At 44.3% G+C, this 72,089-nt stretch overlaps 1 protein-coding gene and 1 non-coding gene across 2 annotated transcripts; both read left to right on the forward strand.

The window, feature by feature from the left end:
- Positions 1–1,072: 1,072 nt before the first annotated feature.
- LOC138360976 (peptidyl-prolyl cis-trans isomerase-like) lies at positions 1,073–34,268 on the forward strand. Its single transcript, XM_069320461.1, has 4 exons — positions 1,073–1,142; positions 21,295–22,796; positions 31,968–32,147; positions 32,264–34,268. The coding sequence occupies exons 2-4, from the start codon at positions 22,680–22,682 to the stop codon at positions 32,774–32,776; spliced, it is 810 nt and encodes a 269-aa protein (XP_069176562.1). The 5' UTR covers positions 1,073–1,142; positions 21,295–22,679; the 3' UTR covers positions 32,777–34,268.
- Positions 34,269–58,145: 23,877 nt separating this feature from the next.
- TRNAT-CGU (transfer RNA threonine (anticodon CGU)) lies at positions 58,146–58,217 on the forward strand. The gene has a single exon. It is a non-coding gene; the product is annotated as a tRNA-Thr (tRNA).
- The last annotated feature ends 13,872 nt before the right edge of the window (positions 58,218–72,089 follow it).

Here is a 72,089-nt window from a genome sequence, read left to right on the forward strand (position 1 = left end):
TACTCCTGCCCACCATCCTTACTCCTGCCCACCCTCCTTACTCCTGCCCACCCTCCTTACTCCTACCCACCCTCCTTACTCCTGCCCACCCTCCTTACTCCTGCCCACCCTCCTTACTCATGCCCACCCTCCTTACTCATGCCTACCCTCCTTATTCCTGCCCACCTTTCTTACTCCTGCCCACCCTCCTTACTCCTGCCCACCCTCCTTACTCCTGCCTACCCTCCTTATTCCTGCCCACCTTTCTTACTCCTGCCCACCCTCCTTACTCCTGCCCACCCTCCTTACTCCTGCCCACCCTCCTTACTCCTGCCTACCCTCCTTATTCCTGCCCACCTTTCTTACTCCTGCCCCACCCTCCTTACTCCTGCCCACCCTCCTTACTCCTGCCCACCCTCCTTTCTCCGGCCCACCCTACTTACTCCTGGCCACCCTCCTTACTCCTGCCCACCCTCCATACTCCTGCCCACCCTCCTTACTCCTGCCCCACCCTCCATACTCCTGCCCACCCTCCATACTCCTGCCCACCCTCCTTTCTCCGGCCCACCCTCCTTTCTCCGGCCCACCCTCCTTGCTCCTGCCCACCCTCCTTTCTCTGGCCCACCCTCCTTTCTCCGGCCCACCCTCCTTACTCCTGACCACCCTCCTTTCTCCGGCCCACCCTCCTTACTCCTGACCACCCTCCTTTCTCCGGCCCACCCTTCTTACTCCTGGCTGCCCTCCTTACTCCTGACCACCCTCCTTTCTCCGGGCCACCCTTCTTACTCCTGGCTGCCCTCCTTACTCCTGACCACCCTCCTTTCTCCGGCCCACCCTTCTTACTCCTGGCTGCCCTCCTTACTCCTGACCACCCTCCTTTCTCCGGGCCACCCTTCTTACTCCTGGCTGCCTTCCTTACTCCTGACCACCCTCCTTTCTCCGGCCCACCCTTCTTACTCCTGGCTGCCCTCCTTACTTTTGCTCAAAGCACAATATCTAAAAAAAATTATTAAATTTTTCTAAAAATTTACTATATTTTGGTGGGAAAATTTTTGTTATAGGAACCTTAAATTTGTTTTATTTTGCCTAATAGGTAATACTGCTTCCATCTGTGCTCGGCTACCCAGGACGATAGCAAACACAACTTCTGCCCATTAATGATGGTAAGGACAATTTTATTCTTACTGTACTACTGTGTGTGTGTATCATGATATTGTCATTAACTAGTGATGGTAAGTATATTTATTATGTTGTCATTAACTAGTGATGCTGAGCGTATTAACCCTTTAAGTGCGCAACACATCATATGATGGGTTGAGTGACTTGCAGTAACTTGCGCTTTACATCATTTTTTTTTTTTTTTTTTTGAGGTATATACAAGAGTTGTTACATTCTTGTACAGCCACTAGTACGCGTAGCATTTCGGGCAAGTCCTTAATCCTATGGTCCCTGGAATACGATCCCCTGCCGCGAAGAATCGTTTTTTCATCCAAGTACACATTTTACTGTTGCGTTAAACAGAGGCTACAGTTAAGGATTTGCGCCCAGTAAATCCTCATATGATCCATTGGAGTACCGCGCAAGATTTAAAAGGCCCGCGGGGTAGAGCGGACTCCCATACGCTGCTTAGGCGCTATAGTTGACAGACGCCATTTTGTAAAAAAAATCCAGCTCGCGCTACCATCTTCTGCCCATTAATGATGGTAAGGACAATTTTATTCTTACTGTACTACTGTGTGTGTGTGTGTGTGTATCATGATATTGTCATTAACTAGTGATGGTAAGTATATTTATTATGTTGTCATTAACTAGTGATGCTGAGCGTATTAACCCTTTAAGTGCGCAACACATCATATGATGGGTTGAGTGACTTGCAGTAACTTGCGCTTTACATCATTTTTTTTTTTTTTTTTTTTTTTTGAGATATATACAAGAGTTGTTACATTCTTGTACAGCCACTAGTACGCGTAGCATTTCGGGCAAGTCCTTAATCCTATGGTCCCTGGAATACGATCCCCTGCCGCGAAGAATCGTTTTTTCATCCAAGTACACATTTTACTGTTGCGTTAAACAGAGGCTACAGTTAAGGATTTGCGCCCAGTGAATCCTCATATGATCCATTGGAGTACCGCGCAAGATTTAAAAGGCCCGCGGGGTAGAGCAGGCTCCCATACGCTGCTTAGGCGCTATAGTTGACAGACGCCATTTTGTAAAAAAAATCCAGCTCGCGCTACCATCGCGTGGGAGGCATCAGTTACCCAGCAGCCACCATGTCGAGCGCACGGCCGAACACTTCCCGGGCGCGCACCACTCAATCACTCGCCCAAGAGCAAATAACCAGTGAATTATTTTCTGACGGTGAGGAAAGTGATTTTGATGACTCTGACATTGATAAAGACTACACACAATTGACCGATGATAGTAGCACTGACAGTGAAAATGAGATACAGCCGCCTCCCATGGCGAGGCCTATATGCTCACCCATACCACCTCGCCCAGTGTCTACTCCAATTCACCCTCGACCACACAGTTCATGTGATTATTTAGAGTCTGAGGATATTTTCAGTGACGAGTCAGAGGAAGGTGACTCTTTTTCTGGTTTTAGTGAAGTGGAATCAGAACATAGTGTTACTGGGCCTGGTGCCAGTACCAGTGGTGTTACTGGGCGAGAATTTGTCGCGTCAGCAGCGTCTCGCCCAGCCAAGCGCCACCGCATGGAACAACATGAGGCACCAAGAGTAGTGTAGTGATGGTGACGTTCTCGGGTAGTGTACTCACCTAGTTGTATTCACCTAGTTGTGCTTGCGGGGGTTGAGCTCTGGCTCTTTGGTCCCGCCTCAACTGTCAATCAGCAGGTGTACTGAGCCTATTGGGCTCTATCATATCTACACTTGAAACTGTGTATAGAGTCAGCCTCCACCACATCACTTCCTAATACATTCCATTTGTCAACCACTCTGACACTAAAAAAGTTCTTTCAAATATATCTGTGGCTCATTTGGGCACTCAGTTTCCACCTGTGTCCCCTAGTGCGTGTGCCCCTTGTGTTAAACATCCTGTCTTTATCAACCCTGTCGATTCCCTTGAGAATCTTGAATGTGGTGACCATGTCCCCCCTAATTCTTCTGTCTTCCAACGAAGTGAGGTTTAATTCCCGTAGTCTCTCCTCATAGCTCATATCTCTCAGCTCGGGTACTAGTCTGGTGGCAAACCTTTGAACCTTTTCCATTTTAGTCTTATGCTTGACTAGATATGGACTCCATGCTGGAGCTGCATACTCCAGGATTGGTCTGACATATGTGGTATATAATGTTCTGAAAGATTCCTTACACACGTTTCTAAAATCCGTTCTTATGTTAGCCAACCTGGCATATGCTGCTGATGTTATCCTCTTGATATGAGCTTCAGGGGACAGGTCTGGTGTCATATCAACCCCCAGGTCTTTCTCTCTCTCTGATTCTTGAAGTATTTCATCTCCCAAATGGTACCTTGTATCTGGTCTCCTGCTTCCTACCCCTATCTTCATTACATTACATTTGCTTGGGTTAAACTCTAGCAGCCATTTGTTCGACCATTCCTGCAGCTTGTCCAGGTCTTCTTGAAGCCTCAAGCTGTCCTCCTCTGTCTTAATCCTTCTCATAATTTTGGCGTTGTCAGTAAACATTGAGAGGAATGAGTCTATACCCTCTGGGAGATCATTTACGTATATCAGAAACAGGATAGGTCCAAGTACAGAGCCCCGTGGGACTCCACTGGTGACTTCACGCCAGTCTGAGGTCTCACCCCTCACTGTAACTCTCTGCTTCCAATTGTTTAGGTACTCCCTTATCCACTGGAGCGCCCTACCAGTTACTCCTGCCTGTTTCTCCAGCTTATGCATCAACCTTTTATGGGGTACTGTGTAGTGTGGTGATGTTCACGTGCTTCCACCTTATGTGCACGTAACGGCCGTACTGTGCGTAGACGGGCTTCAGCTCCTGGTTCACTGTGTACATGACTTCCTCGCTGTCGTGCCCCTGTTGCGTCTCGCAGGACACCAGGTGTACTAGTGTGGAGTGATGGTGCTGGTTTTATTCCTCGAATTCCTGCCTTTGACAATAAAGATGGGATTACCGAGCTTTTCCCTGATAATGGAGAGGATATGAGTGAATTTTACACTCGTATCCTATTTTATTTTACAGCATTCTATGATGAGCCACTCATGGAATATATTGTACACCAAACGAACCTTCATGCGACTCATCTCATTAGAAGAGAGAGAACAGAATTTTCACGATTGCAACATTGGAAAACCACCAATGTAGGTGAAATGTATGTGTTTTTTGCAATATGTATGTTGATGAAGCACTGTGTCAAACACGCTATCACAGATTACTGGAGCAAAGATCTGACTATTCCAACACCTTTCTTAGGGAAATATATATCCCGAGATAGGTTTCAGATACTCCTCAGGTGTCTGCATTTTGCATGTAATGAGGACCGGGCAGAGGATGATAGACTTTGGTGAGTGATGCACTATATGAATGAAGTGATTGATAAGTTCAGAGATTTTTACGTACCAGCACAGAAGCTGGTGATTGACGAATCCTTTGTGCTTTTCAAAGGATATGTTTCATTCAAGCAGTATATTCCCTCCAAACGAAACAGATTTGGATTGAAATTCTTTGCACTGTGTGACTGTGAAACAGGATACGTGTTACACATGATTCTGTATTCAGCTAGTGATGTAGACATTCCCGGTAACGACGAACATGGTTTCTCGGGTAGTGTGGTGAAGTCACTGATGGCACCATGGATGAACAAGGGCCACATCTTATACACAGATAATTACTATACAAGTCCATTGCTAACTAAGTTTTTGGTTGAAAATAGAACTGGATTGGTTGGCACAGTAAAGGCACGAAGGAGGGAAATGCCAGTGTTTGACGGTAGACTCTCAGTTGGTGAGTGCCAGTTACGGAAATGTGATCAAATACTCTCGGTTCGGTGGAAAGACAAGAGAGAAGTGAACATGCTGACAACCATTCATGAGGGTACAATGTTGAACAGTGGCAAGGTGAACTGTGTAACGAAAGAACCAGTATATAAGCCAGATTGTGTTCTTGACTATACTGTAATATCAACATGCGTTTGATTAATAAGGCTAACATGATGGTTGGCACTATCGAGTGTGTGTGGAAAACATTGAAATGGACGAAAAAAGATTTTTTCCATCATGTTGACATGAGCATGTTGAACTGCTATAATATGTATCTGGTGAAAACTGGACGTAAACCTAGTTTCCGTGCGTTTGCTTTTACACTTGCAACACAGTTATTAGCAAAGCTTGGTAAAGATGTCCCTGGCATGCAAAGACCAATCATGAACCCAGTGTTGCAGCATGCTGTAACACCCACGCTTGCTCACATGGAGGCCTTTCAGCAACACAGACTAAAACATTTGCCACCAGCTGGAAAGCGTGCAATAGGCCAACATGAATGCCTAGTATGTAAAACAACAAAAAGGAGAGTACAGAAACGTAAAGTGGTGCAAACATGGTGTGAAGCGTGTGCAGTTCCATTGTGTGCTGTCGACTGCTTCAACGACTACCACTCTCTCTAAGAATTCTAAATGTGCAATAATAGTGCAAAAGCCTGTACATAGTGCATGCTTGTGTGTACATATAATAATGAACATTGTGATACATAATATAATGGCATAATGGAAAACATTTAGGTGCACATGTGTATACTCGATGTATGTAACATTTATTGACAATGACTGTGATGTAACATTATGTGCAACACAATTGTGACTAATATTGCTAATAAAATAGGCCTAAACACTGTAAATAATGCCGCGAAAATAAATTCGTGGCAACTCTGGCTGCTTGAAGACCGCGCGCGACGCCTCTGGGACACACCGTGCATGAGCGATCATGCATGGTGTGACGTCATCTCCCATCTTGTCGGCTCAATTACGTCGTCGGTAAGTTCAATTGAATTTTTTGTTCTCATGGTCAGGGAACACGACTTAACAGGTTGGGAAGAAAAATTTTTTTTTTTTTTTTGGTATGCGCCTGTGGGTGACAAATGCTAAATAGCCCGGAGCCACACAAGGGTTATTCTTGGTGTTTTCATTACCCAGTGATGGTGAGTGTATTCATCATATTGGCATTACCCAGTGATGTTGATTGTATTAGTCATGGTATTATTCACCAGTTTTGTTGAGTGTATTAACCCTCTGAAATGCATTAGCGCCTAATTTCGCTCGATCAAGGGGTGCGCATAACACCTTAACCACTGCTCTGTGCCAAACGACAAATGCTTTTCGCCAATAACTGTCCCCACCGACAAAAGTTTTTTTTTTGTACACGGTCAAAACACGCTCGCGGTAGGTTGGATACAAAATGAACTCTTGGGAGGGGAGGACCAGTGAGAGGCAGCTTTCTTTGAAAAAAATTCCCAGAATGTCCTAGGGCTGCTCGCTGGGTTAGTATTGAGTGAGTAACCATGGGGTGGTGCACACGCCTCTGGCTCCCAAACACCTGTCCGACGCAGTGTTGAAAGATCGCTCTCTGTCGGTGAAATTCAGACCTTATAGCTTAAAGAACATAAAGGTCATGATATTGATGAAGCTAGGCGCAATAAGGACCTAACACAAAGGTCGGATGCAAGTTATACCACACCTATTAGGATGATACAGCGAGCGTATCCAGTTGTAGCTGTGAACGCCACCCATGCCCACCTATGCCATCTCCAATTTATATAAGGGATACATAGATGAATCGTTTTCTGGGTTCAGTGATGATGCATCTGATACAAGTAGCATAGATGAACAGTGTTAGCGGTTTCCATGGTGGTGTTTTCCATAGATATTTTCAAGATTAGCTGAATCTCTTCCAGAATGGCTGAATCTCTTCTAGATTGACTGACACTTGCTGTAAATGACTGAATCTTCCAGTCAGGGACCTTACAAAGCAATATTTTCAAGACTACCTTATGCATTACGAGCTCGGCTACATACCACTTTGTAACACGGATTTGGGTTTCTCTCTCTCTACTTCTCTTCCTTCTTTGCCCTCTACCCGTATTTTTACTTTTTATTCTCTACCAAGGGACTCCAAAACTTTTACCAAAGCCAACTCCACGCCACGTGGTCCTAAGACGATTGACCGACTTAGGATTCTACACCCAGTATGACGTGACCTAGGCTCTGAGCAAAACCCTAGAGTCGCCTCTACGCTGCCACCACCAGACCAGTAACACAAGAGCAATGATCGAGGTCTGGATCGATCACGCTAATTAATCAACCTAGGGGCTTGATCCCCACTATATACGATGACCTTGAGTGTGGAATAAATTACACGGTAATGATAATTCCGATTCGATGTTAGAATCGGCGCCCAATCCAACTTTACCTCGTGTGGACCACGTGACCAGGACAAGTTTACACATAAAACACATGGAAATAATGAAATGCAAAATATTAACAAATTTAATTTATTAAAAGAAAACTAAAACAAAATCTAAATATGTTCACTCCCTGTCACTTTAACACTCCCTACTTGACCTGAGTGGCAAATGAGAAGACTATCCCTATAATTAACAATAGCAACTATACCTTGGGCGACCACAGCTCTAGATGTTTGGCTGGTCTTGGGGAGAGGTAAGATGGTTGGCCTCTTATCCCAGCTGCTCCCGTTTCCACACTGATCTCTCCCTTGTCTGGTCTACCCCAGACAGACCATTGTAACCTTCCGCCTAGTCAAAGTTTCACAAAGTTACTAGCAAGGTTTAAGTTATAACAATTAACCTCTGTTGTACTTAATTGATCCAGACTGGTTGAATTATTTTACTGAAATTAAATTACACAAGCCTCTAACGGCAGAGCTGTTCCCGATCACAAAGATGGTTATTAAAACTTTGAGAAATAGTAGACCTGTCAACCCCTGATGACCTATGACCGCCGGTCACTCCGCCTTACAAGTTAGATCTGATTCGTGACGTCACTGATGGTGACTTAAACTCAATAATTAGAATACTCTTGATATTGTACCCAGTACTATTATACAATACAATTTTAATGCAAAATGAATAAAGGCTAATTTCTCTAAATTACTGAATACTATAGGATGGTTCATTATACAAAATTATGAACAAAGATGCCCGCCATTTGTGACTCAGACCTGCTAATTCCCAGGGGACTGGGCGTTGTTGAGAGGTCAGGTCCCTACTCGAACTTCTGGAACCTTCTGGAATAATTCTTACAACAGCCTAGTTTGTTACAACTTACAAGTACTAAAGCCAAGGGTGTACGTGAGTGCGTTATTTGCAAGCACACAGAACAAAGAAACAGCGAAAATCTATCAGTACCTGGTGCAACGAGAGCGAAGTCGCGCTTTGTACCATGGACTACTTCATTGATTATTACTCACTTCCAAAGTACTGATTGTGTAATACAGTGTGTTAGTGTGTAAATAGTGTGTGAAACTATACATATTGTAATCTTAGTGAATTTTTAGCAAGTAATATTGCAACAATAAACATTGTGGATACATTACTGACACACAGTATCACAGTTCCATGGAACATTATGAACGTTCTGTTGTATACATATTGTAAATAACAAAAATATGCATCATATACAATAAAAAAACTAATAAAACAGCATTGGAAATACATAGAACAAATAATTGAAAATATATTTGTGGCAACTCACAATGCTTGAATGGCCTGCACGCTTGTTTCTGGGAGTTTCTGGTACGGGCGACCAGCCATGATGACGTCACAGCGCACCTTGTCCACGTCCCCACTGCCAAAGTAAGTGGAATTTTGTATTTATTTTTACATAGACATGTTCAGGGTTAAAAAAGCATTTTTTGGGGAACACTTGATTTCATGCGCATGGGGAATGTCACAATAAACTCGGCGCATCACAGTGGTTAAGGCACTCGTAGATATATTGTAGGGTTCAAAACTTGGGTACAAGATGGATTCCTGAGGTGTTTGCCAGCTTGAAAAAAATTCCCAGCATTCCCCATGGTTGTGGGCAAGCTCATATTCAAGGTAGCAACCATTTTGTATGTATCTGTTTGTATATTGAGCTCCCAGTCTCTAGTTGGTCATGTTTTTGAGAAAACACTCTCTGATGTTGAAATACAGGGCATATTGCTTGAAGATGAGCATGCCAGTGATTTTGATAACTCAAATCTGGAAAAAGACCTAAGACAGGTGTCTGATACTAGTGATACAGATATTGAAGTAAACGCTGTGGAGAGTATGTACAGTACACAGCCCTGCCATGCCGGCCTAGGTCATCACCATCAGTGGAACAACACAAATAAATTTTTGTATGTTCTCCTGAACATTTAGCGCCAAATGCAATTTGTTCGGATTATCCGGGAATGCTTTAGAGTAGGGTTCGTTAGAGTGAGGATGCACTGTAATTGAATCACTAATATGCTCACAATACTTTTTGAGTATAGCGATGGATCACATTTTATTATATAAATATATCACACTACACACTATTGAATAATATTACTCGAAAAAAAACAGAAAAAAAAATCAAAGACATTGAAATAATTAAGTAATAATATTTTTGTGGCAACTCCCGCCTGACAGCTCGGGTGGAGCTGACTGCCTCCGATGATTACTCTGTCAACGCCTCACTTTTGCCAGACTTCCTTGCCCTATTGTGGTCAAAATATGTCACAAATTATTTTCTATTTTTCCCATGATCAGGAAACACACATGAACACTTTTATAACTTTTTCTTCAACACGTGTTGCAGGCTAAAATCGCAAGAGAGCAGCTCAAGGGTTAACAAAAACCAACTAATAATATCAGGGGTTTCGCGGCCTGATGAGGGTATCGACATCATAAAACCAAAACACGCCGAGTCCCTGATGAAGGTAATGCCATCATCAATTAATGCATTTTTAAAAATCCCATTTATTGTCCGAATATTATGGGACTGGTTTTAAATGTGCCCCTTTATATTGTGAACAGTTTGATAGCAAAATGAATGACGTAGCATGAAAATTGAGGTTAGAAAGCTGAAAAGAGTACAGTTCATCCTCACTAACGAACCCCGTTCTAGCGAATTCCCAGAAGATCCAAACAAATTGAATTAGGTACTAAATGTTCAGTGGAACATACAAATGTTTGATTAAGCGAAGATTGTTCATCCAAGCAGTCACCGAGACCGAGCGTCGGAGGTGGCTGTCATCATCTATGATTCGCCAAAGTGTAAACAGTTATACAGTGTTTTATTATGCTTACCCATTGTTTCTAGGGATAAATGGTTGAAGGATGATAAAATGGTATCAAGGGTCATTGGTGAGAGTTGTTGTCAGGGGGGGCAAGTGGTGTCAGTAGTTAGGATTTATTGTTAGGGGGGGCAGGTGGTGTAAGTTATTCTCATGGAAGGCAGGTTGTCAGTGGTGTAAGTTGTCAGGGAAGCTGGAGTAATAGTGGTGTCAGGGGAGGCAGGTTGTGTCAGTGGAGAGCTCTGGCTCGAGTTATCATGTAAATGGCAACACGTGGCTGGCGCCTCCATGCTCCACCTTGATAGTTCACTCACTGTCTGCTTTTCACCAAATTAGCTGAGAAAATGTTACCATTTCAGTTGTTTGCAACACAAAGCTCTATCATATTCCATAGTCAAAATTAACAATTTATAATAAATTGTGGTGTCAGTGGTGAGAGGATGTATTAGGGGGTGGAAAGGCGTCAGAGAAGGAGGGTGAGTAGAGACACCAGCTGACTGCTACAGCACGTGCCTGCCTCGATACTAAGCTCACTTGCTGCTTTTGACAAAATTAGGAGAGAAAATTTTACCATTTCAGTGGTTTGTAATGCATCGCTCTACCATATTCCGTAGTCAAAATGAAGAATTCATAATAATGTGTGGGGTCAGTGGTGAGGGGATGTATTGGGGGGGGGAGGGAGGGGTAAGGAGGCGGCTAGCCTCTATGCAGTCAACATTGGGTCGAGTTTCGTCGAGGTCTGGGTTCAAGGTCTGGCCTGAGGCCTGGTCTGGCCCAAGGCCTGTCAGTCTGGCTGCCACCCTCCCCCCCTCACTCCTATACCGCCAACATGCTACAACCCCTCCCCCCTCCCCTCCCGCACCTGACTACCAGCGGCCGGCCCTGACCCTCCTTCCCCTACCACCGGGGGCCGCCAACCACCCCTCCTCCTCTCTTCAGTTTGTTGAGAAAATTATATGATTTTGCTTTTTTGGATTCAATAATGCTCATATATGTAGAATTTTTAATCCAAATTGTTTGTAAGTGATTGTTCTATCAAATGCCATAGTGAAAATGAAGACTTCATAATAAATGAATTGTTTATGAATATTTATGTAGACTGATACAGTTGGCTTATGGAAATCCTGGCCATTACATCATATTTGCAGCCACCAATAACAGTCACATAGTTTTGATTTTAATATGGAATTGTTTACAATTGATTGTTCTATCATGTGCCATGTTCAAAATGATAAATACATAATAAATAGATTTTCTGTGATTTTTTGTTTTGTTGATAGTGGATGTAGGACCTTTGTTATTTTCACATGAAGGGGAGGGACAGCCTGGGGCTGACGGGTAGAACGAATTCCGCAGTGAAACGAATCGGCCTCGCCTCGTTCGAGTGAGGTCACACTGTATAAATATTTAAGTGTGGTTTGTGCGCTCACGGCCAATGCTCAGCCTTCGTTGCAGTGTGTGCCAGGTCGCTTGCCAGGCCAGCAAAAGAGTTAATCTTCCTTGGAGATTTCAATTTACCGAGTCTAAGATGGAGAATGGCAAACACAATTAGCATAGCAAGGAATGACCCGGGAAATAACCAACCACAGGTTAGAGAACTTTTGAGATTCTGTGACAAATTCTCGCTCAATCAACAGATTACAGAACCAACTAGGAACGAAAACACACTAGACTTGTTTTCTAGTGTGTTTTTGTTGTTTTCTAGTTTTCTAGACTTGTTTTCTAGTTCATCATTAGTTCACAAACAATGATGAACTAATCAGAGACATCACAATCTCAGATACTTCATACTCAGGCCATAAGCTCATTGAAGTGCGAACTAGCATAAATAATGGTAGTAGGTCTAAGAGACCCAACAAGCGAGAAGGAATATTCAATCAATTCAATTTTAACAATAAGAGGATCGACTGGGAAAAAATAAATGTAGACCTTGCAACCATTCAATGGGAGACAGTCATAAACGACAAAACTCCCACACAGGGAATAGCTCAACTGACAGCTGAAGCTTACAAGGTCTGCTTGAAGCACGTGCCTGTGAGGAGGGGCAGAAAGAGGACCACTCTAGAAAGAGAACGCAGACAACTCTACAGGAGAAGGAAAAAAATAACGGAAATGCTTCGGCAGACACAACTATCACAAGCAAAAAAAATAAGCCTAAGCAGGGAGATCGAAGAAATAGAACAAACGTTGAAGCGATCATATGAGTCTGAGGAAATGGAATTGGAACAGAAAGCTATACAAGAGATAAGGAAAAATCCGAAATATTTTTTCACATACGCAAAACCAAAATCAAAAACCTCTACCAGTATTGGACCGTTAATTACAAATGAAGGTACGTACACAGAGGACAACAAAGAGATTAGTGAAATTCTAAGACGCCAGTATGAGGCTATGTTTAGCACACCAATAAACAACATGAAAGTTGATGACCCAGACAGCTTCTTTATGAATGACATTCAAGCTGCAGATAATATAACGGATATTACCACAAACTCGAAAGACTTTGAAAGAGAAATTGACAATATGCCTATGCACTCAGCTCCTGGGCCTGACTCATGGAATTCAATATTCATAAAGAAATGTAAAGTACCAGTAGCGAGAGCACTCAGCGTAATTTGGAGAAAGAGCCTGGATACAGGGGACATACCAGCAGCACTTAAATCTGCAGATATAGCTCCGTTGCACAAGGTGGGGGGGAGTAAAGCCTTGGCAAAAAATTATAGGCCAGTTGCACTAACATCACACATAATAAAAGTGTTTAAAACGTTTGTATATAGGGTAATAACACCACAAACAGTATTGTTGGGGTGAAACTTTAGTGCGTCTGACCTTGAATGTGTGAAGGAAGCAGCCGCCACCTGACTGTGTGTAGTGACGTCTCTTAGTGCCTGAACTAACTATATCAACTTAGTTGTACAGTTGTGGTGAACAAAACATGTAGATACTTACATATAACATCTGTATATAGTGAATAAAATAAAAAACAGTATTGTGGGAGGAGAATGTGGGTGAGGGAGGGAGGAAGTAGCAGCCAGAGGCGGGCTGCCACTGGTTGCCACTGCCACTCAGCATGCCAACTTAGTGGTTCGTTATGGTGAACACGAATGTAGATACTTATATGTAACGTCTGTATATAGTGAATAAAAGCAAAAACAGTATGGTGGGAGGAGAATGTGGGCGAGTGAGTGGCTGGCTGGTGTGTGGCGGTCACTCCTCGTTGCTTTTTGACTCATATTAGCGACTTAATGGTACGTTATGGTGAACAAAACATGCAGATATTTATATATAACCTGTGTATATAGTGTAATAATCGACAAAGTATTTGTTCACTGTTTGATGAACATAATAATTGAATCAACAATATGCACACTATATTTTTGAGTACAGCGATGATTCACTCATTTTATTATATAAATATATCACACTACACACTATTGAATAATATTACAGCAAAAATACTATGAAAAATCAATCAGAGACATTGAAATAATTAGGTAATTATCTCTTTGTGGCCACTCCTGCCTGACAGCTGGCGAGCAACAGACCGCTTGGGACGCACGCTGAGTCAGCGCCTGTTTTTTGCCAGACTTCCCGCCCTATAGCGGGCAATATATGCCACTTACGATATTTTTATTATTTTTCCCATGATCAGAGAACACAAATTAACAGGTTTAAAAGAAAAAATAATTATTTTTTTGTATGCGCCTGTGGGTGACAAATGCTAAATAACTTTGAGCCACACAAGGGGTTAAACATAATACAGGGTACATAACACAATCAAATTTGCCCATAGTAGGTAAGCACCATGTAAAGAATTTGGGAATAATGATGTCTAACGACCTAATGTTTAGGGAGCATAACCAAGCAAATATTGCGTCAGCCAGAAAAATGATGGATTACGAGAACTTTCAAATCCAGGGATCCCATCACAATGGTTGTGCTCTTCAAATAACTTGTGTTGTCGCATCATGAGTACTGCTCAGTACTCACTTTACCCTTCAGAGCAGGAGAGATTGCAGAAATAGAGGGAGTACAGAGAACATATACGGCATACATAGACCCGATAAAGCACCTAAATTATTGGGATCGTCTCAAAGCCCCCCAAATGTACTCACTAGAAAGTCGACGAGAGAGATATCAAATAATATACATATGGAAAATACTAGAGGGCCAGGTTCCAAATCTACACTGTAAAATAATAACATACTGGAGTGAATGATACGAAAGAAAAAGCTCAATAAAACCAGTGAAGAGCAGGGGTGCCGTAGGCACAGAGAACACTGTATAAACGTCAGTGGTCCGCGGTTGTTCAACATTCTCCCGGCAAGCATAAGAAATATTGCTGGGACAACCGTGGACATCTTCAAGATAAAACTAGATAGGTTTCTCCAAGGAGTGCTGGACCAACCTGGCTATGGTGGGTATGTGGGCCGCTCCAAGCAACAGCCTGGTGGACCAAACTCTCACAAGTCAGAGTTTGAGGAGTAGAGAGTACTCCTCAAGTACTTCCAGTAGAGTAGAAGTAGAACAACTCCCAGAACCCCATCAAGCAGGTAAACTGCCTCTAGATACAATGAAGATAAGCCTTAGGCTACACAATGAAACTTGTAAAAGCAACTGTATTGCTGCTGCCTCTAATATCAATTGGGAGTTTGAAATAGGTGACATAGTGATTATCAACCTTGTAGTGCAAACATTTCTTCACAAAACTTTTAGCCTTGCCTTAAGGCTACCTTGAGGTGTTTTCTGGGCTTAGCGTCCCCGCTGCCCGGTCGTCGACCAGGCCTCCTCGTTGCTGGATTGGTCAACCAGGCTGTTGAATGCGGCTACTCGCATCCTGACGTATGAATCACAGCCTGGTTAATCAGGTATCATTTGGAGGTGCTTATTGAGTTCTCTCTTGAACATTGTGAGGGGTCGGCCAGTTATGCCTCTTATATTTAGTGGAAGCGTGTTGAACAGTATCAGGCCTCTGATGTTGACAGAGTTCTCTCAGAGTACCTATTGAACCTCTGCTCTTCAATGGGGGTATTCTGCACATGCTGCCATACCTTCCGGTCTCAAATGATATTATTTCTGTGTGCAGATTTGGGACCAGCCCCTCTACTATTTTCCACGAGTAAATTACAGTAGTTGCATGTCTCTGCACCTTTTCCAGTTTGTTGATGTGCTGCTTAAGATATGGGCACCATACAACCACTGCATATTCCAGTTTTGGTCTGACAATAGTTGTGAATAATTTCTTTAGTATTTTGCCATCCATGTATTTAAAAGCAATTCTGAAGTTAGAAAGTGTAGCATTGGCTCTTCACACAATGTTCTTTATGTGGTCCTCAGGTGATAGCTTTTTATCTAGAACCACTTCTAGATCTCTTTCTTTATCCAAATTCTTTAAAGATTTCTCACATTTCATAGAGGTGTCTGAATATAAAGTGAAAAAAATGCCAAAGGAGCTAAGTAAGAACAAAGCATTTGGTCCAGATGGAGTTTCACCATGGGTTTTGAGAGAATGTGCACTTGAGCTCAGCATTCCACTTAACAGATTTTTTCAGGCATCCCCGTGAACAGGAGTCCTAGCAGATGTGTGGAAAAAGGCTAACACAGAACAAATGTTTGCACTACAAGGTTGATATTCACTCTACTACCTATTTCAGATTCCCTGTTGATATTAGAGGCAGCAGCAATCTACAACAGTGGCAGCAGGGAAGATCCCATCAAATATAGACCTGTATCATTGACAAGTGTTACAGTATAGTGAAAATTTTGGAAAAAACCAGCGTTGAATGTAATGAAACGCCATTTTCTGGGTGAGACCCGGAGGCTCCCCGGAGCTTTACCAGGCTGATATGCTAATGTCAGACTTTGGCATCAGTCATGTGTATGGAGTTCAAGGGCCTACCGGGGACCATGGCCAGAACCTGGCCCCCTCAGAGAGGCAAGGGGAGCAATGGCCTATAGAATGGCTTATGCATCGTTAACGATGCATAAGCAACAGGGCTCCATTAAGGAACATATAATCTCTTCCCACAACCAGACCATCACCAGAGAAGTCTTATCAAAAAACACATAAATCATCGATAGATACAGCGATAGCAGGCGGCTTGATATCTGCGAGGCACTACACATTAAGAAGTCGATACCAGCAATCAACAGCCAATTAATGCACAACTATATTCTACCCACTTCAAGACTCCGCACCAATATAGGCCCATTGCAGGGTCTTACATTCTTCCTTTTAACTTACAAAATATTATACCCATTGTTTCGTGTTTTGTCTTGTGTTGAAAATTTGTTTTCACCTCATCCAAAACTGTTGTAACATATCACCTCACCCAAATGCAGGTATAAAATCAAAGCTGTTTAACCCTTACACTGCTCAGGGGTCCTGGGGACATTTACACCCCTGTGCGCAAGAAAAAAAAAAATTCAACATTTTTTTTTCGTCTTCTAGACATGTTAATTTGTGTCCCCTGAGCACGGGAAAAATAAAAAAAATCGTAGGTGACATATTTTGGGCGCAATTGACCGAGAAAGTCTGGCAAAAAGTGGGCGTTGACAGAGCGGTCGTCAGACCCGGTCAGCGTCACCCGCGCTGACAGGTGGGAGTTGCCACAAAGATATTATTACCTAATTGTTTCAATGTCTTCGATTGATTTTTTCTTAGTTTTTTTGCAGTAATATTAGTACTGTAATATTACTGCAAAAATATTAGTAAAATATTACTGCAAAAGTAATATTAGTCACAAGCTGAACAGCAAAGCTGTTCGCTCATGCTGCGTGCGCCAGCCTTGGTTGCTCCAACAGTACTGTGCCTCTTACACCTGAGAATATTGCCCACGATTTGTTTAAAAAATGGCGTCTGTTTACAAGAGCCCTGAGGAAGCTTCTGTGAACCCCGTGTAGCCGCGGGCCATTTGAATCGGGCCTGGCACCCTATGGCGTATATATACTCCATGCACATCGTGGGACATGTTACTCAGGGCGTATATATACACCATGCGCAGTTTAAGGGTTAAACTCTGTTTAGTGTTTGTAAGTTATAGTTGTGTGTGTGTAAACTAAAGTCTTTGAAAATGTAATAAGTTATTACGAAACGCATTCAAGTGTCGCGTCAAACTAGAAATAAAAATGAATTTTGGAGAACTGATTTTTCAATTACCATCGACAGTGAAAACAAACATAAGAAATATGGAGAAAATTCGTGTTAGAATTATTAATCTTACTTTTTAGGTCATATTTAATAATATATGTCTACAGGAAAGACTGCTACCAAAATATACTAATATATATATATATATATATATATATATATATATATATATATATATATATATATATATATATATATATATATATATATATATGTCGTACCTAGTAGCCAGAACGCACTTCTCTGCCTACTATGCAAGGCCCGATTTGCCTATTAAGCCAAGTTTTCATGAATTAATTGGTTTTCGACTACCTAACCAACCTAACCTAACCTAACCTAACTTTTTCGGCTACCTAACCTAACCTAACCTATAAAGATAGGTTAGGTTAGGTTAGGTAGAGTTGGTTAGGTTCGGTCATATATCTATGTTAATTTTAACTCCAATAACAAAAAATTGACCTCATACGTAATGAAATGGGTAGCTCTATCATTTCATAAGAAAAAAATTAGAGAAAATATATTAATTCAGGAAAACTTGGCTTATTAGGCAAATCGGGACTTGAATAGTAGGCCGAGAAGTGCATTCTGGCTACTAGGTACGACATATATATATATATATATATATATATATATATATATATATATATATATATATATATATATATATATATATATATATATATATATATATATATATATACATACACTGTATATATATATATATATTAGTATATTTTGGTAGCATTCTTTCCTGTAGACATATATTATTAAATATGACCTAAAAAGTAAGATTAATAATTCTAACACAAATTTTCTCAATATTTCTTATGTTTCTTTTCACTGTCGATGGTAATTGAAAAATCAGTTCTCCAAAATTCATTTTTATTTCTAGTCTGACGCCACATTTGAACGCGTTTCGTAATAACTTATTACATTTTCAAAGACTTTAGTTTACACACACACAACTATAACCTGCAAACACTAAACAGATTTCTTACTATGCTATAATTCAAATGTTTTTCATTTTATATACCTGCATTTGGGTGAGGTGATATGTTACAACAGTTTTGGATGAGGTGAAAACAAACTTTCAACACAAGATAGAACACGAAATATTGGGTAAAGTTAAAGGGGAAGAATGGAAGTAAATGCAAAGGGCCTATTGGCCCATATTTCTTGATGCTTCTACAGTATATTGGTGCGGAGTCTTGAAGTGGGTAGAATATAGTTGTGCATTAATTGGCTGTTGATTGCTGGTGTAGACTTCTTAATGTGTAGTGCCTCGCAGATATCAAGCCGCCTGCTATCGGTGTATCTATCGATGATTTCCGTGTTTTTTGTTAAGACTTCTCTGGTGATAGTATGGTTGTGGGAAGAGATTATATGTTCCTTAATGGAGCCCTGTTGCTTATGTATCGTTAATCGCTTGGAAAGTGATGTTGTTGTCTTGCCTATATACTGAGTTCTTTGAGGCTTACAGTCCCCAAGTGGGCATTTGAAGGCATAGACGACATTGGTCTCTTTCAAAACGTTCTGCTTTGTGTCTGGAGAGTTTCTCATGAGTAGGATGGCAGTTTTCTTGGTTTTATAGTAAATCGTCAATTGTATCTTCTGATTTTTGTCTGTAGGGATAACGTTTCTATTAACAATATCTTTCAGGACCCTTTCCTGCATTTTATGAGCTGTGGAAAAGAAGTTCCTGTAAAATAGTCTAATAGGGGGTACAGGTGTTGTGTTAGTTGTCTCTTCAGAGGTTGCATGGCGTTTCACCTTCCTTCTTATGATGTCTTCAACGAAACCATTGGAGAAGCCGTTGTTGACTAGGACCTGCCTTACCCTACAAAGTTCTTCATCGACTTGCTTCCATCCTGAGCTGTGGCTGAGAGCACGGTCGACATAAGCGTTAAGAACACTCCTCTTGTACCTGTCTGGGCAGTCACTATTGGCATTGAGGCACATTCCTATGTTTGTTTCTCTAGTGTAGACTGCAGTGTAGAAACCTCCGCTCCTTTCCATGACTGTTACATCTAGAAAGGGCAGCTTCCCATCCTTTTCCATCTCGTAGGTGAAACGCAACACAGAATTTCGCTCAAATGCCTCCTTCAGCTCCTGCAGATGTCTGACCTCAGGTACCTGAGTAAAAATGTCGTCAACATACCTGCAGTATATGGCCGGTTTCAACTTCATGTCGACTAAGACTTTTTGCTCGATGGTACCCATGTAGAAGTTTGCAAACAGGACACCTAGGGGAGAACCCATGGCATCATAAGAAGGAAAGTGAAACGCCATGCAACCTCTGAAGAGACAACTAACACAACACCTATACCCCCTATTAGACTATTTTACAGGAACTTCTTTTCCACAGCTCATAAAACAGAGGAAAGGGTCCTGAAAGATATTGTTAATAGAAACGTTATCCCTACAGACAAAAATCAGAGGATACAACTGACGATTTACTATAAAACCAGAAAAACGGCCAGCCTACTCATGAGAAACTCTCCAGACACAAAGCAGAACGCTTTAAAAGAGACCAACGTCGTCTATGCCTTCAAATGCCCACTTGGGGACTGTAAGCTCGAAAAAACCCAGTATATAGGCAAGACAACAACATCTCTTTCTAGGCGTTTAACGATGCATAAACAACAGGGCTCCATTAAGGAACATATAATCTCTTCCCACAACCAAACCATCGCCAGAGAAATCCTAGTAAACAACACAGAAATCATCGATAGATACAGCAATAGTAGGCGGCTTGACGTTTGCGAGGCACTACACATTAAGAAGTCAACACCAGCAATCAACAGCCAATTAATGCACAACTATATTCTACCCACCTCAAGACTCCGCTCCAATATAGAAGCATCAAGAAATATGGACCAATAGGCTTTCTACAATCACTTCCATTTCAATACCCATTGTTTCGTGTTCTGTCTTGTGTTGTTGAAATTAATACCCTATTAATGCCACCTCTTGTTCTGTCTTGTGTTGATGAAATTAATACCCTATTAATGCCACCTCACCCCATCCACCTCACTCAAATGTAGATATAAACAAAATCGGAGATGCGTAAGTTCTATTCAGTTGTGTATTTGTAAACTAAAGTCTTTGAAAATGTAATAAGTTTTACGAAACGCGCTCGTGTCGCGTCAGACTAGAAATAAAAATGAATTTTGGAGAATTGATTTTTGAATTACCTCCAACAGTGAAAAGAAATGTACGAAAGATTGAGAAAATTCGTGTTAGAATTATTAATCTTACTTTTTCGGTCATATTTAATAATATATATATTTATATATATATATACTGTACTTTATAAATCAAATAGATAAGATTTGGTGGTCTTATCACCACCAAATCAACTAAGCCCAGATTTGTGTGAGACCAATAGTCAATTTATCCATCATGGTTATGTTTGGTGAAGAGTATCACTCAATCTCAACAGTCCTGTAACGTAATTGTGTGTTCCCATAGTAAGTGTAAAATAATCCAGAGTTGTTCAATAAAACCCATGTGTTAAGATGTAACCCACAGTGTACTTATTGTCCAACTTAGACTAAGAATACTTGATCCTTCCCCCATTATCACATACGATACATACATTTCCTTCCATTATTCTTAATAAAGTAAGGACGGGTTTTGTTAGTCTGTACTCTTGGGTACGGCTTATAAACTTATATACGGCCCTGCTGCTGCAATGTGTTACCAAAATATATTATCCCATACTCCGGGATATGTTTATAAAAAATATTGGCCTTGCTGTGAATGTGTTAATCTGTCAGTAATATTAACCCTGCTTTGAAATAGCTAATGCAAAGAATGTATAAAAATATGTAATTTGTATTAGTAAATAAAGTACTGTAATATTAGTTTTAGTTGTAAATACATCTAGCAAACTAAATATTCTTTTCCACAGGATAACAAGCCAGAGGAATGTTCAGTGTGTTTTAACGATTATGCCGAAAATCGGCTACGACCTCGCACACTGCCATGTGGCCACACATTCTGCTCCCAGTGTATTGACAATGCTATCAAGAATGGTCAGCTGACCTGCCCCAGCTGCCGTGCCGAGCACGCTGCCACAGCCTCTACTCAGTTCCCAATTAACTATGCTGTGGAGGCTTTAGTTAGGAAACTCAAAAATATCCAGCTAACAACTGAGGAAGTAGTGCCAGCAAAACCTTATGAAGGTTCTGCCAAAGGCATCAGTAAGACATTACGTTCCATGGTGCAGGAGCAGATGAGCAGCATCAGCCGCCTCATTACTAGCTGTGAAGAGGTACTGTCCCAGCTGGGGGAGTACCGGGGGCAGTTGGGGGACTGGAAGACTCATCACCTCCAGCTCCAGGACAGACTCTATGCTCTGGTAGAGCAGAATAAGTCAGCAATGAAACTCTTGGAACTGGAGGATACCAGTGTGGTGGATATGACAACACAAGGAGAGGAAGGGAAGACTCAGCTGCAGGCCATGTTGGGGAGCCTCAACACAGTCAACACAGCACAGGAAGTATTCATGACCATCAATGAAGTTGACCAATGCAACATGGAGGTAGAAAATTGGCTCCGGAAGTGCCAGGAACTCTTCTCAGATGTCAAGACTGTCCACACCTCAGTGAAGGTACGCTGCTGAAGGTCACATTGTTCTCACCCAACTGAGTGTAGTATTGCCTCTATATAAACACTTTTGACATGGACACACATCAAGATGAGAGTAGACTTTATATATAGGAAACTTTTTGTTCTAACACCTGAAACATTTTTATTAATAAAGTCAACTGTCATCTTGGTGTTTCTCTACACTGTGGTCAGTGTAGAAAAACATTACTTATATTGTCAAATTACTTTACTCAGAGGCTGATGCTTCATTTACTCAGAGCCAGGTTCCGCCATTAATGTTTGTGTTGGCAATGACAGGTGCAGGAGACCATGAGGGAGGCCCTGGAGATGATGTCCACAGAGACAAGTGCCACAGCTGACCCCGTACACCTGGGAGACTCAGCCTCCACTATTAATGTTTGTGTTGGTAATGACAGGTGCAGGAGACCATCAAGGAGGCCCTGGAGATGATGACCACAGAGACAGGTGCCACAGCTGACCCCATACACCTGGGAGACTCAGCCTCCACCATTAATGTTTGTGTTGGTAATGACAGGTGCAGGAGACCATCAGGGAGGCCCTGGAGATGATGACCACAGAGACAGGTGCCACAGCTGACCCCGTACACCTGGGAGACTCAGCCTCCACCATTAATGTTTGTGTTGGTAATGACAGGTGCAGGAGACCATCAGGGAGGCCCTGGAGATGATGACCACAGAGACAGGTGCCACAGCTGACACCGTACACCTGGGAGACTCAGCCTCCAGCATCATGAATAAAGTTCAGGAAATCACTGGAGAGATCCACCAGAAGCAATTAACAGTAAGTTTCTGATTTCCTCTCATAGGTCATATCACAAGATATTGAGTTGCGTTTTGAGGAGAGGAAGCCTGTTCTTAGGTTTATCGAGGTTCCCCAAGGTCAACTACTGACTTTCCTTAACATACAATGCACAATAGTTGCCTAACTCCTGGATAAATATTTACTGGTAGGTGAACAGACCTATCAGGTGAAAGGAAGCATGTGAACCATTTCTGTCCTGCATGGTGATTGAACCTGTGATCCTCTATTGAACCCGGGATCCTGGCTCCCCTCACAGAGGCACAGAGAGCGGGTGACACTCCACCAACCAACCGGGAAAGCATTCAGGAAGACAGTGAACCAAAACAGACCACTGCTGGGTTCGAAGAGACTGAAGCCTTAGAACTGCCAACAAACTCCCAGACAATGCCAGCATAAACCTCCCTGCCAGAAGAGGAGGCTGGAATTTCAGGTCCAACACCAACCCCCTGCCAGTAGAGGGGGAGTGGAGCTACGGGTCCAGCACCAACCCCCTGCCAGTACAGGGAGGCTGGAGCTACAGGTCCAGCACCAACCCCCTGCCAGTACAGGGAGGCTGGAGCTACAGGTCCAGTACCAACCCCCTGCCAGTACAGGGAGGCTGGAGCTACAGGTCCAGCACCAACCCCCTGCCAGTAGAGTGAGGCTGGAGCTACAGGTCCAGCGGTCCAGCACCAACCCCCTGCCAGTACCTGGTTGATACCTAGTTGATGGGGTTCTGGGAGTTCTACTCCCCAAGCCCAGCCCGAGGCCAGGCTCGACTTGTGAGATTTTGGTCCACTGTTGCTTGGAGCGGCCCGCAGGGCCACATACCCACCACAGCCCGGCTGATCCGGAACTTCTCTTAGAAAACCGTCCAGTTTTCTCTTGAAGATGTCCACAGTTGTTCCGGCAATATTTATTATAATCACTGGGAAGACGTTGAACAAGCGCTGACCTCTGATGTTTATACAGTGTTCTCTGATTGTGCCTATGGCACCCCTGCTCTTCACTGGTCCAATCATGCATTTTCTTCCATATTGTTCACTCCAGTACGTTGTTATTTTACTGTGTACATTTTGGACCTGACCCTTCAGTATTTTCAGTGTGTATATTATTTGGTAACTCTCTCGTCTCCTTTCTAGAGAGTACATTTGGAGAGTTTTGAGACGATCCCAATAATTTAGGTGTTTTATCTCGTCTATGCGTGCCGTATATGTTCTCTGTATTCCCTCTAATTCAGCAATCTCTCCTGCTCTAAAGGGGGGACTGAGTACTGAACAGTACTCGAGACGGAACAACACAAGTGACTTGAAGAGTACAACCATTGTGATGGGATCCCTGGATTTGAAAGTTCTCGCGATCATTTTTCTGGCTGATGCGATATTTGCTTGGTTATGCTCCCTAAATGTTACATCGTCGGACATCATTATTCCCAAATCCTTGACATGCAGTAGAGGTGGGCTAAAGCTACAGATCCAGAACCAACCCCCTGCCAGTAGAGAGGGGCTGGAGCTTTAGGTCCAGCACCAGCCCCCTGCCAGTAGAGGTGGGCTGGAGCTACAGGTCCAGAACCAACCCCCTGCCAGTAGAGGGGGGCTGAAGGTACAGGTCTAGCACCAACCCCATGCCAGTAGAGGGGGGGCTGGAGCTACATTTCCCACACCAACCCCCTGCCAGTATAGTGGTTGGCTGGAGCTACAGGTCCAGAATCAACCCCCTGCCAGTAGAGGGGGGGGGGGCTAGAGCTACAGGTCCAGGACCAAGCCCCTGCCATTAGAGGGGGCTGGGGCTACAGATCCAGCACCATCCCCCCCTGCCAGTAGAGGGGAGGCTGGACCTACAGGTCCAGCACCAACCCCCTGCCAGTAGAAAGGGGCTGGGGCTACAGATCCAGCACCATCCCCCCTGCCAGTAGATGGGGGGGGGCTGGAGCTACAGGTCCAGCACCAACCCCCTGTCAGTAGAGGGGGACTGGAACTACAGGTCCAGCACCAACCCCCTGCCAGTAGAGGGAGGGCTGTAGCTACAGGTCCAGCACCAACTCCCTGCCAGTAGAAGGGGGCTGGGGCTACAGGTCCAGCACCATCCCTCCCCCTGCCAGTAGAGTGAGGCTGGAGCTACAGGTCCAGCACCAACCCCCTGCCAGTAGAGGGGAGGGGCTGGAGCTACAGGTCCAGCTTCAACCCCCCTGCCACTAGAGGGGTGGGGCTAGAGCTAAAGTTCCAGAATCAAACACATGCCAGTAGAGGGGGGCTGGAGCTACAGGTCCAGCACAGACCCCCTGCCAGCAGAGGGGGGCTGGAGCTACAGGTCCAGCACCAAACCCCTGCCAGTAGAGGTGGGCTGGAGCTACAGGTCCAGAACCAACCCTCTGCCAGTAGAGGGTGGCTGGAGCTTCAGGTCCAACACCAACCCCCTGCCAGTAGAGGGGGGCTTAAGATAGAGGTCCAGCACCAACCCCTTTCCAGTAGAGGGGGGGGGGGGGCTGGAGCTACGGGTCCAGCACCAACCCCCTGCCAGTAGAGGGGGGGCTGTAGCAACATCTCCAACACCAGCCCTTGCCAGAAGAGTGGGGCTGGAGTTACAGGTCCAGCTCCATCCCCCTGCCAATAGAGGGAGGTTATCTTGAGGTTATCTTGAGATGATTTCGGGGCTTTAGTGTCCCCGCGGCCCGGTCCTCGACCAGGCCTCCACCCCCAAGAAGCAGCCCGTGACAGCTGACTAACTCCCAGGTACCTATTTACTGCTAGGTAACAGGGGCATTCAGGGTGAAAGAAACTTTTGCCCATTTGTTTCTGCCTCGTGCGGGAATCGAACCCGCGCCACAGAATTACGAGTCCTGCGCGCTATCCACCAGGCTACGAGGCCCCCTCGTAGGAGGCTGGAGGCTGGAGCTACTGCTCCAGCACCAACCCCCTGCCAATAGAGTGGGGCTGGAGCTACAGGTCCAGCACCAACCCCCTGCTAGTAGAGGGGGGCTGGAGCTACAGGTCCAGCACTAACCCCCTGCCAGTAGAAGGGGGCTGGAGTTACAGGTCTAGCACCAACCCCCTGCCAGTAGAAGGGGGCTGGAGCTACAGGTCCAGCATCAACCCCCTGCCAGTAGAGCGGCGCTGGAGCTACAGGTCCAGCATCAACCCCCTGCCAGTAGAGTGGGGCTGGAGCTACAGGTCCAGCACCAACCCCCTGCCAGTAGAGGGGGGGCTGGAGCTACAGGTCCAGCACCAACCCCCTGCCAGTAGAGGGGGGCTGGAGCTACAGGTCTAGCACCAACCCCATGGCAGTAGAGGGGGGGCTAAAGCTACAGGTCCAGCACCAACGCCCTTCCAGTAGAGGGAGGCTGGAGCGACTGGTCCTGAAAGAACCCCCTGCCAGTAAAGGGGGGCTGGAGATACAGATCCAACCCCCTGCCAGTAGAGGGGAGGGTTGGAGCTTCAGGTTCAGCACCAACACCTTGACAGTAGAGGGGGGGCTGGAGCTACAGGTCCAGCACCAACCCCCTGCCAGTAGAGGGGGGGGCAGGAGCTACAGGTCTAGCACCAACCCCCTGACAGTAGAGGGGGGCTGGAGTTACAGGTCCAGCCCCAACCCCCTGCTAGTAGAGGGGGCTGGAGCTACAGGTCCAGCACCAACCCCCTTCCAGTAAAGGAAGGCTGGAGCTACTGGTCTAGCACCAACCCTCTGCCAGTAGAGGGGGGCTGGAGCTACAGGTCCAGCACCAACCCCCTGCCAGTAGAGGGAGGGCTGGAACTACAGGTCCAGCACCAACCCCCTGCCAGTAGAGGGAGGCTGGAGTTACAGGTCCAGCACCAACCCCCTGCCAGTAGAGGAGGGCTGGAGCTACAGGTCCAGCATCAACCACCTGCCAGTAGAGGGGGTTGGAGCTACAGGCCCAGCACCAACCCCTTGCCAATAGAGGGGGGGGGGGCTGGAGCTACAGGTCCAGCACCAACCCCTCTGCCAGTTGAGGGGGGGGGGGGTTGGAGGTACAGGTCCAGCACCAACCCCCGGTCAGCAGAGGGGGGGCTGAAGCTATAGGGCTAACACCAACCCCCTGTCAGCAGAGGGGGGGGCTGGAGATATAGGGCTAACACCAACCCCCTGCCAGTAGAGGGGGGCTGGAGCTACTGGTCCAGCACCAACCCCCTGCCAGTAGAGGGGGGGCTGGAGCTACAGGTCCAGCACCAATCACCTGCCAGTAGAGGGGGGCTGGAGCTACAGGTCTAGCACCAACCCCATGCCAGTAGAGGGGGGCTGGAGCTACAGGCCCAGCACCAACCCTTCGGCCAGTAGTGTGGGGCTGGAGCTATAGGTCCAGCATCAACCCCCTTCCAGTAGAGGGGGGCTAGAGCTACAGGTCCAGCACCAACCCCCTGCCAGTAGAGGGGGGGCTGAAGCTACAGGTCCAGCACCATTCCCCTGCCAGTAGAGGGGGGCTGGAGCTACAGGTCTAGCACCAACCCCCCATGCCAGTAGAGGGGGGGCTGGAGCTACAGGCCCAGCACCAACCCCTTGCCAATAGAGGGGGGGGAATGGAGCTACAGGTCCAGCACCAACCCCCCTGCCAGTTGAGGGGGAGCTGGAGCTACAGGTCCAGCACCAACTCCCTGCAAGTAGAAGGGGGTTGGAGCTACAGGTCCAGCACCAACCCCCTGCCAGTAGAGGGGGGCTGGAGCTACTGGTCCAGACTCATCCCCCTGCCAGTAGAGGGGGCCTGGAGCTACAGGTTCAGCACTAATCCCCTGACAGTAGAGGGGGGCAGGAGCTACAGGTCCAGCACCAACCCCTCTGCCATTAGAGGAGGGGCTGGAGCTAAAGGTCCAGCACCAACCCCTTTCCAGTAGCGGGGGGGGGGGCTGGAGCTACAGGTCCAGCACCAACCCCCTGCCAGTAGAGGGGGCTGGAGCTACAGGTCCAGCACCAACCCCCGGTCAGCAGAGGGGGGGCTGAAGCTATAGGGCTAACACCAACCCCCTGTCAGCAGAGGGAGGGGGGCTGGAGCTATAGGGCTAACACCAACCCCCGGCCAGTTCAGGGGAGGGTTGGTGCTTCAGGTTCAGGACCAACCCCTTGACAGTAGAGGGTGTTGGGCTGGAGCTACAGGTCCAGCACCAACCCCCTGCCAGTAGAGGTGGGGGGGCTGCAGCTACAGGTCCAGCACCAATCACCTGCCAGTAGAGGGGGGGGGGGGGCTGGAGATACAGATCCAGCACCAACCCCATGCCAGTAGAGGGGAGGGTTGGAGCTTCAGGTTCAGCACCAACCCCCTTCCAGTAAAGGAAGGCTGGAGCTACCGGTCTAGCACCAACCCTCTGCCAGTAGAGGGGGGCTGGAGATACTGGTCCAGCCCCATCCCCCTGCCAGTAGAGGGGGCCTGGAGCTACAGGTTCAGCACTAATCTCCTGACAGTAGAGGGGGGCAGGAGCTACAGGTCTAGCACCAACCCCTCTGCCAGTAGTAGGGGGCTGGAGCTACAGGCCCAGCACCAACCCCTTTCCAGTAGAGGGGGGGGGCTGGAGCTACAGGTCCAGCACCAAACCCCTGCCAGTAGAGGGGGGGCTGGAGCTACAGGTCCAGCACCATCCCCCTGCCAGTAGAGGGGGGCTGAAGCTATAGGGCTAACACCAACCCCCGGTCAGCAGAGGGGGGCTGAAGCTATAGGGCTAACACCAACCCCCTGTCAGCAGAGGGGGGGGGCCTGGAGATATAGGGCTAACACCAACCCCCTGCCAGTAGAGGGGGGCTGGAGCTACTGGTCCAGCACCAACCCCCTGCCAGTAGAGGGGGGCTAGAGCTACAGGTCCAGCACCAACCCCCTGCCAGTAGAGGGGGGCTGAAGCTACAGGTCCAGCACCAACCCCCTGCCAGTAGAGGGGGGCTGGAGCTACAAGTCTAGCCCCAACCCCCCATGCCAGTAGAGGGGGGCTGGAGCTACAGGCCCAGCACCAACCCTTCGGCCAGTAGAGGGGGGGCTGGAGCTATAGGTCAAGTATCAACCCCCTGCCAGTAGAGGGGGGCTAGAGCTACAGGTCCAGCACCAACCCCCTGCCAGTAGAGGGGGGCTGAAGCTACAGGTCCAGCACCATCCCCCTGCCAGTAGAGGGGGGCTGGAGCTACAGGTCTAGCACCAACCCCCCATGCCAGTAGAGGGGGGGCTAGAGCTACAAGTCCAGAACCAACCCCCTGCCAGTAGAGGGGGGCTGGAGTTACAAGTCCAGCATCAACCCCCTGCCAGGAGAGGCGGCCTGGAGCTACAGGTCCAGCACCAACCCCCTGTCAGCAGAGGGGGGGGGGGCCTGGAGATATAGGGCTAACACCAACCCCCTGCCAGTAGAGGGGGGCTGGAGCTACTGGTCCAGCACCAACCCCCTGCCAGTAGAGGGGGGGGGGCTGCAGCTACAGGTCCAGCACCAATCACCTGCCAGTAGAGGGGGGCTGAAGCTACAGGTCTAGCACCAACCCCCCATGCCAGTAGAGGGGGGGCTGGAGCTACAGGCCCAGCACCAACCCCCTGTCAGCAGAGGGGGGGGGGGGCCTGGAGATATAGGGCTAACACCAACCCCCTGCCAGTAGAGGGGGGCTGGAGCTATAGGTCCAGCATCAACCCCCTGCCAGTAGAGGGGGGCTAGAGCTACAGGTCCAGCACCAACCCCCTGCCAGTAGAGGGGGGCTGAAGCTATAGGTCCAGCACCATCCCCCTGCCAGTAGAGGGGGGCTGGAGCTACAGGTCCAGCACCAACCCCCCATGCCAGTAGAGGGGGGGCTGGAGCTACAGGCCCAGCACCAACCCCTTGCCAATAGAGGTGGGGAGGATGGAGCTACAGGTCCAGCACCAACCCCCTGCCAGTAGAGGAGGGCTGGAGCTACTGGTCCAGCCTCAACCCCCTGCCAGAAGAGGGGGCCAAAAGCTACAGGTTCAGCACTAATCCCCTGACAGTAGAGGGAGGCAGGAGCTACAGGTCCAGCACCAACCCCTCTGCCATTAGAGGAGGGGCTGGAGCTAAAGGTCCAGCACCAACCCCTTTCCAGTAGAGGGGGGGGGGCTGGAGCTACAGGTCTAGCACCAACCCCCTGGCAGTAGAGGGGTGCAGGAGCTACATATCCAGCACCAACCCCCCATGCCAGTAGAGGGGGGGGGCAGGAGCTACAGGTCTAGCACCAACCCCCAGCCAGTAGAGGGGGTGCTGGAGCTACAGGTCCAGAACCAACCCCCTGCCAGTAGAGGGGGGCTGGAGCTACAGGTCCAGCACCAACCCCCTGCCAGTAGAGGGGGGCTGGAGCTACTGGTCCAGCACCATCCCCCTGCCAGTAGAGGGGGACTGGAGCTACTGGTCCAGCACCAACCCCCTGCCAGTAGAGGGGGGCTGGAGCTACTGGTCCAGCACCAACCCCCTGCCAGTAGATGGAGGCTGGAGCTACAGGTCCAGCACCAACCCCCTGCCAGCAGAGGGGGGATGGAGCTACAGGTCCAGCACCAACCCCCTGCCAGCAGAGGGGTGCAGGAGCTACATATCCATCACCAACCCCCAATGCCAGTAGAGGGGGGGGGGGCAGGAGCTACAGGTCTAGCACCAACCACCAGCCAGTAGAGGGGGGCTGGAGCTACAGGTCCAGCATCAACCCCCTGCCAGTAGAGGCGGCCTGGAGCTACAGGTCCAGCACCAACCCCCTGCCAGTAGAGGGGGGGCTGGAGATACAGGTCCAGCACCAACCCCCTGCCAGTAGAGGGGGGCTGGAGCTACTGGTCCAGCACCAACCCCCTGCCATTAGAGGCGGCCTGGAGCTACAGGTCCAGCACCAACCCCCTGCCAGTAGAGGGGGGGCTGGAGATACAGGTCCAGCACCAACCCCCTGCCAGTAGAGGGGGGGCTGGAGATACAGGTCCAGCACCATCCCCCTGCCAGTAGAAGGGGGCTGGAGATACAGGTCCAGCACCAACCCCCTGCCAGTAGAAGGGGGCTGGAGATACAGGTCCAGCACCAACTCCCATGCCTGTAGAGGGGGCTGGAGCTACAGGTCCAGCACCAACTCTCCTGCCAGTAGAGGGGGGCTGGAGCTACATTTCCAGCAGCAACCCCCTGCCAGTAGAGGGGGGGCTGGAGCTACAGGTCCAGCACCAACCCCATGCCAGTAGAAGGGGGCTGGAGCTACAGGTCCAGCACCAACCCCCTTCCAGTAGAGGGAGGCTGGAGCGACTGGTCCTGAAAGAACCCCCTGCCAGTAGAGGGGGGCTGGAGCTACTGGTCCAGCACCAACTCCCTGCCACTAGTGGGGGGCTGGAGCTAAAGGTCCAGCACCAACCCCCTGCCAGTAGAGGGAGGCTAGAGCTACAGGTCCAGCACCAACCCGCTGCCTGTAGAGGGGGGGGGGCTGGAGTTATAGGTCCAGCACCAACCACCTGCCAGTAGAGGTGGGCTGGAGCTACAGGTCCATCACCATCCCCCTGCCAGTAGAGGGGGGCTGGAGCTACCGGTCCAGCACGAACCCTTCGGCCAGTAGTGTGGGGCTGGAGCTATAGGTCCAGCACCAACCCCCTGCCAGTAGAGGGGGGGCTGGAGCTACAGGTCCAGCACCAACCCCCTGCCAGAAGAGGGGGGGCTGGAGCTACAGGTCCAACACCAACCCCTGCCAGTAGAGTGGAACTGGAGCTGCAGGTCCAACACCAACCCCCTGCCAGTAGAGGGGGCTGGAGCTACAGGTCCAACACCAACCCCCTGCCAGTAGAGTGGGGCTGGAGCTACAGGTCCAACACCAACCCCCTGCCAGTAGAGGGGGCTGGAGCTACAGGTCCAACACCAACCCCCTGCCAGTAGAGTGGGGCTGGAGCTACAGGTCCAACACCAACCCCCTGCCAGTAGAGGGGGCTGGAGCTACAGGTCCAACACCAACCCCCTGCCAGTAGAGGGGGCTGGAGCTACAGGTCCAACACCAACCCCCTGCCATTAGAGTGGGGCTGGAGCTACAGGTCCAACACCAACCCCCTGCCAGTAGAGGGGGCTCGAGCTTCAGGTCCAGCACCAACCCGCTTCCAGTAGAGGGGGGGCTGGAGCTACAGGTCTAAAATATCGGGACTGACACTGACCACAGGTTATAATGGGTCTGACACTGACCACAGGTGATAATGGGGCTGACACTGACCACAGGTGATAATGGGGCTGACACTGTCCACAGGTTGAGGACCTCCACAGGATGAGGGAGCCCGTCAAGAGGCTGGTGGAGGCTGGCCGGGTGTTGGCCGTCCAGGAAGACCAAGATGGCCGCCGCTCCGCCAGGATAACTCTACAAGACGGACAGCTGTACCTCCACCCACTCCTGCGTCAGCCCACGCCCACCCACGCCCACACCCTCCAGGTTACTTTATTACACTCACTAGTCTTACTGACATTACTGACTTACTGAGTTTTGATAACTAATATGATAACATTTTGTTATACAGTTATCAGCATGATTTATTTCATTTCCTGCAGGAGAGTGAGGTTGTGGGCGTGCTGGAGCCCTCCTGCACCCTGGCGTTCCTTGACCTCGGGTGGGCGGGGTCAACAAGAGGGCGGGTCACCATCCGGCTGACCCCTGACACTCCGCTGGCCAGACAGTTTGTGTTGTTGTGTACGGGCCAGCGGGGCCACACCTACCGCAACACTAAACTGTTGGAGGTGTGGGACAAGGGTTGGCCGGGGGAGTGGGTGGAGGGCGGAGACTACGAGAGTAATGATGGTGAGGGAGGAGCCCCACTGCTGCCTGACCTCCAGGGGCAGTACCGGGAGTCAGGCCAGGCAGGAGCTGTGTGGGCCAGGTGGAGGCCGGGGGGTCCCAGGAGTGCCCAGTTCACCATCACCACCAGGGACCGCCAGGATGGTTACCTGTGGTCACATGTCTTCGGTGATGTGGTGAGCGGCCTGGATGTGGTGAGGGCAGCAGTCAACCACAGTGACATTAGGGAGGTGACTGTAGTGGACTGTGGTGTTGTGCTGCCACTCTAGTTCACTGTACCATCACTACTGTGGTGTTGTGCTGCCACTCTAGTTCACTGTACCACCACCATCACTACTGTGGTGTTATGCTGCCACTCTAGTTCACTGCACCACCACCACCACTAGTGTGGTATTGTGATACCACTCTAGTACACTGTACCACCACCATCACTACTGTGGTGTTGTGCTGCCACTCTAGTTCACTGTACCATCACTACTGTGGTGTTGTGCTGCCACTCTAGTTCACTGTACCATCACTACTGTGGTGTTGTGCTGTCACTCTAGTTCACTGTATCACAACCATCACTACTGTGTTCTTGTGCTGCCTCTCTAGTTCACTGTACCACCACCATCACTACTGTGGTGTTGTGCTGCCACTCTAGTTCACTGTACCACCACCAACACTACTGTGGTGTTGTGCTGCCACTCTAGTTCACTGTACCATCACCATCACTACTGTGGTGTTGTGCTGCCACTCTAGTTCACTGTACCATCACTACTGTGGTGTTGTGCTACCACTCTAGTTCACTGTACCATCACTACTGTGGTGTTGTGCTGCCACTCTAGTTCACTGTACCACCACCATCACTATTGTGGTGTTGAGCTGCCACTCTAGTTCACTGTACCACCACCATCACTACTGTGGTGTTGTGCTGCTACACTAGTTCACTGTACCATCACCATCACTACTGTGGTGTTGTGCTGCCACTCTAGTTCACTGTACCACCACCATCACCACTGTGGTGTTGTGCTGCCACTCTAGTTCACTGAACCATCACTACTGTGGTGTTGTGCTGCCACTCTAATTCACTGTACCATCACTACTGTGGTGTTGTGCTGCCACTCTAGTTCACTGTACCATCACTACTGTGGTGTTGGGCTGCCACTCTAGTTCACTGTACCATCACTACTGTGGTGTTGTGTTGCCACTCTAGTTCACTGTACCATCACCATCACTACTGTGGTGTTGTGCTGCCACTCTAGTTCACTGTACCACCACCATCACTACTATGGTGTTGTGTTGCCACTCTAGTTCACTGTACCATCACCATCACTACTGTGGTGTTGTGCTGCCACTCTAGTTCACTGTACTATCACTACTGTGGTGTTGTGCTGCCACTCTAGTTCACTGTACCACCACCATCACTACTGTGGTGTTGTGCTGCCGCTCTAGTTCACTGTACCATCACTACTGTGGTGTCGTGCTGCCACTCTAGTTCACTGTACCCCATCATAACTACTGTGATGTTGTGCTGCCACTCTAGTTCACTGTACCACCACCATAACTACTGTGGTGTTGTGCTGCCACTCTAGTTCACTGTACCACCACCATCACTACTGTGGTATTGTGCTGCCGCTCTAGTTCACTGTACCATCACTACTGTGGTGTCGTGCTGCCACTCTAGTTCACTGTACCCCATCATAACTACTGTGGTGTTGTGCTGCCACTCTAGTTCACTGTACCACCACCATAACTACTGTGGTGTTGTGCTGCCACTCTAGTTCACTGTACCACCACCATCACTACTGTGGTATTGTGCTGCCACTCTAGTTCACTGTTACCTGGTTGATACCTGGTTGATGGGGTTCTGGGAGTTCTTCTACTCCCCAAGCCCGGCCCGAGGCCAGGCTCGACTTGTGAGAGTTTGGTCCACCAGGCTGTTGCTTGGAGCGGCCCGCAGGCCCACATACCCACCACAGCCCGGTTGGTCCGGCAATCCTTGGAGGAATAAATCTAGTTTCCTCTTGAAAATGTCCACGGTTGTTCCGGCAATATTTCTTATGCTTGCTGGGAGGACGTTGAACAACCGCGGACCTCTGATGTTTATACAGTGTTCTCTGATTGTGCCTATGGCACCTCTGCTCTTCATTGGTTCTATTCTACATTTTCTTCCATGTCGTTCACTCCAGTACGTTGTTATTTTACTGTGTAGATTTGGTACTTGGCCCTCCAGTATCTTCCAGGTGTATATTATTTGATATCTCTCTCGTCTTCTTTCCAGTGAGTACATTTGGAGGGCTTTGAGACGATCCCAATAATTTAGGTGCTTTATTGCGTCTATGCGTGCCGTATATGTTCTCTGTATTCCCTCTATTTCAGCAATCACCGTACCACCACCATCACTACTGTTGTGTTGTGCTGCCACTCTAGTTCACTGTACCATCACCATCACTACTGTGGTGTTGTGCTGCCACTCTAGTTCACTGTACCACCACCATCACTACTGTTGTGTTGTGCTGCCACTCTAGTTCACTGTACCACTATCACCATCACTACTGTGGTGTTGGGCTGCCACTCTAGTTCACTGTACCATCACCATCACTACTGTGGTGTTGTGCTGCCACTCTAGTTCACTGTACCACTACCATCACTACTCTGGTGTTGTACTGCCACTCTAGTTCACTGTACCACCACTATCACCACTGTGGTGTTGTGCTGCCACTCTAGTTCACTGTACCATCACTACTGTGGTGTTGTGCCGCCACTCTAGTTCACTGTACCATCACTACTGGGGTGTTGTGTTACCACTCTAGTTCACTGTACCACCACCATCACTACTGGGGTGTTGTGCTGCCACTCTAGTTCACTGTACCCCATCATAACTACTGTGGTGTTGTGCTGCCACTCTAGTTCACTGTACCATCACCATCACTACTGTGGTGTTGTGCTGCCACTCTAGTTCACTGTACCACCACTATCACTACTGGGGTGTTGTGCTGCCACTCTAGTTCACTGTACCACCACCATCACTACTGTGGTGTTGTGCTGCCGCTCTAGTTTACTGTACCATCACTACTGGGGTGTTGTGTTGCCACTCTAGTTCACTGTACCACCACCATCACTACTGGGGTGTTGTGCTGCCACTCTAGTTCACTGTACCATCACCATCACTACTGTGGTGTTGTGCTGCCACTCTAGTTCACTGTACCACCACCATCACTGCTGTGGTGTTGTGCTGCCACTCTAGTTCACTGTACCATCACTACTGTGGTGTTGTGCTGCCACTCTAGTTCACTGTACCACCACCATCACTGCTGGGGTGTTGTGCTGCCACTCTAGTTCACTGTACCACCACCATCACTACTGTGGTGTTGTGCTGCCGCTCTAGTTCACTGTACCATCACTACTGTGGTGTTGTGCTGCCACTCTAGTTCACTGTACCACCACCATCGCTACTGTTGTGTTGTGCTGCCACTCTAGTTCACTGTACCACTATCACCATCACTACTGTGGTGTTGGGCTGCCACTCTAGTTCACTGTACCACCACCATCACTACTGGGGTGTTGTGCTGTCACTCTAGTTCACTGTACCACCACCATCACTACTGTGGTGTTGTGCTGCCGCTCTAGTTCACTGTACTATCACTACTGTGGTGTCGTGCTGCCACTCTAGTTCACCGTACCACCACCACAACTACTGTGGTGTTGTGCTGCCACTCTAGTTCACTGTACCACCACCATAACTACTGTGGTGTTGTGCTGCCACTCTAGTTCACTGTACCATCACCATCACTACTGTGGTGTTGTGCTGCCACTCTAGTTCACTGTACCACCACCATCACTACTGTTGTGTTGTGCTGCCACTCAAGTTCACTGTACCACCATCACTATAACTACTGTGGTGTTGTGCTGCCACTCTAGTTCACTGTACCATCACCATCACTACTGTGGTGTTGTGCTGCCACTCTAGTTCACTGTACCACTATCAGCATCACTACTGTGGTGATGGGCTGCCACTCTAGTTCACTGTACCATCACCATCACTACTGTGGTGTTGTGCTGCCACTCTAGTTCACTGTACCACTACCATCACTACTGTGGTGTTGTACTGCCACTCTAGTTCGCTGTACCACCACCATCACTACTGTGGTGTTGTGCTGCCACTCTAGTTCACTGTACCACCATCACCATCACTACTGTGGTGTTGTGCTGCCACTATAGTTCACTGTACCACCACCATCACTACTGTGGTGTTGGGCTGCCACTCTAGTTCACTGTACCATCACTACTGTGGTGTTGTGCTGCCACTCTAGTTCACTGTACCATCACTACTGGGGTGTTGTGCTGCCACTCTAGTTCACTGTACCATCACTACTTTGGTGTTGTGCTGCCACTCTAGTTCACTGTACCACCACCATCACTACTGGGGTGTTGTGCTGCCACTCTAGTTCACTGTACCACCACCATCACTACTGTGGTGTTGTGCTGCCACTCTAGTTCTCTGTACCACCACCATCACTACTGTGGTGTTGTGTTGCCACTCTAGTTCACTGTACCACCACCATCACTACTGTGGTGTTGTGCTACCACTCTAGTTCACTGTACCATCACCATCACTACTGTGGTGTTGTGCTGCCACTCTAGTTCACTGTACCATCACTACTGTGGTGTTGTGCTGCCACTCTAGTTCACTGTACCATCACTACTGTGGTGTTGTGCTGCCACTCTAGTTCACTGTACCATCACTACTGTGGTGTTGTGCTGCCACTCTAGTTCACTGTACCACCACCATCACTACTGTGGTGTTGTATTGCTACTCTAGTTCACTGTACCACCACCGTCACTACTGTGGTGTTGTGCTACCACTCTAGTTCACTGTACCACCACCATCACTACTGTGGTGTTGTGCTGCCACTCTAGTTCACTGTACCATCACCATCACTACTGTGGTGTTGTGCTGCCACTCTAGTTCACTGTACCATCACTACTGTGGTGTTGTGCTGCCACTCTAGTTCACTGTACCATCACTACTGGGGTGTTGTGCTGCCACTCTAGTTCACTGTACCACCACCATCACTACTGGGGTGTTGTGCTGCCACTCTAGTTCACTGTACCACCACCATCACTACTGTGGTGTTGTGCTGCCGCTCTAGTTCACTGTACTATCACTACTGTGGTGTCGTGCTGCCACTCTAGTTCACCGTACCACCACCACAACTACTGTGGTGTTGTGCTGCCACTCTAGTTCACTGTACCACCACCATAACTACTGTGGTGTTGTGCTGCCACTCTAGTTCACTGTACCATCACCATCACTACTGTGGTGTTGTGCTGCCACTCTAGTTCACTGTACCACCACCATCACTACTGTTGTGTTGTGCTGCCACTCAAGTTCACTGTACCACCATCACTATAACTACTGTGGTGTTGTGCTGCCACTCTAGTTCACTGTACCATCACTACTGTGGTGTTGTGCTGCCACTCTAGTTCACTGTACCACTATCAGCATCACTACTGTGGTGATGGGCTGCCACTCTAGTTCACTGTACCATCACCATCACTACTGTGGTGTTGTGCTGCCACTCTAGTTCACTGTACCACTACCATCACTACTGTGGTGTTGTACTGCCACTCTAGTTCGCTGTACCACCACCATCACTACTGTGGTGTTGTGCTGCCACTCTAGTTCACTGTACCACCATCACCATCACTACTGTGGTGTTGTGCTGCCACTATAGTTCACTGTACCACCACCATCACTACTGTGGTGTTGGGCTGCCACTCTAGTTCACTGTACCATCACTACTGTGGTGTTGTGCTGCCACTCTAGTTCACTGTACCATCACTACTGTGGTGTTGTGCTGCCACTCTAGTTCACTGTACCATCACTACTTTGGTGTTGTGCTGCCACTCTAGTTCACTGTACCATCACCATCACTACTGTGGTGTTGTGCTGCCGCTCTAGTTCACTGTACCATCACTACTGGGGTGTTGTGCTGCCACTCTAGTTCACTGTACCATCACTACTGTGGTGTTGTGCTGCCACTCTAGTTCACTGTACCATCACTACTGTGGTGTTGTGCTGCCACTCTAGTTCACTGTACCATCACTACTGGGGTGTTGTGCTGCCACTCTAGTTCACTGTACCATCACTACTGTGGTGTTGTGCTGCCACTCTAGTTCACTGTACCACCACCATCACTACTGGGGTGTTGTGCTGCCACTCTAGTTCACTGTACCACCACCATCACTACTGTGGTGTTGTGCTGCCACTCTAGTTCTCTGTACCACCACCATCACTACTGTGGTGTTGTGTTGCCACTCTAGTTCACTGTACCACCACCATCACTACTGTGGTGTTGTGCTACCACTCTAGTTCACTGTACCATCACCATCACTACTGTGGTGTTGTGCTGCCACTCTAGTTCACTGTACCATCACTACTGTGGTGTTGTGCTGCCACTCTAGTTCACTGTACCATCACTACTGTGGTGTTGTGCTGCCACTCTAGTTCACTGTACCATCACTACTGTGGTGTTGTGCTGCCACTCTAGTTCACTGTACCACCACCATCACTACTGTGGTGTTGTGCTACCACTCTAGTTCACTGTACCACCACCATCACTACTGTGGTGTTGTGCTGCCACTCTAGTTCACTGTACCCTCACCATCACTACTGTGGTGTTGTGCTGCCACTCTAGTTCACTGTACCATCACTACTGTGGTGTTGTGCTGCCACTCTAGTTCACTGTACCATCACTACTGTGGTGTTGTGCTGCCACTCTAGTTCACTGTACCATCACTACTGTGGTGTTGTGCTGCCACTCTAGTTCACTGTACCATCACTACTGGGGTGTTGTGTTGCCACTCTAGTTCACTGTACCACTATCACCATCACTACTGTGGTGTTGTGCTGCCACTCTAGTTCACTGTTCCACCACCATCACTACTGTGGTGTTGTATTGCTACTCTAGTTCACTGTACCACCACCGTCACTACTGTGGTGTTGTGCTACCACTCTAGTTCACTGTACCACCACCATCACTACTGTGGTGTTGTGCTGCCACTCTAGTTCACTGTACCATCACCATCACTACTGTGGTGTTGTGCTGCCACTCTAGTTCACTGTACCATCACTACTGTGGTGTTGTGCTGCCACTCTAGTTCACTGTACCATCACTACTGGGGTGTTGTGCTGCCACTCTAGTTCACTGTACCACCACCATCACTACTGGGGTGTTGTGCTGCCACTCTAGTTCACTGTACCACCACCATCACTACTGTGGTGTTGTGCTGCCGCTCTAGTTCACTGTACTATCACTACTGTGGTGTCGTGCTGCCACTCTAGTTCACCGTACCACCACCACAACTACTGTGGTGTTGTGCTGCCACTCTAGTTCACTGTACCACCACCATAACTACTGTGGTGTTGTGCTGCCACTCTAGTTCACTGTACCATCACCATCACTACTGTGGTGTTGTGCTGCCACTCTAGTTCACTGTACCACCACCATCACTACTGTTGTGTTGTGCTGCCACTCAAGTTCACTGTACCACCATCACTATAACTACTGTGGTGTTGTGCTGCCACTCTAGTTCACTGTACCATCACCATCACTACTGTGGTGTTGTGCTGCCACTCTAGTTCACTGTACCACTATCAGCATCACTACTGTGGTGATGGGCTGCCACTCTAGTTCACTGTACCATCACCATCACTACTGTGGTGTTGTGCTGCCACTCTAGTTCACTGTACCACTACCATCACTACTGTGGTGTTGTACTGCCACTCTAGTTCGCTGTACCACCACCATCACTACTGTGGTGTTGTGCTGCCACTCTAGTTCACTGTACCACCATCACCATCACTACTGTGGTGTTGTGCTGCCACTATAGTTCACTGTACCACCACCATCACTACTGTGGTGTTGGGCTGCCACTCTAGTTCACTGTACCATCACTACTGTGGTGTTGTGCTGCTACTCTAGTTCACTGTACCATCACTACTGGGGTGTTGTGCTGCCACTCTAGTTCACTGTACCATCACTACTTTGGTGTTGTGCTGCCACTCTAGTTCACTGTACCATCACCATCACTACTGTGGTGTTGTGCTGCCGCTCTAGTTCACTGTACCATCACTACTGGGGTGTTGTGCTGCCACTCTAGTTCACTGTACCATCACTACTGTGGTGTTGTGCTGCCACTCTAGTTCACTGTACCATCACTACTGTGGTGTTGTGCTGCCACTCTAGTTCACTGTACCATCACTACTGGGGTGTTGTGCTGCCACTCTAGTTCACTGTACCATCACTACTGTGGTGTTGTGCTGCCACTCTAGTTCACTGTACCACCACCATCACTACTGGGGTGTTGTGCTGCCACTCTAGTTCACTGTACCACCACCATCACTACTGTGGTGTTGTGCTGCCACTCTAGTTCTCTGTACCACCACCATCACTACTGTGGTGTTGTGTTGCCACTCTAGTTCACTGTACCACCACCATCACTACTGTGGTGTTGTGCTACCACTCTAGTTCACTGTACCATCACCATCACTACTGTGGTGTTGTGCTGCCACTCTAGTTCACTGTACCATCACTACTGTGGTGTTGTGCTGCCACTCTAGTTCACTGTACCATCACTACTGTGGTGTTGTGCTGCCACTCTAGTTCACTGTACCATCACTACTGTGGTGTTGTGCTGCCACTCTAGTTCACTGTACCACCACCATCACTACTGTGGTGTTGTATTGCTACTCTAGTTCACTGTACCACCACCGTCACTACTGTTGTGTTGTGCTACCACTCTAGTTCACTGTACCACCACCATCACTACTGTGGTGTTGTGCTGCCACTCTAGTTCACTGTACCATCACCATCACTACTGTGGTGTTGTGCTGCCACTCTAGTTCACTGTACCATCACTACTGTGGTGTTGTGCTGCCACTCTAGTTCACTGTACCATCACTACTGGGGTGTTGTGCTGCCACGCTAGTTCACTGTACCAACACCATCACTACTGTGGTGTTGTGCTGCCACTCTAGTTCACTGTACCACCACCATTACTACTGTGGTGTGGTGTTGCCACTCGAGTTCACTGTACCACCACCATCACTACTGTGGTGTTGTGCTGCCACTCTAGTTCACTGTACCATCCCTACTGTGGTGTTCTGCTGCCACTCTAGTTCACTGTACCGTCACCATCACTACTGTGGTGTTGTGCTGCCACTCTAGTTCACTGTACCATCACCATCACTACTGTGGTGTAGTGCTGCCACTCTAGTTCACTGTACCACTATCACTATCACTACTGTGGTGTTGTGCTGCCATTCTAGTTCACTGTACCATCACCATCACTACTGTGGTGTTGTGCTGCCACTCTAGTTCACTGTACCACCACCATCACTACTGTGGTGTTGTGCTACCACTCTAGTTCACTGTACCACCACCATCACTACTGTGGTGTTGTGCTGCCACTCTAGTTCACTGTACCCTCACCATCACTACTGTGGTGTTGTGCTGCCACTCTAGTTCACTGTACCATCACTACTGTGGTGTTGTGCTGCCACTCTAGTTCACTGTACCATCACTACTGTGGTGTTGTGCTGCCACTCTAGTTCACTGTACCATCACTACTGTGGTGTTGTGCTGCCACTCTAGTTCACTGTACCATCACTACTGGGGTGTTGTGTTGCCACTCTAGTTCACTGTACCACTATCACCATCACTACTGTGGTGTTGTGCTGCCACTCTAATTCACTGTACCATCACTACTGTGGTGTTGTGCTGCCATTCTAGTTCACTGTACCATCACTACTGTGGGGTTGTGCTGCCTCTCTAGTTCACTGTACCATCACCATCACTACTGTGGTGTTGTGCTGCCACTCTAGTTCACTGTACCACCGCCATCACTACTGTGGTGTTGTGCTGCCACTCTAGTTCACTGTACCATCACTACTGGGGTGTTGTGCTGCTACTCTAGTTCACTGTACCATCACCATCACTACTGTGGTGTTGTGCTGCCACTCTAGTTCACTGTACCCCCACCATCACTACTGTGGTGTTGTGCTGCCACTCTAGTTCACTGTACCATCACTACTGTGGTGTTGTGCTGCCACTCTAGTTCACTGTACCATCACCATCACTACTGTGGGGTTGTGCTGCCACTCTAGTTCACTGTACCACCGCCATCACTACTGTGGTGTTGTGCTGCCACTCTAGTTCACTGTACCATCACTACTGTGGTGTTGTGCTGCCACTCTAGTTCACTGTACCATCACCATCACTACTGTGGGGTTGTGCTGCCACTTTAGTTCACTGTACCACCGCCATCACTACTGTGGTGTTGTGCTGCCACTCTAGTTCACTGTACCATCACTACTGTGGTGTTGTGCTGCCACTCTAGTTCACTGTACCACCACCATCACCATCAATTCAGCATCACCATGGACTGCGTGTTTTGATGACAATGTAACTTAAGGACAGACCTTTACCACTATATCATCATAACTTCACTATCTTTGGTATTTAACACTTTGGTATTTATACTTTGGTATCATATGCCTGACAATCACGGCTGTATCACCATCAATGCTATATCTTATCAGTACTGTAACCTATCATTGCTGTATCACTATAGCTTCACTATCACCTCTATATATCACCATCACGCAAGGTCCCACACTTGGGGTCATATACTGACCCTGTATTATGTTGAGTAACAAATTGTTGGTGTCACCATATGACAGCTGTTGTCACTGTTATATCACCAACAGCTCACTATCACATAACACTGTCACTGCTACACCAACATCATTTCTCTTTCACCGCATTATCACCTCACACTGATAGATTTCCTCCTTACATTCACTGTTATATCACCATCATCGATACAGTACCACTACCGCACCATCACTGTTATATCACTACCACTACTACACTACCATCACTTCACTATCACTGCTATTTCACTATCACTCGTGTGTGTTGTGATATTACCTTACTGACCCATGGTGTGTTGTGGTATTACCATACTGGTCCATGGTGTGTTGTGATATTACCATACTGGACCATGGTGTGTTGTGATATTACCATACTGGACCATGGTGTGTTGTGATATTACCATACTGGACCATGGTGTGTTGTGATATTACCATACTGGTCCATGGTGTGTTGTGATATTACCATACTGGTCCATGGTGTGTTGTGATATTACCATACTGGACCATGGTGGGTTGTGATATTACCATACTGGTCCATGGTGTGTTGTGATATTACCATACTGGTCCATGGTGTGTTGTGATATTTCCATACTAGACCATGGTGTGTTGTGATATTACCATATGGGTGTGAGGTGGTGTTATGACCACACATACACCAGTATGATCATACTGTAGCTGGTGTATGTTGTGCTCAAACTGTATAGTGATGTCTTGGCTGATTAGCCTAGTATCATGAATATTAATTTATGTAGTTATTCTTTTTTCGACAACACACTAGTATTAAATGTGTGTTGCCAATGTATGCCACATATATCTATGTATATTATATATCTGTACCATAAGTCCTTGCCATGTATTTGTGGATATATATTAGAAGTCTAGTGAATAGCAGTAGCCTAATGTCATGTAGCTTGAAAAACATCCATATATGCTTATATTATGGAATGCTACATAATGCTGTATAGGAAATACAGTATTATGTGAACTATGATGGAGAATGTATAAATTTAGGTCTCGGATGTATTACTGTCATGTATACTGTGTAATTTCCCTTTCATTATTGTTCATTGCATTGTCCTCTAACATTAAATTAGATTTTGGCACTGTGGGATGTATACCACATAGACATAGTTTTGATACACATGTTTTATATATATATACTTTATATTGTATTCATGTATACTTATGTATAATGGCTGGTGGGCAGACGTCTTGAAATCCTCCCTTAACCCCTCCTCCCCTCTCCCGCCAGTGTTACCATGTCTTGCTAATATGAATTCTTTGTTCAAATATTTTTATATCATGATATAATCTTTAATGTACTGAATTATTTATATGTATTATAATGTAAGGTTGTGTATTATAGTCTTTATTTTGTTGATATATGAATTAGAAGTTCTTGATCGAGATATGTCTGTATATGAGCTTGAGATATTTGAAAGAGAGGAGTCAGCTGACTCATAGAGGTGGATACAGTGTCGCTCCCGGCCAGCATGGCTCTGGGCGGTTACTCTTTGATTTTCTCAGTTGATTATTATTATTAACATCTTTATTGACAAAAATAATTACAATTTTGCCTAATCTGAGGATTTTGATAAAGTCTTATTAAAGTGAGGATAATGCTGGTATTCACTGTCATGCAGGACAGAGGGTCATACATAAGACAATAGGTCTAAACTGTAGGCTGAAGCACATATATATCATGGTTACAATCAATGTTTTAATGTATGGATATGTAAAAACAACTTTCTATTGTGCACTGCCACACAAGAGCAAGGATGGTTCATAAGTGATGCAGCTTAGAAGTAATATAAATAAAATTGTTCTTCATTCTTTAAAATGGACAAGCAAATTTTGGATAAATTGTTAGGCTGTCGTCCAGAACACCTGAGTCAATAAAATAGTTACACAGTTGGTGGTACAAGAGGCCAGAAGGCATGAAGTCCTTTACGGTTTCACATTCAACAATATAGTGTTCTAGTGAATGCATTAAAGGTTTATCACAGAATTTACAATCTGAGTATTCTGGTAGTGGCTCAGCCTCACTAACCTGCCAGATGTGTCTATAGCCAAGGCGAATTCGCGCAATGACTACATCACACTGCCTGGTTTGATTACTGTGCTGACCATACAAATACCTATTATTACAAAACTTGTCATAACTTTTAATACTGCAGCTTTCAGGTCTCTGGGCATTTCTTAGTTCTTCTAAATCTGAATTAATTTCTTTAATTTGTATGTTTCTAATAATTGCATTAGTTAGTCTAAAGTCATAATCAATGTTTTCTTTCCTGCAAGCCTCATAGGCCAATCGATCTACAAAGTCATATTTTCCAACTCCAACATGGGATGGGATCCACACAAATTTTATACAAGAGTTATTATCATTGGCAAAAATTACATTCCATTTAATATTACAAGCTACTTCCGACATACATTGTGATGGGTTATTTAAGGACTGCAGAACACTTTTAGAGTCACAGAAAATAACTCCACCACCATTGAGCTTAAGGTATTCAGTGGCTAGATAAATGCCCAGTAGCTCGGTCTGTGTCGTGCTTGCCCAGTTGTTCAGTCTCTATGTACTAGTCATGATCATTTCATTCCCCTTATACACTGCACATGCACAACCTGTTCTACCAGTGCCTAACTGCGCAGAGCCATCAGTAAAGGCATAGGATTCAGTGGGTTTGAGAATTTGAAGATGGCTGTCAATAGCTTCTAATGTTATACATCTCAAAATGTCAGTGTTATACATTTGTTTTACACTGATGGGGGTATAATGCCGAGAGACCTCCACATCTTTCCAAGGGGGAATATAGTGAACAGTTTTATCAGGGTTAAAAGACACATTCAGTTTCTGAAGATTATAGGCACAACAACTGAGCCACACACTGTAGGGAGCGTTTTGTGGCAGATTGAGGGAACAGTCAGAATTGTTTAGAATGGATCTCAATTTAATTTGAATAGAGCTGGGGGGACCATTATTTTTCAAAGTTTTGGCGCAAAACATAGTATTAAGTAGAATTATTCTTTCGTAAATTGAAGGGAAGTTTAGTTCCTTTCTCATATTAACAATTCTGACAGTTCTAGGACAACCCAGGATGATGCGCATGGCATCATTCTGTACTACATCTAGGCCTTGTAATTGTTTAGGAGAAAAATTATGAAGATGCAAGGCATAATAATTAAGAACAGATCGTATAAAGGCAATATAAAAACTACGAGTATTTTATGTTACTGAAAAATCCTTTGCCAACAAGAGTTCTCAGTCGAGCACATGTGTTGCCGCTACGGTCCGGGTCTTGTGACCTTATTTGTGTCATTTGACTGCTAGGATATTTGTCATGTTGCTGTAATGTATACCATGGATCAATTCTACCATTGTGTATCCTTTATACCAGGTGATAGGTGCTGTTATATAACTTAGTGAGGTGGGTACCTGAGGATCTTAAGTGATGCCATTGTGGTGTATATGATATTGATTCCTCATACCTCATTTGTTAATGGTTGTGACACCACCACCACCCTGTATTGGTATTAGCAGCATAATAGGCGCTAGTGTCCCACTGCGCCACGATAGAGCCTGGTGTCAGCTAGTGCTGATTGTATGCAGTTTTGAGACCTGTTGATGATCATGCCCAGCTTTGAGAAGCTGGATAAATCATTGAGTGTGAGTTTATAGATTGTATTTTTATTTTGTTATGTTCATTTATATTAATGCCCAGTAAACTGGAATATTTTTTGTTAGCCTTTCACTTCCCTAGACACTTATTGATATTTGGCCAGGCTGTGTTTTCCATTGTTGCTGTGTGTGTGTGTGTGTGTGTGTGTGTATATATATATATATATATATATATATATATATATATATATATATATATATATATATATATATATATATATATATATATATATAACTGAAAACTCACACCCCAGAAGTGACTCGAACCCATACTGCCAGGAGCAACGCAACTGGTATGTACAGGGACGCCTTAATCCGCTTAACCATCACGACCGGACAAAAGGAAGTGATAGCCGAAGCTATTTGAACCACTTCCCCGCCGGCACTCGGATGGTAATCTTGGGCATAGCATTTCATCAAATCACCTCATTCTTTGGGGGCACACGTGAGGAACACAAATGCGAACAAGCCTGAATGGTCCCCAGGACTATATGCAACTGAAAACTCACACCCCAGAAGTGACTCGAACCCATACTGCCAGGAGCAACGCAACTGGTATGTACAGGGATGCCTTAATCCGCTTGACCATCACGACCGGACAAAAGGAAGTGATAGCCGAAGCTATTTGAACCACTTCCCCGCCGGCACTCGGATGCTATGCTATGCCCAAGATTACCATCCGAGTGCCGGCGGGGAAGTGGTTCAAATAGCTTCGGCTATCACTTCCTTTTGTCCGGTCGTGATGGTCAAGCGGATTAAGGCGTCCCTGTACGTCCACTTGACCATCACGACCGGACAAAAGGAAGTGATAGCCGAAGCTATTTGAACCACTTCCCCGCCGGCACTCGGATGCTATGCTATGCCCAAGATTACCATCCGAGTGCCGGCGGGGAAGTGGTTCAAATAGCTTCGGCTATCACTTCCTTTTGTCCGGTCGTGATGGTCAAGCGGATTAAGGCGTCCCTGTACGTCCACTTGACCATCACGACCGGACAAAATGAGTATGGGAGTATGGGTTCGAGTCACTTCTGGGGTGTGAGTTTTCAGTTGCATATTGTCCTGGGGACCATTCAGGCTTGTTCGCATTTGTGTTCCTCACGTGTGCCCCAAAGAATGAGGTGATTTGGTAAAATGCTATGCCCAAGATTACTATCCGAGTGCCGGCGGTGGGGTGGTTCAAATAGCTTAGGCTATCACCTCATTTTGTCCGGTCGTGATGGTCAAGTGGATTAAGGCGTCTTGTACATACCAGTTGCGTTGCTCCTGGGAGTATGGGTTCGAGTCACTTCTGGGTGTGAGTTTTCAGTTATATATATATATATATATATGAACCACTTCCCCGCCGTGCGGGGAAGTGGTTCATATAGCCTCGGCTATCACTTCCTTATGTCCGGTCGTGATGGTCAAGCGGATTAAGGCGTCCCTGTACATACCAGTTGTGGGAGTATGGGTTCGAGTCACTTCTGGGGTGTGAGTTTTCAGTTGTATATAGTCCTGGGGACCATTCAGGCTTGTTTGCATTTGTGTTCCTCACGTGTGCCCCAAAGAATGAGGTGATTTGATAAAATGCTATGCCCAAGATTACCATCCGAGTGCCGGCGGGGAAGTGGTTCATATAGCCTCGGCTATCACTTCCTTATGTCCGGTCGTGATGGTCAAGCGGATTAAGGCGTCCCTGTACATACCAGTTGTGGGAGTATGGGTTCGAGTCACTTCTGGGGTGTGAGTTTTCAGTTGTATATAGTCCTGGGGACCATTCAGGCTTGTTTGCATTTGTGTTCCTCACGTGTGCCCCAAAGAATGAGGTGATTTGATAAAATGCTATGCCCAAGATTACCATCCGAGTGCCGGCGGGGAAGTGGTTCATATAGCCTCGGCTATCACTTCCTTATGTCCGGTCGTGATGGTCAAGCGGATTAAGGCGTCCCTGTACATACCAGTTGTGGGAGTATGGGTTCGAGTCACTTCTGGGGTGTGAGTTTTCAGTTGTATATAGTCCTGGGGACCATTCAGGCTTGTTTGCATTTGTGTTCCTCACGTGTGCCCCAAAGAATGAGGTGATTTGATAAAATGCTATGCCCAAGATTACCATCCGAGTGCCGGCGGGGAAGTGGTTCATATAGCCTCGGCTATCACTTCCTTATGTCCGGTCGTGATGGTCAAGCGGATTAAGGCGTCCCTGTACATACCAGTTGTGGGAGTATGGGTTCGAGTCACTTCTGGGGTGTGAGTTTTCAGTTATATATATATATATATATATATATATATATATATATATATATATATATATATATATATATATATATATATATATATATATATATATATATATATATATATGTCGTACCTAGTAGCCAGAACGCACTTCTCGGCCTACTATGCAAGGCCCTATTTGCATAATAAGCCAGGTTTTCTTGAATTAATATATTTTCTCTAAATTTTTTCTTATGAAATGATAAAGCTACCCATTCCATTATGTATGAGGTCAATTTTTTTTATTGGAGTTAAAATTAACGTAGATATATGACCGAACCTAACCAACCCTACCTAACCTAACCTAACCTATCTTTATAGGTTAGGTTAGGTAGCTGAAAAAGTTAGGTTAGGTTAGGTTAGGTAGGTTAGGTAGTCGAAAAACAATTAATTCATGAAAACTTGGCTTATTAGGCAAATCGGGCCTTGCATAGTAGGCAGAGAAGTGCGTTCTGGCTACTAGGTACGACATATATATATATATATATATATATATATATATATATATATATATATATATATATATATATATATATATATATATATATATATATATATTGGGAGTTCATAACCTCATATCATAACAGGTGGGGATTATTTCTTAGTTCTTTCTCACCCAACTTGGGAGTGTCAACAAGAATCACTGCTGTCGTTGCTGAGCAGCAATATGAGCCCAGAGGTCCACTTTGGATAGTCGTTGTCCCTGTGGGGCTTTGGGCACCCCCAGCTCCACTGGTTCCTCCCCTCAACTGTGAAGGAAAGAAAGCTCTGCTTCTGGCACTTCACTGATGCCAGTAACACCCAGAGAGTCACGTGGTGAGGCCTCACATCAACCATACGTGCACCAACCATACCAGAGTGAAGAAATGCCATTTATTTATTTATATACAAGCTGGTACATTGGGTTTATAAGAATACATTGCAATGATGTTTTTACATTCATGTAAATCCTTGTAAATTAGAACAGAAAGCCACTCAAGAGAACAAGAACACTCCAAATTATTTCTTCAAGAACATTTAATACAAATAAATGACGATGACCAATATTGATATTAACTGAGGCTGGACCCACAACCCCTCAGTGTACTCTTCTTGAACTCTAAACACTCCAGTTACACCATGTTACAAACATGTTGTTAATTGTCTTATATCACACATGACTATCTCCTCTGTAACTGAGGTGAACCCTTGGTCAAAACTGTACATATATCTAATGTGCTCATGTGTTCAATATCTTCACCACATAACCTTCACTTCCCGGCCAAAAATAGTTACCAATAAATCAACATATGGTCAAACACTCCACATAATGGACAACAATAAATGGGTACACTAACTTGCACATATATGTCTAATATTGGTAAGTCCCTTGACGATTGTTCATCAATAACATTCCCTGAGGTAATTAAGATCAGCCATTCTCGACACCAAGACAAAAGAATATTACATGCATGGAAAGGTATGAGCAGTTGGTCATAGGAGACACTGCTAACGACCCGTTGTTGAGTGCCTTAAACACTCCACTGGGATGTTGGGGCAATGTTTACACTGATGCATCTGGCAGCGTGGCGCCTCCCTTGCTGGCTGAGACCCAGTAACAGTCTGGGCTTCACACTCTCCTCCAAATATATCAACCCAGCCCCTTGTTTACACACTGCTTTTGTAACTGTGTGCACCTGTGTACTGCTGTGTAACTATGTGCACCTGTGTACTGCTGTGTAACTATGTGCACCTGTGTACTGCTGTGTAACTATGTGCACCTGTGTACTGTTGTGTAACTATGTGCACCTGTGTACTGCTGTGTAACTATGTGCACCTGTGTACTGCTGTGTAACTATGTGTACCTGTGTACTGCTGTGTAACTATGTGCACCTGTGTAACTATGTGCACCTGTGTACTGCTGTGTAACTATGTGCACCTGTGTACTGCTGTGTAACTATGTGCACCTGTGTACTGCTGTGTAACTATGTGCACCTGTGTACTGCTGTGTAACTATGTGCACCTGTGTAACTATGTGCACCTGTGTACTGCTGTGTAACTATGTGCACCTGTGTACTGCTGTGGGAGTGGACGGGGGTAGAGGGAAAGACCCGGCTTAAAAAAGGTGAAACGTATAAGAGTCAATATCTTCACTAGTTTATAATCACATCTCCACCATTCTAGTTCTCTTCACACAATGGGACTTTCCAGCTGCAGAGTCCATAATGATGTAATTTAAGAAGAAGGTTTTGGTGGTTGACAGTGTCTAAACCCTTACGCAGGTCCACAAATAACCCAACAGGGAACTCATTTTTATCAAGAGTTGCATGAATCAAGTTAATGATACTAATAAGTGCATCGTTAGTGCTTTTTTCGGGGGGGGGGGGGTCTGAAGCCTTATTGACACGAGATAAGTACTGTATATTGTGTTTGGCTAGATAAGAGTAAAGCTGCTTGTAGATTAGTTTTTCAAATATTTTTGACAAGTTTGGCAGAATTGATATAGATCTGAAGTTGTTGACATCAGTGAGATCACCACATAACTGGGGTTATGTGGTTGGGGTTATAGACTGGGGTTACTCTCGCTTTTTTTAGAATATCTGGAAAGATTTGGAGTTCAAGTGACTTGTTGTAGAGCAATGCAATGGCAGGAGCTAAAGATCTGGAGGCTTTTTTGTAAATTAGAGTTGGTGTCTCCTCAAGGGCACTAGACTTGGTTTTAGGGGAAAGGATTATCTCATTGACATAAGTGGAATTAGCAGGCATTAGGTACAGAGACTGTGGATAGTTACCTGTTAGATAGTCCTGAACATTAGTACAGGAAGATGGAATATCATTAGCAAGGGATGACCCAATGGATGAGAAGAACCTATTGAATTCAATAGCACTATCAGAGGCTGAAAGCAGACTATCGTTATTGGACAGGAGTATTGGTTTGTTACATGAAATCCTTTTTTTAACTCAATATTTGTGAAATTGTGCTCCATGTTTTCTTAATGTTGCCCTTTGTTTGGGTAAATTTATCTTCGTAGTATTTAATTTTGGCTCTTCTAGTTAATTTAGATAGCAATGATGAGTAATTCTTTGAAAATTCTTTGGAGACGATTCCTAACTTATACTTCTTCTCAAAGTCATGTTTTCTATTAACAGATTTAAGTATCCCCTTTGTAAGCCAAGGATTTTTTAGCCATTTAGTTGTGACTTGTTTCGTTAGCATAGGACAGTGGTTGTTATAAAGGCTGAGAGTTTTTTGAAGAAATGATTGCACTGCTAGGTTACCTAATTCGGTCTCCCAGTTGACATTAGCAGCAGCAGTTATAAAATTGTCTATAGAAGTTTCATTGTGCAGCCAAGAGGTTATCTTCCATGTATCTAGAGGTGGTTTATTAATGTTGGTTAGGAGAAATGTTAGAAAAGTTGGTTAGGAAAGAGAAATCCGGGGAGGATTTACTGGGCGCAATTCCTTAACTGTAGCCTCTGTTTAACGCAACAGTAAAATGTGTACTTGGATGAAAAAACGATTCTTCGCGGCAGGGGATCGTATTCCAGGGACCATAGGATTAAGGACTTGCCCGAAACGCTACGCGTACTAGTGGCTGTACAAGAATGTAACAACTCTTGTATATATCTCAAAAAAAAAAAAAAAAAAAAAAAAAAAATGTGGGGTAACGGTCTGTAGTGCTATCGATGATTATCCCTGAAGTAAGCGGAGAAGTTATGTTGGTCCAGATGTTGGTATTAGTATTTGTATTGTATTTACTGTACGGGGTTCTGTATACTGTACACTGTTCTGTATATTGTATACTGTTCTGTATACTGTACACTGTTCTGTATACTGTACACTGTTCTGTATACTGTACACTGTTCTGTATACTGTACACTGTTCTGTATACTGTACACTGTTCTGTATACTGTACACTGTTCTGTATACTGTACACTGTTCTGTATACTGTACACTGTTCTGTATACTGTACACTGTTCTGTATACTGTACACTGTTCTGTATACTGTACACTGTTCTGTATACTGTACACTGTTCTGTATATTGTATACTGTTCTGTATACTGTACACTGTTCTGTATACTGTACACTGTTCTGTATATTGTACACTGTTCTGTATACTGTACACTGTTCTGTATACTGTACACTGTTCTGTATACTGTACACTGTTCTGTATACTGTACACTGTTCTGTATATTGTATACTGTTCTGTATACTGTACACTGTTCTGTATACTGTACACTGTTCTGTATACTGTACACTGTTCTGTATACTGTACACTGTTCTGTATACTGTACACTGTTCTGTATACTGTACACTGTTCTGTATACTGTACGCTGTTCTGTATACTGTACACTGTTCTGTATACTGTACACTGTTCTGTATACTGTACGCTGTTCTGTATACTGTACACTGTTCTGTATACTGTACACTGTTCTGTATACTGTACACTGTTCTGTATACTGTACACTGTTCTGTATACTGTACACTGTTCTGTATACTGTACACTGTTTTGTATATTGTACACTGTTCTGTATACTGTACACTGTTCTGTATACTGTACGGGGTTCTGTATACTGTATGCTGTTCTGTATACTGTACACTGTTCTGTATACTGTACGGGGTTCTGTATACTGTATGCTGTTCTGTATACTGTACACTGTTCTGTATACTGTACGGGGTTCTGTATACTGTACGCTGTTCTGTATACTGTACGCTGTTCTGTATACTGTATGGAGTTCTGTATACTTTATGCTGTTCTGTATACTGTATGCTATTCTGTATACTGTAAGGGGTTCTGTATACTGTATGCTGTTCTGTATACTGCACGGGGTTCTGTATACTGTACGCTGTTCTGTATACTGTACAGGGTTCTGTATTTTGTACACTGTTCTGTATACTGTACGGGGTTCTGTATACTGTATGGGGTTGTATATACTGTATGCTGTTCTGTATACGTACGGTGTTCTGTATACTGTACGGGGTTCTGTATACTGTACGGGGTTCTGTATACTGTACGGTGTTCTGTATACTGTACGGGGTTCTGTATACTGTACACTGTTCTGTATACTGTACACTGTTCTGTATACTGTACGGTGTTCTGTATACTGTACGGGGTTCTGTATACTGTACGGGGTTCTGTATACTGTACGGGGTTCTGTATACTGTACGGTGTTCTGTATACTGTATGGGGTTCTGTATACTGTACGGGGTTCTGTATACTGTACGAGGTTCTGGGTTCTGTGTGTTATGTGTTTTTCTCCTTCATGTCTTTTTCATGCTCTATGTTTATATAATGTTATACTCTCCTTTTTTGTACATTTTGTGTTTATTTTATAAATAAAGAAAACCGTCTATAATACTCCCATCGTGAGTGGTGGGGTTTAAGGCATTGGCAGGTAGGCTGTTCCAGGGGTCTATAGCCCTTTGGGTGGAATAACATCTTTTTTTTTCATATATTTTGACATCATTGATTGATAAAGATTAAGCCTTCCTAAAGGTGACACGGGCGTGAATAGCCCGTAAGAGGAGGCTCTTGCGAGCCATACCAGTACCAATATCTAGCTGATACTAGAGCTGTGTGGATGGATGAGGTGGGGGGGGGTGTGATTGTGACCTGTTGAGCTTGATTAAGCTGTTGCATCATGTATATGTTACATGCGACCTTTTAAACAAGTGGTCCGGACTCATTAAATCCTCCAATTTGTTCAGTATTTTAAAAGTGTCTCTGGGAGCCGCCATGCCCCGTCTGGCTTGCTGTGTTAGTCCTGGGGCCCTCAACCGTTCCTGGTATGGGAGCCACCATGCCCCGTCTGGCTTGCTGTGTTAGTCCTGGGGCCCTCAACCGTTCCTGGTATGGGAGCCGCCATGCCCCGTCTGGCTTGTTGTGTTAGTCCTGGGGCCCTCAACCGTTCCTGGTATGGGAGCCGCCATGCCCCGTCTGGCATGCTGTGTTAGTCCTGGGGCCCTCAACCGTTCCTGGTATGGGAGCCGCCATGCCCCGTCTGGCTTGCTGTGTTAGTCCTGGGGCCCTCAACCGTTCCTGGTATGGGAGCCACCATGCCCCGTCTGGCTTGCTGTGTTAGTCCTGGGGCCCTCAACCGTTCCTGGTATGGGAGCCGCCATGCCACGTCTGGCTTGCTGTGTTAGTCCTGGGGCCCTCAACCGTTCCTGGTATGGGAGCCGCCATGCCCCGTCTGGCTTGCTGTGTTAGTCCTGGGGCCCTCAACCGTTCCTGGTATGGGAGCCACCATGCCACGTCTGGCTTGCTGTGTTAGTCCTGGGGCCCTCAACCGTTCCTGGTATGGGAGCCACCATGCCCCGTCTGGCTTGCTGTGTTAGTCCTGGGGCCCTCAACCGTTCCTGGTATGGGAGCCGCCATGCCACGTCTGGCTTGCTGTGTTAGTCCTGGGGCCCTCAACCGTTCCTGGTATGGGAGCCACCATGCCACGTCTGGCTTGCTGTGTTAGTCCTGGGGCCCTCAACCGTTCCTGGTATGGGAGCCACCATGCCACGTCTGGCTTGCTGTGTTAGTCCTGGGGCCTTCAACCGTTCCTGGTATGGGAGCCAATATAGTTCTCAGATGCTTTTTGTCGCTCTGTGTTGTACTTTCTCCACAACAGATATGTTCTGAAGCTGAGGCCTCTATGCTTGATACAGCAGTCCAAATGTGGCCGCACCAGAGATGTTTACAGTTCAATAACTTCATTTTCCATGAAGTCAAAGGTTCGTTTCACTATTCCTACGGTTTGGTTGACTTTCTTATTAGAGTTCCCAATTGTTGAGAAACTTTCAATGACTGGTCACCGTGCATGCAGTAGTATATGCAGTCCCCGTGGCGCAGTGGTGAAACTCTAGCCCGGCAATTCGCGAGCAATTTAGTCTGGGTTCGTATCCTAGCCGAGGAGGATTGACTAGGTTCCAATTCTTAACAGTACGCCTCTCTTCATCCAGCAGTGAAACGATTTGACGGGTCGTATTCCGGGGTTATTAATTAAGATTAATATTAATCTTAGGACTTAGCCGTATTAGGATATAGGACCTGGCCGAAACGCTATGCGTGCTAGTGGCTTTACAAGAATGTAAAAAACTGGTGGACCATCCAAATAGTAGGCGTCCATCTGTCTCAGGAGACTATGGAGTTCCGTTCTGGTTGTCGGTCTGGAGTGGCCTCACCAGGGCACAAAGCCAGGGTAGGTTGATACGGGGGGAGAAGCTGTCACCCATGCAGCAAGTCCCCCTCTCCACAGCACAGAACGTCTCAATTGGAAAGGCAAACGCCAATAAGACAGGTTCCAGCGCCGTCGCAGGAACTGTCAGTAAGAGGTTGAAGGCAACAAGGAACTGCCTCCAGCTCCGGAGTTAACCTCGAAGTTGGTACAAGAAGGCACAGGGACTCCAACCCCAGAGTCTTTTTTGTTGTTGTTACTCTTTTTTGTGGGGGGAAAGGAGGAAAATTAGGGAAGAAAGAAAAGGAGGAAACTTAGGAAAAATGGGGGAGCCATTGACAAGCTGCCGGCTTCCCATCTCCGTCGTGACCACTAGACACAAGGTTACTTAGGCATTAGGACACTATAGGAATTATCATCATCAGGAAAATATCATCAAAGCAAATGGGGGACCGTCGACAAGCCGCCGGCCTCCTGTCCTCATCGAGGCCACTATTAGTAGCTCTCAAACTCAGATAATTATTACACTTCGATATCTAAGTAGTTCCGCCTTATTACAAATTTGTTTAGTACGTTCCTCGAGCCTCCGTGGCACAATTGGTTAGCGCGTTCGGCTGTTAACCGAAAGGTTGGTGGTTCGAGCCCACCCGGGGGCGATTATTTAGGCCAACTCTAGGGGTTGACCTCAGACAAGACCGACATAACACACTTGACAGCGATGTCACACTTGGCCCCGTGATCCAGCCCGTCCTTCTCAAGTCTGCCAACGTCAACAAACTCTCGCGCGTAAGTGACCTTATCCTAACACAACAGAGAACGGCACAGTATGTCAACGTCGCGACCCATCCTCCTGTTTACACAGTAGTTGTTGTATATGCTCCATAGTACAAACGTTGACGTACTAAGTCAATACATAATAGAACTTACTGATCACTTTATAGTCTGAATTCTTAATTATAGTCTTAATTATAGACTCTTTATAGTCGGAAGTGAAGTATATAGCACTAATCACTTTATAGTCTGAAAAAATAAAGCTAAAAAAACATATATATTCCTAGGTCTAGCATAGCAGACATATGTACGATATTAGGCCTTAAATAGCGTGTATTAGGCCTAGGAAGGTTCAGTTAGTTAAGGTTGTCTTTGCAACAATAAGAGGATGGGCTGCAGTTTCACGAGCCGTTACCATTTTCTTGTACGACAATTGTTGGTCTCGGGAAGAGTATTCGTCAAAAGGCGCCGTTCTATTAGGAGGACGGGTTGAACATCTACATACCGAGTTTTGGCGGCATAACACAACAATTTAGAAAATAATATATAATTATAAACAGCCTCCCAGTCCTTCGGAGCTCATCAACTGTTTAATATGTGTAAAGTCGCCAAAGATTGAGATAACATGTTCGTAAGTACTTGTGTAACTGACTGATGAATCTCGGTCCAGACACTAAATATAATTCTTATGCTTGGAATGTTTACATGCAAGAAGAGTTGCTATAGACCTCAACAAACACGACAGATCAGCCTCCTGGGCTGAGTGGATCCCATACTTATCCTGTAGACCCCATGTATACCTATCCTGTGAGCGTTAGTGCCTCCAATACATGTCCTGTTCATGAGTGGTAGTGAACCCATACCCATCGTGTGCAGCAGTGATCACATACCCATGCTATGATGTATGTCATACGCAGCTGGCTGTGCACAGTAGCCATGATGTGCGCATCACATGCGCAAGATCAGTACGTACTGGTGCGTTACTGCGCAGAAACACTGATACTTTTATTTATGAAGAAAATATTACCAATTATAATATTATAAAAGATGTATAAAATGTATCGTCCAAATAATATGAGCAGCAGAGTGGCGCAGTGGAAGCGTGCTGGGCCCGTAACCCAGAGGTCCGTAGATCGAAACTACGCTCTGCTACAATATTGTTGTAGTGTATTAATAATGTATTTTCATTACAAATGTAGGTACATAGCAGTGTCTTGCTACCCCCTTCAATATAAGTAATTACAAATTACAGGTCGAGCTAGCTATATGTTAAAAAATAAAGGCACAATAACGAACATGGGAGATTTGTACCTGAATTTACTTGTCTCTAGTGTCCTCGACGGATAGTGGAAGCCATCGGCTTGTCAAAGATCCCCCCCTTCCCCCATGGTTCATGAGGATTGTTTCTATTTAGATTTTGAACTGAGGTAATATCTTGGTATTTAACGACTTCGCGCCGGTAAGACAATTCCATGGGATAACCCTAGTTTATAGTTTAGTTCATTTAATATGCACCCCATACCCGTCCTGTGGGCGGTAGTGGGAAGAGTTACAGAGGCACATAATGGGCTCAGGGACTGAACCCCACAATTCATTTACCTGAGCAAGTTAATCTTGCTGAGAGAGTTACAAAATTCAATGCACATCATCACATCAACAATGGGCTCGAGACCGCCCACAAGTACAGGTTCTAAATTAAGCAACTGACATGTGGAGAGCCCTACAGCGAGAAACATTTGTACGCTAACCAACTGTGTTACGGAGGCTACGCTCTCTAAAACCTTACAAATATTTCCTCCTGCTTCTTACCGCTCGCTCCCGCCATCGAAAGTCCTAAAACTACTTCCTCCTGCTTCCTCCCGCTCTCTGAAGCTCTAGTAACACTTCCTACCACTCTCTGAACCCATAAAAATACTTCCTCCTGCTCGTTCCCGCTCTCTGAAACCAATTTAATATTTCCTTCTCCTTCCTCCAACATCCTCCCGCTCTCTGAAGCCTTAAAAATATTCCCTCCTGCTCTCTGAAGCCCTAATAACACTACCTCCTGTTTCCTCATGAAGCACATACCTTACAAATACTTTCTACTGCTTCCTACCACTGGCTTCTGCTCTCTGAAGCCCTAAAATCATTTCCTCCTGCTTCCTCCCGTTCGATCCCGCTCTCTAAAGCCTCACAAATTATTTCTCCTGCTTTCTGCTACTCGCTCCCGCTCTCTGAAGCCCTAACAACAATTCTTTCCGCTCTCCGAATCCCTAAAAAGCTTTCTCCTATTTCATCCCGCTCTCTGAAGCCTTAAAAACACTTCCTCCTGCTTCCTCCCGTTTTCTGATGCCCTAAAATCACTTTCTCCTGCTTTTTCCCGCTCGCTCCTGTTCTCTGAAGCCTTAAAAACACCTACTCCCGCCTGCTCCCGCACTCTGAAGCCTTAAAAATACTTCCTACTGCTTCCTATAACAAATGTTCCAGAGATGTGTAAATATTTCATTCAAAATTATCTGCTACCAGAATTTTTGGCCAAATATCCCCAGTTTGCTAATTATAGGTAGTACCAAAGTGATTGTAAGCTATCCAGCGCTGCCCACTGGAGGGGGGGGGGGGGCGGTGTGCACGACAAACATCAATTGTGACACTAGCTCTCCACATATGTCAGTTGTTTAATTTAGAAACCGTACTTGCAGTCAATGCGAACCCATTGTTGGTGTTACGACGTATATTGAATTTTGTAACTCGCTCATCAGGACTATAACTTGCTTAGCTAAATGAATTGTGGGGTTCAGTCCCTGAGCCCATTATGTGCCTCTGTAACCCCCTCCACCACCGCCCACAAGATGGGTATATGGGGTGCATAATAAGTGAACTAAACTAAACTAAACCTCCCATGTTATCGTGACGTCACACACCCCGTACACACATAAAACAGGATTTTCTCTCTAGTTTCGTTATTAAACCTTGTTTAATTTATATAATTACTCAAACAATGTGTTTTGATCATATTATATCACTGAAGCATGATAATATGTGCATATGTGAATATGTGAAAAACTATGTGCATCTTCGGAAGCAATTAACCGGATTTGGTCCATATAATAGTAGTAGGAATGACAACGTACAGGTGATATTTTGTTTCAGGTCAAATATCACGCATGTGAGTCAGGGTTTCGAGGTCCAATATCCCGCGTGTGAGCCATGGTTTTCAGGTAAATTTTGTCAGTCACAGATTTTAGAAGTTTGTTTAAGTTCTTATGATGAAAATAATGTCATACGAGTTTGTTAAAGTTCTTATGATGAAAATAATTTCCGAGACTTTAGAAGTTTGTTAAAAGTTCTTATGATGAAAATAATTTCCGAGAATTTAGAAGTTTGTTAAAAGTTCTTATGATGAAATAATGTCTTTAGCAGTCCCCGTGGTGTAGTGGTAAGACACTCGCCTGGCGTTCCGCGAGCGCTATGTCATGGGTTCGTATCCTGTCCGGGGAGGATTTACTGGGCGCAAATCCTTAACTGTAGCCTCTGTTTAACGCAACAGTAAAATGTGTACTTGGATGAAAAAACGATTCTTCGCGGCAGGAAATCGTATTCCAGGGACCTGCCCGAAACGCTACGCGTACTAGTGGCTGTACAAGAATGTAAAAACTGTTGTATATATCTCAAAAAAAAAAAAAAAAAAAAAAAAAAAAAATGTCTTACTAGTTTTGTTAAGAGTTCTTATGGGATTCTTACTTAGAATCTAGTATATTGCTATATATCTGAATCATTTCACGGCCTTCCCCCTGCATCTCCCGCTCATACCTCACACCCCCTCCCTCCCCCCCTTACTTCACAATCTGTAGCCCACCTGTGTTTACTTTAGACCGTCAGCCAGACGCCGCATGCAGGTTACCTCTTATCTTATCTTATCTTCTCCATAATATCTGGACCGTCCCTCTCTCTCTTCCTATTTCCTTACAGCTATTTTCAGAGTTTCAAATAATCATAGAAGTTTATTTATATGTTTATGACCGAATTTGTAAAAATACCATTTTCAGAGAATATTGTCTTAGATGTTTTGTTAAGGAAAACAGACAACTTAGCCATAACATTTAGTTTTATATCCATTTACGGCTATTCCACCTGTAAAGACCAAAATTGGACAGAGCCCAGTTATAGACAGAATTTCGTCAGAGACCATTTTATACCTAAAAATGAACAGAGTCCACTTTGTGAGCAAAATTAGTCAGAGACAGTTTTAAGCTCATATTTCATCAGAGTCCAATTTTCAACAGAAATTCGCCAGAGTCTACTTTGAGAGCAAAATTAGTCAGAGACAGTTTTAAGCTCAAATTTCATCAGAGTCCTGTAATCTGTGAAAATTTGACAGAGTCCATTTTATACCCAATTTTCGTCAGAGTCCAGTTTATGCTCAAATTCGCCAGAGTCTACTTTGAGAGCAAAATTCATCAGAGTCCAGTTCTTGATCGAAATTAATCAGAGTCCAATTGAAGACCCAAATTTGACAGAGACCACATTTTCGCTACTAGCAGTCCAATCCCCCTTAAATTTTAAACAGTCATATTTCAGTCATAGTAAATAAGATCAAGTCAGTTACTGAGCTCCAGCTCTCGTCTCCCACCCTACTCCACCCTCAAGTCTTTGTTAATATCCTATCAATTCCCCTGAAATTTTTACCCTCTGTATTTCAGGCACCGTAAATAAGATCAAAACAGTTAACGAGCTCCAGCTCTCGTCCCCACCTTAGTTCTCTCTCGTATCTTTGTAAATAACCCATCAATTTCCCTGAAATTTTTACCCTCTGTATTTCAGACATAGTAAATATGATGTAAACAATTATAAAACTCTAGCTCTTGTCCTCTGTCCAAGTTCACTCCTGTAAATTCATTACTTTCAGTCCAAATCCCCCTGAGATTTAAACACCCAACTACATTTTTCAGACATAGTAAATAAAAACCAGTTCAGTTATCAAGTTTCAACTCTTGTCCCCCAGCTTAGTTCATTTTGTACAAGTTCTTTATTTTCCAACTAAATCACCCTGAGATTTAAGATCACCTTATTTCTAACGTAGTAAAATTAATCTGGACATTAGCCAAGCTCCATTTCCTCTGTCTTAGATCATCGAACATAAATATATCCGATCAAGTCCCTCTCCAGCCAAACTCTTTATCAGAGTAGTCACAAAACCCCAACCTGTGTAATTATCTTTCATCCCCAACGTATCCAAACCTTCAATAATCATCATACTGAATTTGCATATTTTCTCTATATTCAGCTGTGTTCTTCACATTTTTTCCATGTTTTCTGTGTTCATTCCATGTTCTACAAATGTTCACAGCATGCTCAGTTCAAATTTTTTCTACCATTTTCCCCGTATGTTCACTATGTTCTTTGTCATGTTTTCATGTACATCATATGTTCTCTGTACAACTTTTATACTCAATATTCATGTTCTCAATGTTCTTAGCTTGTTCTTCACACATTCAGTGATCATTCTTTGTATTTCCTATGTTCCTTATCATGTCTTCATATTCTCTGTAAGTTCATATTCCCTGCATGTTCACTCTATTCATCAACTTTTCTTACATGTTTTCTGTGTTCACCGTATGTTCACTGTGTTCAATCCCTTACATGTTATTTAACGTTCCTTAACTAAAAATCTTTCGCCAATCAACTAAAACATAGTCACTTTCGTCATTTCTCAACTAAACTTATTATCCAATCAACTAAAAATAGTCAGAATTAGCCTCGTTCAACACAGTTCTTAACTAAAATAACTTTTCTCTTAGCTAAAAATTGTCAAAGGAAACTTTCCAATACTGTTCATAACTAACTTTATCCTTCGTCAAGTAACTGAAAATAACCGTGTTCATCATATTTCATTGTCATTTCTTATCTAAAAAATTATCCGCCAATCATCAGAAAAGTCATGTTCATCATGTCTTATCTTTTTGCTTAACTAAAAGTATTCATCAGTCAACTAAAAAAATAGTTACTTCATCATGTTTCCCTGTCATTTCTTAACTGAAATATCACTTCTCTCATCTGAAAATAGTCATGTGTAGCCTCTTTCCAACACCGTTCTTAACTAAAGTAACCTTTCACTTCGCTAAAAATAGTCAAATGTAACTTTTTCAGCACTTTCGTAACTAAAATTATATGTCGTTAAGTAAGAAATATAGTCAAAGACACTCTTCGAGACATCAAGGACTTACTCAAAGACATCAAAGTTGCACTCAAAGACATCCTTTGAGACATCAAAAACATCCTTTAAGACTTCAAGGGCACTCTTCGAGATATCAAAAGACACTCTCAAACACTCAAAAAAATTTACTCGCATCCTCAAAGTTATTCTCAGAGTCATCAAAAAGTTAATCTCAGTCATCAAATGTTATTCTCTAAGTAACCTTTCGTTCATCAGAGAAACTTTCTAAGACATCTTCGTTCATTAAAGTTAATCTCAGAGGCATAAAAGTTATTCTCAGAGCTATCAAAATTATTCTCGATGTCATCAAAAGTATTTTCACGTACTCAAAGTTAATCTCGGTCATCAAAGTTGATCTGTAAGATATCTTCAAGACATCAAAGTTACTCTTCATTACATCAAAGACGCATTCAAAATACTACTCAGGTTCTCAGAAGTCATTCTCAAAGTCATCAAAGTTGTTCTGTAAGATATCTTCGAGACATCAAAGTTACTCTTCAACACATCAAAGACGCATTCAAAATACTACTCATGTTCTCAGAAGTCATTCTCAAATTCATCAACGATTTTCTCAGAGTCACCAAAGGTATTCCAAGAGACGTTAAAATTAATCTCAGTCATCAAACTTGTTCTCAAAGTCATCAAATATAATCTTAGAGTCATCAACGGTATTCTCAGAGTCACCTTCGTTCGTCAGAGAAACTTTCCAAAACATCTTTGTTCATCAAACTTGTTCTCAAAGTCATCAAAGTATTTCCAAGAGACATCAAAAGTTAATCTAAGACATCATCTTTCATCAAAGTTATTTTCAGAGACATCTAAAGTTATTATGTAAGACATAAAAGTTATTGTCAGAGTCATCAAATGTTATTCTCGAAGTCATCAAAGATATTCTCAGAGTCATCAAAGGTAATCTCTAACTCACTTTCGTTCAACATAGTAATTCTCTAAGTCATCAAAGTTATTCTCTAAGACAACAAAGTCATTCTCAGAGTCATCAAAAGTTATTCTCTAAGACACCTTCGTTCATCAAAGAAACTCTCCTTCTTCCATCATGTTATTCTTTAAGACATCTTCAGTCATAAAATTTCTCTGCAAAATGTAACTAGTTCAGCTTTTCATATCAAACTTGCACTTCTGTTAAAATATATTTTCTTAGTCACTTTACCTTAAAACTGTTCTCTGAACTACACTGCTCAAACCTACGTAACCTATCCTCTCCACCCAATGTTACTCACCTAACTTAACTTTCCTAAACCTAACTTTACCTATCCTAACATAACTTAACTTACCTATCTTACCTAACTTACCTAACTTATCCTGCTTAACCTAACTTACCTACATTACCTAACTTAACCTGCTTAACCTAACTTTACCTATCCTAACTTAACTTACCTTACCTTTACTTATCTTACCTAACTTAACCTGCATGACCTAATTTTACCTATCCTAACTTAACTTACCTTACCTATCTTACCTAACTTACCTAACTTAACCTGCATAACCTAACCTGCTTAACCTAACTTACCTTACCTTACCTATCTTACCTAACTTATCCTGCTTAACCTAACTTACCTACATTACCTAACTTAACCTGCTTAACCTAACTTACATAACTTAACCTAACCTAACCTGCTTAACCTAACTTACCTTACCTTACCTATATTACCTAACTTACCTAACTTAACCTAACTTACCTTACCTTACCTATATTACCTAACTTACCTAACTTACCTAACTTAACCTAACTTATCCTGCTTAACCTACCTTACCTACCTTACCTAACTTAACCAAACCTAATTTACCTACCCTACCTAACTTAACCTAACTTACCTTACCTTACCTATCTTACCTAACTTATCCTGCTTAACCTAACTTACCTACATTACCTAACTTAACCTGCTTAACCTAACTTACGTAACTTAACCTAACCTAACCTGCTTAACCTAACTTACCTTACCTTACCTATCTTACCAAACTTACCCTAACTTATCCTGCTTAACCTAACTTAACCTAACCTAACTTACCTACCCTACCTTACTTAACCTGCTTAACCTAACTTACCTTACCTTACCTAACTTACCCTGCTTAACCTACCCTACCTAACTTAACCTGCTTAACCTAACTTACATAACTTATCTTACCTATCCTAACCTAACCTAACCTAACTTGCTTTACCTAACTTAATCTTACATTCCCAAACTGATGTATCCTAACTTATCTAGTCCAACCAGACATGATCTAACTTACATAATTATTCCTGCTTGTCTTTTGTGTTTCGTCAATCATTGTCTCATATTCATTTACTCATTTCAAGGGTTAATTTCTCAAATGGACATTTTTGCATTTCAAGTGTTATTTGTTTAAGATTGGGTGTTTAACCATTTCAAAGGGTTTTTGTTATATATGGGAATTTACTCGTTTCAAGGGCTAATTTCTCAAATGGTCATTTTTGCATTTCAGGTGTTATTTGTTTAAGATTGGGTGTTTAACCATTTCAAAGGGTTTTTGTTATATAAGGGAATTTACTCGTTTCAAGGGCTAATTTCTCAAATGGTCATTTTTGCAGATCAAGGGTTATTTGTTAAAGTTCATCAAGTTGCTCATAAGTTGTATTTATTATGTTTGTTATCATTTATTCTTATTCCCCAACCCCTTAACCTAACCTCTTGTAATCTTGGTGTATTTAGTAGGTTCTATCATATGTTCTTATTCCCCAACCCTTTAACCTAACCATTCAGATGTAGTTTATTGTGTTTTTTACATATTTGTTGAATATATTATCCTTTTCATAACCTTTCAGATGTAGTTTTGTTTCTCCTTTGTATATTTTTACCCAAACCCACCATCCCACTTAACCTTCTTTCCTTCTTTTACTTTGTTTCTCCTACTCCTTCTAACCCCCCTTTTCTATCTCTCTCCCTTATTCTCTCTCTTCCTCCCCCTCTCTCTCACTCATTTGCTGAAATGCTCTCTTGTTTCTCAAATTCAAGTCTTAATGCTCCCCTTCTCTCACCCTCACTCTCATTCACTTAGGTTTTTCTTTTTCTCAAATTCAAGTTTTAGTGCTCCCATGCTCTTCCTCCCCCTCTCTCTTACTCTTTTCTCCTCTTTTCATGCTCTCACTCCCTTGTTCTCTTGTTTTTTCTGAATTTCAAGTCTTAGTAGATCTGATTCTTTACTACTGTAATTTTATTATTACTAAGATAAAGAATGAACTTATATGTGAAAACAAAGTAAAAGAAGGAAAGAAGGTTAAGTGGGATGGTGGGTTTGGGTAAAAATATACAAAGGAGAAACAAAACTACATCTGAAAGGTTATAAAAAGGATAATATATTCAACAAATACGTCAAAAACACAATAAACTACATCTGAAAGGTTAGGTTAAAGGGTTGGGGAATAAGAACATATGATAGAACCTACTAAATACACTAAGATTACAAGAGGTTAGGTTAAGGGGTTGGGGAATAAGAACATATGATAGAACCTACTAAATACACTAAGATTACAAGAGGTTAGGTTAAGGGGTTGGGGAATAAGAATAAATGATAACAAACATAATAAATACAACTTATGAGCAACTTGATGAACTTTAACAAATAACCCTTGATCTGCAAAAATGACCATTTGAGAAATTAGCCCTTGAAACGAGTAAATTCCCTTATATAATAATAATAATAATAATAATAATATTTTATTTAGGTAAGGTACATACATACAATAAATTTTTACAAAGATTGGTTGACTTATAGGTAGAGCTAGTACATACAATGCCTAAAGCCACTATTACGCAAAGCGTTTCGGGCATGATAAACTTAAACGACAAGCTTAATACTAATTGAGCATAATGAGTAGATGAAAACAAGAAATGAAAACATAGATGAAAAAGCAGCACAAATACAAATATGTCGACAAACAGCTCTCTTTAAAGAAAAACAGACATTGGTTGACAATAGAAGGGTAAGGTAGGTTACAGGGAATTTATTAGGTATAGCTTCGTTTTTAACTTAAACTGGTTGAGAGAGGTACAGTCTTTAACATGGTCGGGAAGGTCATTCCACATTCTGGGCCCCTTGATTTGTAGAGCATTTCTAGTTTGATTAAGTCGTACTCTAGGAATATCAAAACTGTATTTATTTCTGGTGTGGTGCTCATGGGTTCTGTTACAACCTTCTATGAAGCTTTTGAGATCAGGATTGGCATTATAGTTTAGCGTTTTATATATGTATAATACACATGAGAGAATGTGCAGAGACTTAATGTCTAACATATTCAGAGATTTGAGTAGGGGTACCGAGTGATGTCTGGGGCCAGAGTTGGATATTGTCCTAATAGCAGCTTTGTGTTGAGTAATTAGAGGACGTAAGTGATTTTGGGTAGTAGAGCCCCAAGCACAAATACCATAGTTGAGATATGGATAGATAAGGGAGTAATATAGAGACACCAGGACAGGGCGTGGTACATAATATCTGATCTTAGAAAGAATGCCCACAGTTTTTGAAACTTTTTTTGATATGTTTAGAATGTGTCCCTGGAAATTCAGCTTGTGGTCAATGAGAATGCCAAGGAATTTGCCATCTAATCTGCTACAAATTTGGGTATTGTTTATTTTGAGATTTATTTGATTAGAGGATTTATTGCCAAACAGAATATAGAAAGTTTTGTCAATGTTAAGGGTGAGTTTGTTGGCAGTTAGCCAAAGATGGACTTTATTAAGCTCAGTATTTACTGTGGCATTTTGAGCAAGGGGATCAGGACTGGAGTAAATGAAGGTTGTGTCGTCAGCAAATAGAAATGGTTTGAGGTGTTGGGAGGCATTTGGAAGGTCATTAATGTAGATGAGAAAGAGGAGAGGGCCAAGTATGCTGCCCTGAGGAACACCAATGTTGATGGGTAGGGTGGGAGAAATTGTATTATTCACAGAAACATATTGGAGCATGTCAGTAAGGTAGCATTTGGAAGGTCATTAATGTAGATGAGAAAGAGGAGAGGGCCAAGTATGCTGCCCTGAGGAACACCAATGTTGATGGGTAGGGTGGGAGAAATTGTATTATTCACAGAAACATTGGAGCCTGTCAGTAATATAACAAAAACCCTTTGAAATGGTTAAACACCCAATCTTAAACAAATAACACTTGAAATGCAAAAATGTCCATTTGAGAAATTAACCCTTGAAATGAGTAAATGAATATGAGACAATGATTGACGAAACACAAAAGACAAGCAGGAATAATTATGTAAGTTAGATCATGTCTGGTTGGACTAGATAAGTTAGGATACATCAGTTTGGGAATGTAAGATTAAGTTAGGTAAAGCAAGTTAGGTTAGGATAGGTAAGATAAGTTATGTAAGTTAGGTTAAGCAGGTCAAGTTAGGAAGGGTAGGTTAAGCAGGATAAGTTAGGTTAAGTTAGGTTAGTTAGGTAAGGTAAGGTAAGTTAGGTTAAGCAGGTTAAGTTAGGTAGGGTAGGTAAGTTAGGTTAGGTTAAGTTTGGTAAGTTAGGTTAAGCAGGATAAGTTAGGTTAAGTTAGGTAAGTTAGGTTAAGCAGGATAAGTTAGGTTAAGTTAGGTAAGTTAGGTAAGATAGGTAAGGTAAGGTAACGTAAGTTAGGTTAAGCAGGTTAGATTAGGTTAAGTTATGTAAGTTAGGTTAAGCAGGTTAAATTAGGTAAGGTAAGTTAGGTAGGGTAGGTAAATTAGGTTAGGTAAGGTAGGTAAGTTAGGTTAAGCAGGATAAGTTAGGTTAAGTTAGGTAAGTTAGGTAATATAGGTAAGGTAAGGTAAGTTAGGTTAAGCAGGTTAGGTTAGGTTAAGTTATGTAAGTTAGGTTAAGCAGGTTAAGTTAGGTAATGAAGGTAAGTTAGGTTAAGCAGGATAAGTTAGGTTAAGTTAGGTAAGTTAGGTAAGATAGGTAAGGTAAGGTAAGTTAGGTTAAGCAAGTTAGGTTATGCAGGTTAAGTTAGGTAAGTTAGGTAAGATAGGTAAGGTAAGTTAAGTTAGGATAGGTAAAATTAGGTTATGCAGGTTAAGTTAGGTAAGATAGGTAAAGGTAAGGTAAGTTAAGTTAGGATAGGTAAAGTTAGGTTAAGCAGGTTAAGTTAGGTAATGTAGGTAAGTTAGGTTAAGCAGGATAAGTTAGGTAAGATAGGTAAGGTAAGTTATGTTAGGATAGGTAAAGTTAGGTTTAGGAACGTTAAGTTAGGTAAGTAACATTGGGTGGAGAGGATAGGTTACGTAGGTTTGAGCAGTGTAGTTCAGAGAACAGTTTTAAGGGAAAGTGACTAAGAAAATATATTTTAACAGAAGTGCAGGTTTGGTATGAAAAGCTGAACTAGTTACATTTTGCAGAGAAATTTTATGACTGAAGATGTCTTAAAGAATAACATGATGGAAGAAGGAGAGTTTCTTTGATGAACGAAGGTGTCTTAGAGAATAACTTTTGATGACTCTGAGAATGACTTTGTTGTCTTAGAGAATAACTTTGATGACTTAGAGAATTACTATGTTGAACGAAAGTGAGTTAGAAATTACCTTTGATGACTCTGAGAATATCTTTGATGACTTCGAGAATAACATTTGATGACTCTGAGAATAACTTTTATGTCCTACATAATAACTTTAGATGTCTCTGAAAATAACATTGATGAAAGATGATGTCTTAGAAGAACTTTTTGATGACATAGAAATTAACTTTAATGAACAAAAGTGAGTTAGAGAATACCTTTTGATGACTCCGAGAATAACTTTGATGAACAAAGATGTTTTGGAAAGTTTCTCTGAAGAACGAAGGTGACTCTGAGAATAACTTTTGTTAGCTCTTAAAATAACTTTGATGACTTTGAGAATGTCTTTGAGAACATGAGTAGTATTTTGTTAGCTCAGAGAATAACTTTTTGATGACATAGAGAATAACTTTTTATGTCTTAGAGAAGAACATTGATGGCTTAGAGAGAATAACTTTGATGAACGGAAAGTTACTTAGAGAATAACATTTCATGACTGAGAATAACTTTTGATAGCTCTTAGAGAATAACTTTCATGAACGGAGATGTCTGAGATTAACTTTGATAGCTCAGAATAACTTTTGTGGACATGAGAATATCTTTGGATAACTCTGAGAATAACTTTGATGTCTTTGAAACAACTTTGATGTACGAGAGTGAGTTAGAGATTACCTTTGTTAACTCTGAGAATAACTTTGATGTCTTTGAAACAACTTTGATGTACGAGAGTGAGTTAGAGATTACCTTTGTTAACTCTGAGATTAACTTTGATGAACGAGAAAATACTTTTTGATGACATCGATAGTAATTTTGATAGCTCTGAGAATAACTTTTATGCCTTTGAGATTAACTTTAATGAACGAAGATGTCTTAGAAAGTTTCTCTGACGAACGAAAGGTTACTTAGAGAATAACATTTGATGACTGAGATTAACTTTTTGATGACTCTGAGAATAACTTTGAGGATGCGAGTAAATTTTTGAGTGTTTGAGAGTGTCTTTGATATCTCGAAGAGTGCCCTTGAAGTCTTAAAGGAGGTCTTTGATGTCTCAAAGGATGTCTTTGAGTGCAACTTTGGTGTCTTTGAGTAAGTCCTTGATGTCTCGAAGAATGTCTTTGATTTCTCGGAGAGTAACTTTGATGACACTGAGAGTGTCTTTGTTATCTCGAAGAGCACCTTTGACTATTTTTCTTACTTAACGACATATAATTTTTTACGAAAGTGCTGAAAAAAGTTACATTTGACTATTTTAGCTGAGGAAAGACATGAAAAAAATATGACGACAGTGACTATTTTTGTGCTCCCCAAAGTATAACGTCAGTTAAGAACATCGATGAAAGATGTCTTTGGTTATTTTTTCTTACTTGACGAAAACATAATGGTTGATACGAAATGATGAAAAAGACTATTTCTGTTGATTGATGGATAATTTTAGTTATGAAATGAAAATGAAATATGAAGAACACGGTTATTTTCTGATGACTAGGGAATGAGTTTAGTTATGAACAGTGTTGGAAAGATTCCTTTGACAATTTTTAGCTAAGAGAAAGGTTGTTTTAGTTAAGAACGGTGTTGAATGAGATTAATCCTGACTATTTTTGGTTGATTGGATAATAAGTTTAGTTGAGAAATGACGAAAGTGACTATGTTTTAGTTGATTGGCGAAAGATTTTTAGTTAAGAAGTTACAAGAAAGGTTTGTCTTTGTAAATTTTGAACTGAATAAAGTGTAGATTTGTTTAAGAACAGGGTTGGTAGAACTATTAAGTTGACTACGAGAATTACTTTGACATAGTTTTGCAAATAAAAACTGGGTTACTAAAATTGTTGAGGGATCTGTATTGCAGTATAATATTATTTGACAAAGAACTAGTTAGTGAATGGAAGAAACAAATTGGTTTAAAGAAACAAAGAACATAAAAAAAATTGAGGTTAAGTAGGGGAATGAACACAGTGAACATACGGTGAACACAGAAAACATGTAAGAAAAAAGTTGATGAATAGAGTGAACATGTAGGGAATATGAACTTACAGAGAATATATAGACATGATAAGGAACATAGGGAATACAAGAATGAACACTGAACATGTGAAGAACAAGCTAAGAACATTGAGAACATGAATATTGAGTATAAAAGTTATACAGAGAACATATGATGTACATGAAAACATGACAAAGAACATAGTGAACATATGGGGAAAATTGTAGAAAAAATTTGAACTGAGCATGCTGTGAACATTTGTAGAACATGGAATGAACACAGAAAACATGGAAAAAATGTGAAGAACACAGCTGAATATAGAGAAAATATGCAAATACAGTATGAT

This window comes from Procambarus clarkii, unplaced genomic scaffold (assembly GCF_040958095.1).
Source record: "Procambarus clarkii isolate CNS0578487 unplaced genomic scaffold, FALCON_Pclarkii_2.0 HiC_scaffold_137, whole genome shotgun sequence".
Lineage (NCBI taxonomy): Eukaryota > Metazoa > Arthropoda > Malacostraca > Decapoda > Cambaridae > Procambarus > Procambarus clarkii.

Bases quoted from the DNA above. Each gene is read 5' to 3' on its own strand.
- LOC138360976 (XM_069320461.1), top strand. From the start codon at position 22,680: ATGATGACCACAGAGACAGGTGCCACAGCTGACACCGTACACCTGGGA. The intron at 22,797-31,967 runs GTAAGTTTCTGA...CACTGTCCACAG, and splicing joins TCCACCAGAAGCAATTAACA to GTTGAGGACCTCCACAGGAT. The intron at 32,148-32,263 runs GTTACTTTATTA...CATTTCCTGCAG, and splicing joins CCCACGCCCACACCCTCCAG to GAGAGTGAGGTTGTGGGCGT.